Here is a 61922-nt window from a genome sequence, read left to right on the forward strand (position 1 = left end):
TAAAATGAAGTAATTAAGGCATATCTTGTGGAACAGTGTCAGGTGTATGGGAGACATTGAGTATTTCATAATTTGAGGATGAGTTTTCTGAACTTTATGGGTTGGTATAATGAGGAACAGGAGTTTATTCATAATGTATAATTTCCTATCTCCAACTGGTAACATTAAATATGACATTTTTATTACATATTTTATTACATATTGTAGAGGGAGAATATTTTATTCTTGTAGAGAGAGAAACATTTTATTTAGGGAACTGTATTTGTGATGCCATCAATGTACTGAATATCAGGACTCTTTTAAAAACTATATGATGCTATTTATAATATGATCAAATTCTTAAGAGAAATTCTAAAGAAAAATGTTTAGGACTCTGCATTTGAATGAAATAAAACATATTGTCAGAAGAAATGAAGGAAGTTGTATATAAATGAAAATATTCTCCATGTTCACAGATTAGAAGACCAATAATCTGAAGATGCCAGTTATCTACAAACTGAATTGGAGATTCAATGCAGTGCCAATTTACCTCATATCTAATTGGAATAGGAATTTTTGGGAAAAAGTAAGGATACATTTTTTATACATACTATTAGAGATACATTGAAAGGCATATTTCCCATTCTTGTGGGAACTACACTTCTAAACAAGGCCTTGTGATAAAAAATGTATTTGGACTATTGGCTGCTGAAAGATGTACACATCTGTCTTTTTCCTATGCTTATATGCTGATCATTTATAACCCAAATGCTAGTTACTTTAACTTTTCCATATGTAACTTTTTTTCATGCCTTTGAATAAGCTAGTATTCTAGAAGCTGTCTATTCTCAGCCTGTCATTAATTTTTTAACTTTCTGGAGACTAGGGATGCAGAGCTGGGCAAATGTCTAGAATGGCCATGTGTGATGGTCAGCTTGTGGTGTCAACTTGACCAAATGATGATACCTAGTTTTCTGGTCAGGCAAGCACTGGCCTGACTATAGCTGCAGAATAGTTTGGGACTTGTTGATAACCCAGAAGACTGAGGTATTAAATCATCAGTCAACTGATTGTATCTGTGGCTGATCACATCTGTGAACAACTAAGGCCTGTCTTCCACCAATGAGATCATCTAAATATTTGTAGATGCATAAGGAAGAATAGAGATCCTTTCACTTGTTGAGTTGGTCCAGACCCTGCATCTGAGCTGCCAGCTTCACAGCCTGCCATGCAGATTTTGAACTCTTTCATTCCCCCAGTTGCATGAGACAACTTTTAAAATCTCATATTTACAGATATCTCCAGTTAGTTATGTTTCTCTAGAGAACCCAGACTAACAGGGCTTGGTACAAGGAGTGGGGTGCTTCTCTAGAAACAGAATCTTAAAAATGGGCTTTTACAATTGGTTTTCTACTTTTGAATAGTCTAAGAGGTATTAACTTTCAGAGAAATCATGATTGGGGGTAGAGTTATCCAGGAAGGATTTGTGGAAACTCCTGCTGTTTGATGGGCATGATCCTTGCTTACTACATAGAAAGTCAACAAGAATGCTGTGGGACATATATAAATGGAGCCACTGCCAGTCTGGACAGGGGTGCTCAGAAAAGGGACAACATGAAGGTAAAATAACTTCAGAGTCATAAAAATGGAAGCTAAGGTTTGAAGTCAAGAAATGTTGGGTCAGGAGAGCAGACACACCCAAGTACTTGGGGCAAGACTGAGTTTGCCCCAAAGGCAGAGGATGGGTCATTACACCTCAGTGCAGTAGAAAAGTTGGCCTACCTCAGGCCTTGGAGAGGGTAGGGGCACATTCCTTAGTGATTGAGGAGACTCTGGCTGCCACCACATGGAAGGGTTGAGCATGGGACCTGGAGGTGGTAGAGAGCCCTGGTGCAGCCCTGATGCTTGGAGAGGGTGTAGCTGAGGTAAAGGTGGTCTCCTCAATGGCCTCCCAGGTTGCATTCAGAGAGAGGCAGGATACCACACAGGCCCTTGGAAAGGGTGGGACTATTGCTTTCTAAAACCCCATTGATAAATTACTCTCAGATTTTGAATTCTAATGGAGTCTGTTCTGCAGGTTTATAAAACTGCTTGGATCCAGTGACCCCTCTGTTCCTTCCAATTTCTCTCTGTGGAAATTGGAAATGTATCTATGACTGTGCCTCATTTGCAGCAAATAACTTTTTCTGAGTTTTACAGGCCCAGATCCAGAGAATAACATTGCCTTAGGACAGACCATGCCTGTAGCTGACTTTGAGATTTTGTACTGTTTCTAACTTTTTATTGTATTTGTATTGTTACTGAAATGATTTAAGACTTTCTGACATTGTGATGGAATGAATGTATTCTGTATATGGGAAAAATATATCTTTTTTTAGGGTCCAGAGGGTGGAGTATACCAGTTTGAAAGGATTTATGTATCCTAGAAAAGTCTCACCTTAATCCTAATTTAATCTTGTGGGAGCAACATTTATTTTAAACCCTATTCAATAATGTAGGTTGAAGCTTGATTAAGTTATCTCCACAGAGATATGACTCACCCAATTGTGAGTATTAACCTTGGATTAGAGGGAGATGTTACCCAACCCATCCCAGGTGGGTCTTGATTAGTTTCCAGGCATTTTTTAAAAGAAGAAACATTTTGAAGAGAGACACAGAGTTGGCAAGCCAGGGACCTTTGGACCTGAAAAAGGAATACTTCCCTGGGGGAGCTTGATGAAACAAGAAGTCTGGAGAGAAAGCCTGCAGACTTTTCCATTTTCACCATGTGACTTTCCAGTTGAGAAAGAAGCCCTGAATTGCATTAGCCTTTCTTGCATGAAGGTGACCCATTGTTGTGCCTTAATTTGGACATTTTTTATAGACTTGCTTTAATTTGGACATTCCCACGGCCTTAGGCCTTTAAATTTAGTGACTTATTAAATTCTCCCTTTTAATAGCTATTCTTTCTCTGGTTTATTGCATTCCAGCAGCTGGAAAACCCTCAGCCTGCCTTATGGAAACAGTTTCCCAGCCTCCAGTCTTTCCAGAGTAGTCTTCCATTCAACCTCTACCTAATGAGATTAGTGTCTGCTAAACTTGTAACCATCTCTGCTGGGTAAACAGCCCTCACTTCTCTTTCTGGAGTGACTAATACTTTTCACCAGATGGAACTGCAATGGAATGTCCTGAGAAAATGGGCTTGAAAGGTAGTTCTACTTCTCTTCATGACCAACCACCATTACCCCTCTTTTCTTCAGGACTTATAACTAGATTAAGTATCATGAGGCCCTGAATGGTGACCCGTGTGACCAATGAGGAGTACAAAGTGTGACCTGTGAGGAATTATGCTATAATCCAAAAGAACTGCGTGTGTTTCCAAATCTATTTAGACAGAAATCAGGTGAATATGTGTGGGAATGGATATTAAGAGTAAGGGATTTTGGTGGAAGGAATATAAAGTTGGACCAAGCTGATCTTTATTGATATGGGCCTACTGAGCATTTAACATTGTTACTTGAGAGCTTTGAAAGGACATTAAGAGTTTGTTTGGATGGTTGCCTGAAACATGGATCAAAAGATGGCCAACATTACCTGAGGTCAAAATGCCAGAAGTGCCCTGGTATGATGTAGAGGAGGGGATCCAGGGGTTTAGAGAGATTGAATTGTTAGAGGGGATTTATCATGGAAGATCTGCTCAAACACCCCGGGAATGTCCAAAGGCTTGTCTTTCACAAGAACATTGAGAAGTGTATTCATGTGAATAGCTCTATCATCTGTGAAGAGCTCTTTAATCACCCTTCTCTTCAGGTCAGATATTACTGTGAGAAATGCTGTAATTGAGATGGTATCCTAAAAACAATGGAGATGATCAGATTCTGAGTTGGCAGAAGACATGTGATGAAAGTTAATTACTATAAGCATGGTTGGTTGGGCACCATAATGGACATAAGACTCCAAACAACATTCAAAATATTCTGACCTGTAGAGACTTTTGGCATTGCCTAGCAGATAGCAGATGATAGAGCACATAGAAGTAAGATAGAATGGGTAGTCTACTAAATTCTTGTTTGAATTGTATAAGCAGAAGAATTCTAAGCCAAATGAGCAGAAGTCTAGTGGATTTACAAAAAAATAGCATCATGGCCCCTTAATTTCTAGATATAAGACAGTTTACAGCCCCAGAGCTCCATGAATGAGGGGGAAGACTGTGTATCCTTGAGGAAGGACCTTTCAACACTGCCACAAATCTATACTGTTAATCTTCTTCCCAGTCTTCCCCAAGGAGACTTAATGCTTTTTACCGGTGACTGTACACTGGGGAAAACATGATCAGATATTTTGAGGTCAATTAAAAACTGGCTCAGAAGTGACACTAATTCCAGGAGCACAAAACATTACTCTGGTCAACCACTCAGCATATAGGCTTATGGAAGTCAGGTGAATGATGGAATTTTAGTTCAGGTCCATATCACAGCAGGTTCAGTGTTTTCCCTGACCCATTCTGAGGTAATTTTCCTAGTTCCAGAATGCATAGTTGGAATAGACTTAATCAGCAACTGGCAGAATCCCAACATTGGTTACCTGACCCTGAAGTGATGCCAAGTGGAAGCTTCTAGAATGGCCCTAAGTAGCAAAATAGTGAATAAGAACCAACAATGTAGTCCTGGAGGGATTGCAGAGACTAGCACCACTCTTAAGGGCCTGAAAGATACAGAGTTGATGTATCCCATCACATCTGAATTCAAATGTCCTGTTTGATCTGTGCAGAAAACAGATGGGTCTTCAAAGATGACAGTGGATTATCATAAACTTAACCCATTATTAACTCCAATTGCAGCTGCTCTTACAGATTGGTATTATTGTTTGAGTAAATCAACACATCACTTCGTACCTGGGATGCAGCTATTGATCTGACAATGCTTTTATCTTATTAGCTTTTATCTCAGTAGTAGTCAGTAAGAACCACCAGAAATAGTTTTCATTCTTCTGGCAAGGCCAGCAATATACCTTCACTGTCCTGTCTCAAGAGTATATCAACACTCCATTCTATGTCACAATCTTGTCCAAAGGGACCTTGATTATTTCCTACAAGACATCACACTAGTCATTATAATGATGATATCATGTTAATGTAATGGATCTAGTGAGCAACAAATAGCAACTACTCAAGATTTATTAATAAGGCATAGGTATGTCAGGGGATTGTAGATGAATCCAACAAAAAAACAGGTGTCTTCCATCTCCATGAAATTTCTAGGTTTCCAGTGGCATGGGACCTGTCAGTATATCCTTTTTATACTGAAGGATAAGCTGTTGCATCTGAATGCTCTTATTACCAAAAATGATGCTCAAAGCCTAGTTGGTTTATTTGGATTTTGGAGACAACATAGTCCTCATTTGGGTGTGCTACTCTGCCCCATTTACTGAGTTGGCAGAAAAGCTACTAGTTTTGAGTGAGGAACAGAGTAAGTGGAGACTTTGTGGCATATCCAGGCTGATGTGTGGGCTACTCTGCCCCCTAGGCCATATGATCCTGCAGATACAATGGTGCTGGAAGTGTCAACAACAAATAGGGATGCTGTCTGAAGACTTTGGCAGTCCCCTGTAGGAGAAACACAATGCAGTCCCTTAGAATTGTGGAGCAATGTCTTACCATCAGCTGTATGTTAATACTCTCCCTTTGAAAAAACAGTGTCTAACCTCCTACTGGGCCTTAGTATGGACTGAATGCTTAACCATGGGCCAACAAGTTAACATGAGAACTGAGTTGCCTATCCTAAGCTGGTAAGCTGGGTGTGGTCTGACCCAAGAAGCATAAAGTTGGGTGTGCTCAGCAAAAGTCAGCCATAAAATGGAAATATTATTTTAGAGGTAGGGCTTGAGCAGGACCTGAATGCAAAACTAAAGCACATGCAGAAGTGGCCCAAAGGTCCATCATCTTCACTCCTGCCATATTAACTTCTCTTCCCCATACCAGAGCTATAGCTTCCTGGTAAATTCCTTATATTCAGTTGCCTGAGGAAGAGAAAAGTAAGGCCTTGTTTATAGAAGGTTCTGCATAATATACAGGGACCACTCATTGTAGTACTGTAACACTACAACTCAATTCTGGGATATCCTTAAAGGACAGTTGTAAGTGGAAATATTCCCAGTGAGTGGAACTTCAAGCAGTGCACATGATTGTTCAATTAGCTTGGAAGGAAAACAGGACAGAGTGCATATGGATAGTGACTAATGTGCTGTTGCTAATGGTTTATCTGGATGGTCTGGGTTTTGGCAGGAGGATGATTGGATAATTTGTGACAAAGGTGTCTGAGGAAGAGTTATGTGGATAGACATTTCTGCATGGGCAAAGAACATTAAGACATTTGTGCCCCATTTGAATGCTAATCAGAGGATGATTTCAGCAAAGGATGGTTTAAATAATCAAGTGGACAAGACAACCCATCCTGTGGATGATATAAGTCCTCTTCCTCTCCACTTCTGCCATTTCCCAATGTGTTCATAAACAAAGTGGACATGGTGATGGGCATGGGGGTTATGCATGGGCTCAGAAACATGCACTTCCATTCACCAAGGCCGACCTGGGCATGTCCACTGCTGAGTGAAAAATTTTCCAGCACAAGAGACCCATATCCAGTTCCTGATATGGAGACCATTCACCAAGGAGAATAGACTGCTGCTGGTGGCAGGTTTATTATATTGGACCACTTCTTCATGGTAGTGGCAGTGACTTGATCTAACTGGAATGAACATATACTCTGGATATGGGTTTGTTTCCCTGCATGCAATGCTTTTGCAAACACTACCATCCATGGATGTATATCATGGCCATCCACACAGCATTACAATTAATCAAAGAAATCAATTTACAGCAAATGAAGTGCAAGAATGGGCACATGCCCAGAGAATTCTCAGGTCTTACCATGTCCCACATCATCAAGTGCAGCTCAGTTGATAGAGCAGTGGAATGGCTTTTTGAAGGCCAAATTATGGTGCCAACTAGGAGGTAATACTTTTCAGGTCTGTGAAAATGGTCTCCAGAAGGGTGTGTATGCTGTGAATCATATCCAGGATTCACATGTGCAGAAATCAAGGGGTGGAAATGGGAGTGCACTACTCACTATCACCCTTAGCAACACACATGGAAAATTTTGCTTCCTGTCCCTGAAACCTTAATCTCTACAGTTCTACATGTCCTAGTTCCAAAAGGAGACGTGCTTCTACCAGGAGACACAACAATTCTTATATTAAACTGAAGTTAAGACTGCCACCTGGCCACTTTGGACTTCTCATGTCAATGAATCAACAGGCATGAAAGGAGATTACTGCTCTGTCTGGGGAGATTGATCCTTATTATCAAGAGGAGATAGGACTACAACTACGCAATGTAGGCAAATAACAGTTTTTCTGGAATACATAAAATCCCTTAGGGTGTATCATTGTTCTATCATTCCTTGTGATTTAAATCAATGGAAAATGCAACATGCCCATCCAGGCAGAAAACCAATGGCCTAGGAATTCAGAAATGAAGGTTTGGTTCACCTTACCTGGCAAAGAACCACAGCTACCTGAAGTGCTTGCAGAGGGTAAGGGGAAAATGGAATGGGTGGTAGAAGAAGGTAGTGATATATATGAACTGTAGCTGCATGACCAATTACAGAAATGAGGAATGTGATTGTATGCATATTTCCTCTCTGTTTTCTTATGAGCTTCTTTGCATTTGTACATAAGCAAATATTCTGTTTTATTTTTATCACATGACATAAGTTTTATCAGTCATATTATAGTATTTGAGTCATAGGACATGAAGTTTAAGAGTGAATGTTACCTTGCACCCTATCCTGGAAAGATATAATGCATTTCCAATTTTACACAAGACAGACATTTTTAGGTAAAACTATGCATGCTATTGTTTCCTATTTGGAAATTAGGCATGTTCCAAAGTAATATGTACAGCTGCTAACTGACAAGGAGTGGATTGTGATGGTTATGTTCTGGTGTCAACTTGGCCAAGTGATGAGCCCACTTGGCTGGTCATGCAAGCACTGGCTTAGACAATACTGCAAGGATATTTTGTGTCTGGTCAATAAACTGTAAGTCTGATTAATTAAATCATCAGGAAATTGACTGCAGCTGTGGCTTATATACATCTTGATCAATAAAATCGGGTCTTCTACAAAGAGATAATCCAATCAGTTGAAGATGTTCTAAGTAAGAAGAGAGAATTTTCACTGCTTCTTCAGCTGGAGCACCTCTACCCTGGAGTTCTTCCAAACACTTAATTGGAGCTCCCAGCTTCACAGCCTGCCCTGTAGCTTTTGTATTCTTCCATTTCCACTTTGCATAAGACACTTTCATAAATCTCATACTTAGAGATATCTCCTGTTGGTCCATTTATCTAGTGAACTCTGACTATGCACCATGCATCTGCTCATAATAATATCATTGGAATTATTTTGTGATGGTGAAAATTTCATTAATTAAGATGCTTACCATGGAGACAACTGAAGGTGAATGAAAATGGTAACTTCCTGGGCTGTGTAGGTAGGTATGCTGAGGTAAAACATCCAAAACAATAACAGATGATCAGATGCTGTCCATGGAACATATCTTTGATTAAGCTTTGTTTGTCTTTTGTTGTGTGCTTTATTCTATTATGATTTTATTGTGAAATTCAAACATTGCATCTGTGTTAAATTCTCTTCAATATACAAATTTAATTTATCCTACCAACCCTTTTTCTTTACATTTAGTCTTGTGTTTTAACCAAATTTACTTTCTCTGTATATTTGGAATACTTGTAATGTTGCTTGACTGCTGCTAAAATATTAAATTGTCTGTAATAACCTCACATCTTTTTATAGTTTGAAATATGTCATTTTTATATCTTCATTTAATTATCAATTTTTGTGACTATATCCCCAATACCTGCTTACATTATTCTCTTCTCCCTTTGTATCTTTTCCAGCCTCAGCAGGATTAGATGCCTTTCTTTGTGAGCATGTTCCATCCCGTGCATATCTCTGTAATAATACCTTCCACTGAATATTCATAATCTAAATTTCTCTTTCTCCTCTATAAACATATCAAGGGGAGAAACTATTTATACATCTTTGTCAGGGTTTCCTTGGAGACAAGACAGAAGGGGCACCATGCAATATAAAGAAACAGCAGACACAAGAAGTTTGTTAAGTGGGGTCAGGGGACTCAAGCTCACCAGGAGCAAGAACAAGAGCAAGAGCCCCACATAAACTGACATTCACATAATCATTGTGTTCTTACATGGGAACTGCTTTAGGGAGTATAATCAAAGCAAGATTATTTTTGAACATCTGTCATGCCTGCAAAGCTGCAAAGTTTGGCTCCCAGCTCCTTGTCTCTGGAACTGCTTCTTTCTTACCAGCACACTTTCTATTCAGGTCTCTACTGACTTTTGAATCAGCATTCTTGAAAGTATTTGATTCACTGGTTTTACACATCAGCAGAACATGGTATTCCAATGCTCATGCCTTCATCTGACAGCCAACTGCTTGAGCCTTCAGAGAGCTTTTTCCAAAATCTCCCCCTTTTTATTTTTGTAGTGCTAGCATGATAGAGGTCAAGGCAACAGTCCTTAATTTGCATTCACATTGTTTCCTTTGGAAACATTTCCAGACTATGCATAAAAGACAAAAGGGAAGAATTAATGTTATTATTAAGCTACTAGTAAATCCTTCGGTTGTTTTCAGCCATGTTAGTGGATTTAGAGATTGCAGCCCTTGAGCAATCCCATTCACAACATCTGTGACTTCTAATAATTTTGGAATGTTCTTTTGTTTTTTATTACTTTTGCTTGAAGCTCATTAATATTTAGAGTTAAATTATCTTGATGCCCTAATAAATATTTTTAATTTTTGCCACTTATGCTCACTTTCATTATACAGTATGGGAGATATAGAAAGATGCAATATTCTAATTGCACAAGGGTGTTGCATTTTAAGCATTGATTTTTATCTCTAGCATAATCACAGTCTGTTCTAAGTCATCTAAACCCAGATTAATTTCATTATCTTTTTAACTGTTGAGTGCATATCTCACTTGAATTTTAATGCCATTTTTGCACATAATATGCAGTTTGAATTTCTTGTGTTACAACCACTGCAGCTACTGTAGCTGTAGTAGTGAGGGCTATGATTCCCAAGATTACCATAATTAAAATACCAATAAATATTTTGGTGCATTTAAGCACATGTTGTAAAGTCTTGAGTAAAATGTGTGTATCAGCGTGAATATTCCAATGGTTGAGTTTGGTTCACAGGAAGCTACTCCAAGGTGTCTCCTTAAAAGAAGAAAAATCTGATTTTTAGAAATAGAAGAATTAAGACAGGTAAATATTGACAATCAAACACTATTTCTGATGAGAATGAAGAAAAGCAATAGTTTCTACTAAAATAACATAAGGATTAATCACACAAGTTTGAATATAACCACTTTGATTAATTTTGAATTTAATATGATAGATTGATTTTCTTAAAGAGTAATTTCCCTTCCAAATATGAATGGGGAAAAACTCATGGCCATTTTCCAAATTGCTGTTTTTTAAGGACATGAGTTAACAAAAAGGGATGGGGCTACCATTCCCATCCCATGCCACAAGCTCTTATTTGTAGCATTGGTATAAATCTCAGTAGAATAATTATTCAGAGTAAACCAAGGTAACTTAATCAAACACTTTGAGTCAGAATTACAATTCTGAATGCATACCTCTTAGGGGACCAATCCATTACAATTGGTTCCATAGGAACCATTAATGAGTACTGACTTTTGTTTGGCATGGCATTGTACCCATTGAATATTCTCTGACTCAGGTGTCCATGTATATGAATTTTTACATAAAGGCAACTCAGTAGGAACAGACTCAGGAATGATTTTTCTTCATATGCAAAGCTCATTACAGAAGGTAAATGTAATTTAGCTAGAGAATTAATTTTCTTAGGAGTATAACCTAGTCATATTTGACATTCTAATTTCAAACAAGGAGTATTGAGAGACATAAAGGAAAGCCTTGAAATGCCATCATAGAGATATTATTTTTTTCTCCCTCCTCCTTTGGGAAGTAAGGGATGAGAATCAACTGGTCCAAGAAGACAAGTTGAATCATTAATATAAACAGCTACAAAATCATCTTGCTACATGACAGGTCTTAACAGTGGAGGATTAGGTACACATGCCCAATAAGTATAATTTTTTGCATATGCTCTAGGTGTGTGGAAAATCAAAAATCAAGCACAAGAGTAAAAGAAAGTTACAGTTGCTTCTATGACTGCTATGAAAGCCATGAAAAAGTTAGGAGCTTTTTCTTGTCCTGTTTTCTTAAGAGTCTCTTCTGCTTCTTGTGCCAACTTCTTAACCTGACCACACATAGGAGGGGTAGTCTGTTTTGTTTTAAGTGTTACTATGCATTGCCATTTCAGACTCAGTTGCCCCATTTCTTTCTTTAGAGGTTCCACCTCATTTATTCCTTTCTTTTGAGTCTCTGTCCTCATCTCTGGGTTTTATTCATCTCGATGGAACCCAAAATAATGATTGTCACCTGTGGAAACACAAGCATATCCTCTTCCCCACACTTTAACCCATCCAGGCTTCCATGTATTTGATTCTAAATCTTTCTGCCAAGTAGGTTGCCCTAAAAATTGTTTGTGTAATACCTTTGATGAATGTTTTTCTGCAGCTTTCTCAGAACCTTCTCTAATATTGAAAACAATTAATGTCATCAGAGCCTGGTTACATTGATTTCTATGAATAGGAGAGAATATCTCCCCATTTTCCCCTTTCTGTTTTTAAAATTACATTTTGAGTGTTAGATGAGCTGTTTTTATAATAGCTTGACCTTATGGGTTATACAGGATTCCTGTTACATGCTTTATGTTCCATAATTGAGAAAATGATTGAAATCTTTTAGATATATAGGCTGTTCTGTTATCTGTTTTTATTTATGAAGGAATTCCCATATGTCCAATACATTCCAGAAAATAGGCAATAGCATGCTTAGTTGTTTCTCCACTTAAAGGAGAAGCTACAATACAGCCAGAATAAGTATCAATGGAAACATGAACATAAGCCGATTTTCCAAGATGTGTAATGTCAGTTTGCCAGATTTCATTTGGTTGTAAACCCCATGGATTCACTCTGGGTGTGAATGGTGTAGAATAGAAGGGACCACAAGTTAGACAACACTGCATAATTTGTTGAGCCTGAGCATGAGTTAAATGAAATTTTTGCTGTAAACCTTTAGAATTGCAATGTGTGAGATTATGCTATTTGGAAGCTTCCACAGTTCCAATTAATAATTTATCATTTCTATCATTACCTTCCACCAATGCACCTGGTAATTGTGTATGAGATTGAATATAGACAATGTAAATTTATGAGTTAATAGCATTTTGTAGTTGTTTAAATAATTGACCTAATTCAAAGCTACCAGGGTCTAAATTAACTGTTTCAATATTACAAGTGACAGTAACAGAATATTGTGAATCCCCTACAATATTGAGTGAACTTGGTTTATCTCTTATTAATTGAATAACTGCTGCTAATTCTACTTTTTGTACTGAAGTACACCCAGTGTCCCATACTTTTGTATCTGGTCCATAATATCCAGCTTTCCCTAACTCATTGGTATCTGTAAAGTGTCAGCATTATTTAAGGGTGTCTCACTGATTATTCTAGGCAAAATCCAAGCAGTAAGCTTTAAAAGTGGAAATAATTTTGTTTTAGAATAATGGTTATCAATTTCATTTAGGTTATCTGCCAGGCCTATTTGCCAATTTAAAATAGTTTGACATGCACTTTCAGTTTGTTGTTCCACTTACGGAACAATAATTTTCTCTGGATCTTTTTCACACAATTTTCTTAGCCTTAACTTGCCATTAAGTATCAAAAGACTAATTTTAAATAGGTAAATTGTTATTTTTTTTCTGTGTTGGATGAGGCAAAAGTATCCATTCTGATCTAGTGTCATGTTGTGTTAAAATTCCTGTAGGAATGTTCTAAGGGAAAACTTAAAAGCCATATAAGTACTCCAATTTGAATTCTATGTAATTGAGCTGAATGAATATGTTTTTGAAACTATTTTAATTCCTTTTCAGACTGAATGGTTAATTTTCTGGGACTATCTAACTGAGGATCTCCTTTTAAAGTTTCAGATACATGACATAAGGCATAAATAGAAATTCTGAGCATGGGTCTAACCAATTAATATCGCCTAACAATTTTTGAAAGTCATTCAGTGTTTGTAAATGATCTTTTCTTATTTGAACCTTTTGAGGAGTAACAGTAGTTTTATTTACTATACTGCCCAAGTATTTATATGGAACTGTTTCTTGAATTATTTCTGATGCTATTTGTAATCCTACTTAATTTAGTTTTTGTTCTAAGCTTTGGAAAAGACTGTATAACTGTTCTTCTTGTTCCATGGCTACTAAAATGTCATCCATATTCATCTTGGACAGGTTGCAAAGCCAATCCAACATATCTCTGGCATATTGTAGGGCTATTTAACATGCCTTGAGGAAGAACTTTCCACTGATATGTATGTACTGGCTCCTGATTATTGTATGTGGGCATAATAAAGGCAAATTTCTATTTATCTTGCTCTGTTAAAGGTATGATAAAGAAGCAATCTTTAAAGTTTATTACAATAATAAACCAGTTTTTAGGAATCATAACTGGTGTGGGCAAGCCAGGTTGTAATGGCCCTGTAGGTTGAATTACAAGTTTTCTGAAATCAGCTAACATTCTCCATTTTCCTAATTTATTTTTAATAACAAATACTGGAGAATTCCAAGGACTATGAGATTCTACTATATGTCCCACTTTGAACTGTTCTTGAACTAATTGAGTTAGAGCCTGTAATTTTTCTTTAGATAAGGACCACTGCTCAACCCACACAGGCACATTTGTTTTCCAAGTTAAAGGTATGGGTTGAGTGTAATGTCAGCAGCAGCCCCAATTATAAATTTGGATAGCTGAGGGTTTTGTGAGAACTTTGTCCTTAAATATTAAAATTAGCATTTCTTCCTGATCTAATTTCCAAATTACCATTATAAGTTTTGGGATGAGCCCAAATTATTTCTGGTTTTACAATCTTTTTTCATGTGTCCAGGTTTTCCACATTTGAAACATTTCCCTTCTGGGGACCCTTTTATGCTTATTGCAGCAATAGCTTCAGCTAACATTTGCATTCAATGTGGTTCCGAACCACTGTCTCTGCAACATTTAAGATAATCTTCTAGATGTCCTCCAGCAAATCTAATAGGGCACAAAGCCTTTTGACATTCAGCATTTGCATTATCAAAAGCAAATCTTTGTAAAAACATATCTCCTAATTCCACCTGAGATACAGACTTTTTAATAATATCTTTTAATTGAACTATAAGGTCAGTATATTGTTCATTAGTTCCTTGTAAAATTTTTACAAAAGAAGGAGTAACAGTCCCGGGAGGAGTAATTTGTTCCTAAGCTTTAATACAAGCAAGATGAGTTTGAACGATAGCCACATCATCATACTATTTTTGAGATCTGACCCCAGCATATGGTGCAGTGTCCATAATTTGATCTGCTGTGACTGGCACTGGTGACTGTGCATTAGCATTTTGAATTGCTTGTTGATTTGCTTCATCTAATAGACACATTTTCCTTTGCAAAAACTGAGACACTGTTAAGGCTACATGAGCAAGCATCTCCCAGTCCCATGGAATTAATCTTTCAGACTGTGCTAGTCCTCTTAAAACTCCCACAGTATATGGGGAGGAGGTGCCATAAGAGCACAAGCAGTTTTTAACTCTTTTAAAATTTTAAAAGGAAGAGGTACATGCTCAAATTGGTGCTCTCCTTGAGGAAACTGGTCATTAGGAGGAATTTGAGTAATTAGTATTGGAAACATAAAAGCTTCTGGATCCCCCTGTAATTGGGCTTGTCAAATTCCCAGTGAGACTGTTGGTCATTTAGAAGCTGCAACTGCAAATTGTGGTAGACATTCATTTCTTACATTGTAATGAAGAGCAAAAGGAGGACACTGAGTATATTCTGGTTGTTCAAGGTAAATTCTTTTATGGGATAATTTATCTACAGAAATCAAAAAAGGAAATTCCTCAGAATGGAAAGAAGTGGCCTTCCCTTCCTTTTTATTTTATCTGCAGCATCAGCTAGCCTATCACTTTCATGGTCATTATCACTTTCATTTTCTGAATTACTATGCTGAAGTGGTTGTAATACAGCTGTAATTAAGCTACACAAAGACCAAATGAAAGCAGGAATATCTCCCCCTTGTTGGTAACCCTTTTTTAATTCCTTTATTACTCCACACCATTGTATAAATTCTAAGGTTCCTCTTCCTGGAAACCAGTGACAATATTGTGAATAATGCAAAATAACTGTCAGTTTATCCTTTTGTTTTCACCTTATTTGCCTTTAGCAAAGTAGATAACAAGGTTTTATTTTCAGTGTATAAAGAAGAATATTGCCCCCATGTCACCCTAATTAACACATCCCCAGAACAAAGCTTTTACCAAGTTCTTGGAGTCTGGACTCTCCCTCCTTCTGGGCCCTGGTAATGTGACAAAATCCTCTCCAATGGGTTGCAACCTTTCCTTCTTGTGTCCCTGTTCCAGTGCCAGCTGCTGGGGTTTCCCTGGAGAACAGGGGAGAACAAGGGGTGCCACACAGGATTAAGAAACAACAGACACAAGAAGTTTGCTAAGTGGGGTCAGGGGACTCAAGCTCATCGGGAGCAAGAGCAAGAGCCCCAAATAAACTGACACCCACATATTTATTGTGTTCTTATGTGGGAACTACTTTAGGGAGCATAATCAAAGGAAGATTATTTCTGAACATCTGTCATATCTGCAAAGCTACAAAGTTTGGTCCCTAGCTCCTGGTCTCAGGAACTGTTTCTCTCTTATCAGCATGCTCTCCGTTCAGGTCTCTACTGGCTCTTGAATAAGCATCATTCAAAGCATTTGCTTCAGCAGTTTTCTGCATCAGCAGAGTATGGTGTTCCAATGCTCATGCCCTCGGCCAACAGCCAACCACTTGGGCCTTCAGAGAGCCATCTCCAACACATCTTTATATTTCCCATATTTATTCTTCCAGGGATGTGTTGTTAGTTAATAAATGAGTACTAATACATTAATTGATTAATCTGTGTTTAACTGATTAAGGGAAATTTCACTGCATAAAAATATAATGCACAACTTGATATTGAATGGAGTTATGAAAAACCAAACTATAATCTCTTCTTTGATTTGCTTTGCATAAAGGCCATATTTTAATGCTGTTCTGATTCAGTTTTCTTTATTATTGAATTCCAAATAATCCTTGATTTTAAAGAGCAAAGGTGCCAGTAACGTAATAATTGGAAATAAGCAAAGTTGTTTGCCTTATGGAGTCACCTAGACAGTTTTCCTGATGAATCATGTGATTTAAATTCTTTGTTATTAATTTGATCAAATATAACAAGATGACCTTTTATGCTTATTGTAGCTTGTGAAAACTTTTGGAATGTAATATATTAGAAATGGAATGACTGTTATAAAGGGAATTTATCATGTTACAATTTCATGGTTTTAAAGCCAGGAAGTTGTCCAAATTAAGGCAACAATTGTTTTCTGACTCTGTTCTTTCTGGGGTTCCTCCCTTGACTTACAAGGGCTGGGTTTCATCTCTTGGCTTCCCTTGACTTTCTCTAGTTTCTGGTTTGCTTAGCATCTCTTGGGAAGGCACATGGACTCATTTTCTGGGGGCTGCACCTCCAAACATATAGGTCTCATGATGGCTCTGTCAACTCTTTAGTTTCTGTTCTCCAAGCACCTGAATTTAAGGTTTCTAAAAAATCTCTCCCTTTTAAAGGACTCTAGAAAACTAATCCAGACACTCCTTGAGTGGGTGGAGTCATATATTCCACTATTCAGAAGGCCACACCAATAATTGGGTATGTCACATCTCCATGGAAACAACCCAATCAAAGTTTCCCACCCTAAAAAGTTGCTCTGGCCCCAATACTTTGGATCAGGATTATGGCATGGCTTTTCTGGTGTAAACAATAGTTTCAAACCTGCATAATGTTTTTTTTATTAATTAAAGAAAAAAAGAAATTAACACAACATTTAGAAATCATTCCATTCTACATATGCAATCAGTAATTCTTAACATCATCACATAGATGCATGATCATCATTTCTTAGTACATTTGCATTGATTTAGGAAAAGAACTAGCAAAACAACAGAAAAAGATATAGAATGTTAATATAGAGAAAAAATAAAAATAATAATAGTAAAAATAAGAAAAGGAAAAAGAAAAAAAGACACAAACAAACAAACAGACAAAAAAAAAACCCAATAGCTCAGATGCAGCTTCATTCAGTGTTTTAACATGATTACTTTACAATTAGGTATTATTGTGCTGTCCAGTTTTGAGTTTTTGTATCTAGTCCTGTTGCACAGTCTGTATCCCTTCAGCTCCAATTACCTATTATCTTACCCTGTTTCTAACTCCTGCTGGTCTCTGTTACCAATGACATATTCCAAGTTCTATGTTCCTTATTGGCTTGCTTTCCCACTTCTGCTTGACAAATTCCAGTGATGACTACAAATGTGATTTTTTCTTTTCCTTCAAATCAACTGTCTGCCCTTTTTGTATCATAAAATTCAAATGAATGAACAAACTTTGTATTTACTCTATCACCCCTGTATTTCACTTATCATCCAAATTTCCTTGTATCCTCACAGTCAAAATATAACTGATGAGAAGTTTAGATTCCTACCCACAAGATCCCTCTGGTGATTGAGATCCTGATTCAGGTTCACTAGTTATACCTGAAAAACGTGCATGCCTTCCAAACTCTCGTTCCTGTCTGGATAGGAACTTAACCTGGTCACTGTTAAACATAGTTACCTAAAGTAAACTTAATAATTGGTGATCCTGAAACTGTCTTCAAAGTCTGAAATAGTGAAAAAATCAGAAGCTGTAGTCTTCTCTCAGCACCATTATATCTGTTAGTGCTGACTGTTGTGTCAAAAGAAGACATCCCAAACATAAATGGCTTAAGATGCTGATTTTATGACTTTATGGGAGTCTATGTTGTGAAGTTCTTTTCATCTCCTCTGGCTCCTCAAGAGTCTTTATTCGTTTGTTTTTTGGGAGGTAGGTCTGTTTGATCTTCTTATTTGAGCTCTCTCACTCTTGCTGTCTCTATTGCCTGTCGGTTGGGCTATTGTGATATTAATTGGGTCAACTGGCCTTTCTTCCACATCATCCAGCAAGCCAGTCTGGAGTTTCTCACATGGCTGAGATAGGATTCCAAGAATGAGCATCAGAAACAAACCAATGCCTCCTGAGGCACACCATCAATTCAGTCATACTCTTTTGGGCAAAGCAAAATGTCACCATTTCCACCTTGATTCAATGGAGGATAAATAGACTCCATCTAATGATGAGTGGAGCTTCATTTTCATATTGCAAAATAGGTAGATACAAAGAAAGTTGGGAGACTGGTGCCATCTTAGCAATAGTCTACTAGATGTATACATTTCAATTCAAATAAATTTTATTGTGATATTTCAAGAAGAAAGCCTTAAAGCATCACTTTTCCAATTCTGCTGTCAACAAATGAATGAATTCCTTGGAAGAGGAGTTAGAGGGTTAATCTGCAGGTTTAATGAGAAGCTATTCAAATAACCCCCTAGAACCTCAAGGCTCTCCTTGATGTAAGTATTCTCTATGAGCCCCTCATCTCAAGCTCACAATTCCTAACCAAAGAAGAAATATACTATTTCTTTCCAGATCCCTCACTGAGTGCAGGGATATCATGTCTGGCTCACTGATAACCAGAGCTAAAATGTTCTTGCTTCAGTGTTGTCATCTTAATTTTTTTTATTAATTAAAAAAAGATTAACTAACACAACATTTAGAAATCATTCCATTCTACATATGCAATCAGTAATTCTTAATATTATCACATAGATGTATGATCATCATTTCTTAGTACATTTGCATCGATTTAGAAAAAGAAATAGTAAGACAACAGAAAAAAGAAATAAAATGATAATATAGAGAAAAAATAAAAATAAAAATTACAAAAAGTTATATAAAAACACACAAACAAACAAAAAAACTATAGCTCAGATGCAGCTTCATTCAGTGCATCTTAATGTTTTTTTATCTATATTGCCTTTCATTTCATCGATTTGCAATTTATCATAATCAGTAAGGTTTCTAATTCTTTACAGGAGGTTGAGGTGTTGGATCCTGCTGTCACATTAGATATTAAAAATACAGTTAGACAAGAGACTTAGCTATTGGAAAAAGAAGGTAGTTTTGAAGTATTAGATCCATTTCCTGGGTGGGTTTGCCCTTCCAAAATGTGAGGATTAAACAGAGATGGGGTCTCAGCATACTATATAGTTACTTGCAGCTAAGGCTTGGAGTGATGTAGTATTTCAGATAACTTTATGCTCATTTGAACATAGGTGCCATGGTCACATTTTCCCAAAGTTATGCAGAAAATATAATTCTTGCTCTTATGAGTCCCTTATGCCATGTTCTTGGAGTTTTCTGTACATATCAAGTATCCTCTCAGATCTTATAATTTTCAAAGGATTTTCTTCCATTGTAGCAGTCAGTGAAGAATGAAATTCTGAAATATTTTCAATGATTATACAGTAAATGGTGATATGGTCATTTTTTTAGAAAACCTACATACCTTTTATAAGTGGTATAATTGAAAAACTTCCAAACTATGTTAAGAACGGTGAATTTAGTAAGAGATGGCAGCAGCTTCAGTAAAAGAAGCCCAAACACAAATAGTGTCATACATAAATTAAGGCTGTATTAACTACACATCTCAGATTTAAGTAAAGTTATCCAGGTCTAGTACAGCAGCTATATGATCTTACTAAAGACTAGGCATTTACAAATTTTTCTCATTGCTTGGCTCTCCTTCTCATGGTCACAGAATATGGGCTTCCCTTTGAGACATAGACTCCATATCTCAATCAGGAAGACTGGAAAAATAATGAATGGTGGAGTACAAATGCAGTGCCAAATGGATCACTGTGAAAGACTGAAGCATAATATATATATATGTATATATATATATGCATATATATATACATATATATGTATATATATACATATATATATATGTGTTTTATATATATATATATATATATATATATATATATATTTACAAATACCATATCATAAACTCAGTGAATTTATGCAAACCAACTCCATGTACCCAGAAGCTGGTGTAATAAATAGAGCATTACCAGCCCCAGAATCTCCCTGTGTGCCTGAATCTAATCACCATTCCCTTCCCCAAGGCCACAACTATCCACAATTCTAACAGTATAGAATTCATCATATTTTTTATTTTATTGCTTCTTTCTGCCCATCAGGTATCTATCTGTCATAAAATTTCCCATTTTAATCATTTTAATGCACACCAATCAGTATTACAGACTATGTCCACATTTAACTTCGTATAAGTGGAACCATATCATGTATACTATTTCATGTAGACTTCTTCTGGAGAACATTCTATGGTGAGGTTGCTTTTTTTAAGTAAGAAAATAAATGTTTGGGTAGAAGAGTCATCTAAGACTGTGGCTTAAATATCTTCAGCCAAAATTTGTTCACATGGCATTTTGTGAACCTTCCAAAGATGCCCATATCCTAGTCCCTAAACCCAGGGAGTAAGGAAAACTACCTGACCAGTAGCAATCAAGACAGTGGTGGAATTAAAGTTTCTTTTCAACTGATCTTAAATCAAAAAATCACCTTGGATGATCTCGGTGGGCCCAATGTAAATTCGATGGACCCTAAATGCTGAGGAGGAGCAAAGATGAATCTGTGTCAGAGGATGTGCTGTGAGAAAGAACTGGATTTGTAGATGGAAGTGGACATTGAGCCCAGGAATTCTCAAAAATCTGGAACATGCAAGGAAAACAAGTATTCCCTTAGAGTCATTGCAATGTATCACATCTCTTCTGATGGAGTGATTTTAAATCAATTTGAACCTCTTTGGATTTTTCACCTTGGAACTAAATGAAATGATTTGTGTTATTTTTGACCCCTAATTTCTGGTATTTTCTTAAAGCAGAGAGAGAGAACTGATACGTATTGTAAACACTAGCTTGTGTATTTGGTTATATATATATTGCCCCACTAACAAAATCAAATTTCTGCTATAATGCTAAAGCCCACATGTAACTGGAAATTTTCAATGGTTTACACAAGAAATAATTAAGCAAGAAAATTTTATAAAGAGGAATAAATAAGAGAGATTTGACATTTCTTTGTGAAATATGTAATTAAACTGTGCTTAACACCATTTTGTGAGATTATAACAGGTGAAATATATATATATATTATATATTAAATATACATATATTTCTATATACCTCAAAAAATCACAAAAATGCTAAAATAATGAATTATTAATTAAAAAGTGGTTTTAGAGCCTGTAAGAAAATGAAGGAGCTTGAAATAAATGGATTTAGAACAATTAGTTATTTTTTGGAGGAAAAAATAAGTCTACTTATTTATATTAACATATGATGATAATTGATATTGGAGAAAGATCAAAGTAGCATACAATTTCTAAATGAAATATAGCTTACTGCTATGAACTTAAATTGAGATAGGGAAGCACAAAACAAATAACTGTTAAAATAATTGATGGATTTGTGTCCATTAAGAAAAAGCATGTCAAAACATTATAAAGTAAATAAAAGCACTTTGCTTCACTAGTTCATTCAAATTCTAACAAAATACTTTATATCACAGAAGCAGAATTTTTTACAACCAATAATATTTTTTTCTAAAACGTGACCCAGATTTGGAAGAAACTTTTTAAACATTGATAGTGTTTAATGACTAGACATCTAATGATAGACTTTTCACAGTTAGAGGATAATTTCTAAAGCAGAATTAAAACTGTTATCAATGACCTATTGCCAATCCATGGTGGTTCAGCAGGCAGAGCGCTCACCTCCCATGCCAAAGACCCAGGTTCAATTCCCAGTGCCTGCCCATGCTAAAAACAAAAGACCTATTGCCACACAAGTGTTTACAGTAGCAGTGTTCCTGATTTGCAATGATGGAGGTGGCCTAAGAGTAAATCATTGAGGAATGGTACAGGGAACAGTGAAGTATATGTACAACAGAATACTGAGGGGTTGCAAGAAGGAATGGACTTGTGAGGCATGCAATTATGTGAATGGAACTTGAGGATGGAATGTTGAAGGAAGTAAGTCAGCAACAAAATGGCAAACATTATTAAACCTCACTCATCTAAACTAACTATAATATACAAACTCAGAGAATTGAAATTGAGGTGATGTGTAATCAGATGAAGGCTTTTGCAAAGTTTCCTAGATTGTAAACTCTTATAGCACTATTCCAGAGCCGTAACTGTTATTTTTTAATTTTGAGATGCTAAGCTGTTGTGCATTTCCTGGTTGTGCCCTAGAACTTCAGGTATTTTTGTAATGCCTGAGATTCAGAGTGAGAGCTCTGAAGCTATTAAAGTCAGCATTATTATCATACTGCAAGTGTTAAAAAGTTGGAAGAGTGATCAGACTTCAACTAGTGACATGAATGAAGCTGATTTGGATAAAACTACGGCAATCAGAATGCAGGGTAAAGGATGACATGGTCTGTATTTTAAAACTTCAACTTCTGTATGAGGTTAAAGTAAGAGATGTTTATTTGGCACAAAATTTATATACTTGGTACCACACTATCTAATTTAACTTGTATGGTCACTTTATTCAAACACCATAATTACATGGAATCTTGAATAGGGAGTGAGATGTTGTTGGTTTGGACAGATTGGTGTGATGTCCTGATTTATTTCAGAGTAATTTGGGCAGAGAACTGAAAAATATTTGTAAAGTTCCCCTTGAAGTCCTGAGGAGAAACGAGGAAGTATTAAACTTCCCCACCTGGGGAATTCCTGATAGTCTCACAAGCACTGGGGACTACCAATTTAATAGGCTCAATCTTGGGACTTTCCCTGATGAAACTCATTCCTGCAAAGGAGAATCTAAGCCTCCTTATAAATATGTCTAAGAATCAGCCTCAGAGAACCATTTTTGTGGCTCTGATGTGGTCTCTCTTTCTAAGCCAACTCAGCAGGTGAACTCACTGCCTTCACTTTCTACATTGGATATGACTCTTAGGAATGTAAACCTCCCTGACAATGTGAGACACACATCCCAGCAATGAGCTGGGACCTGACATCATAAGCTTGAGAAAGCCATCCTGACCAAAAGGGGGAAGAGAAAAATGATACAAAACAAATTTTCAGTGGCTGAGATATTTCAAATAGAGTGGAAAGGTTATTTTGGACATTATTCTGATGCATTATGTAGATACCCATTTTAGGTTTTGATGTACTCAGATAGCTAAAAGAAAGTATCTGAAATGGTTAAACTGTATTCTCATAATCTTAATTACTGAAGAAGATTGTATAACTTTCTAGCCTTAGCAATGTGATCATGTGATTGTGAACACCTCATGGCTGCCCCTTCCTTTATCCAAGATATGGGCAGTTGAGTAAGAAAATAAGGATAAAAATTAATAAATAATAGGTGGGGATGGGGGTAAAAAATATTGGATGGATTGCAATACTAGTGGTCAATAAGAGGGAGGGTAAAGGATATCAAATGGATGGGTTTTTACTTTCTCTTTTTCTTCTTTATATTGTTTTCTAGAGTGATGCAGATGTTCTAAAAATGATCATAGTGATGAATACACAGCTATGTGATGATTTTGTGAGCCATTGATTGTGCACTATTTATGGACTATGTGTGTGAAAATATCTCAAAAAATTTTTAATTCCATCATCAGCACTGACCTCTTCCTGACACTCCAAAGTTTTTTTGATTACCTGCAGGGTTCACTTAAACAAGTTCTTTACTTAAACTCCCCAATCTCAATGAAGAATAAAACTATTCATTGATGTGTTCCAGCAACAAAAAAATCTAGTAGTTGTCCTTGATTCTCTCATACCTCACCACACATTTTTGAGAAAGTCCATCTTGAAAACAGGTGACAGATATGGTGGAGTTTGCTCCAACTTCTGCTCATACTATAATCCAGGCCACAGGCATTTCTTGCCTACTTGACTGGAAAAGCCTTGTAATTGGTCTCTACTTCCACATTTGCCTACTTGCCTTCTATTTGCAGAATGATTCTTAGAAGCATAAATAAATACCCTGCATAAAACCTTCATCAAGTTCATCATATTTGGAATATTTGGAACCTCAAGTCCCTGTATTCTTGTCCCACCCACCTCTTGTGACAGTCTGCTTTGACCTTGGCAATCCACCTGTGGTGACCTTCTTGTTGATACCTGAGTCCCAAATGCATGAGAGAACTCACATTGGAGAGAAACCATATGAATTTCACCTATGTGGGAAAACTTTTGCTCATCCTTCTACACTTAGGCAGCAGGAGAACTCACAAAGAAGGGAATAATATGGGTTTTTCTGTGTGGGAATGCTATCAGTCCTCTTCCCTTAGAAGTCATGCATGAACTCACACTGGAAAAAAACCCAATACAATGCTAGATATGTGGGAAACACTTCAGCAGCTATAGAGAATTATGGGTTACAAAGAGTGCTCCCATAGATTGCTTACAACAGATTCTGGTCACAAATATCTGTCAGCCAAATGGGAGCCCAGTGTTCTAGTGTTAAAAAGTGTCAAATTTAATAATAGTATATATGTTACTAAAATAAGAATAACAAATTATTTAAATGACAACGAATAAATGCAAAAAAATCTTAAAGCACTTCAGAAAGATTTCTCTTGAACCAAATATGCTGTTGATGTAATCATAAGATGGTGAGCAGCTCCCATGTCTGTACCCACTGAAATTTATCAGTGCTCCCCCCTGCCCTGTTTCAAGCATTGCCATGTTGCTGCAGGGAACCAGAGTCCTCCTTGGGTGAGAACCACTGGCTGAGAGACTGAGAATTGGAAACATCTTCACAAAAATCACAACAATTTTCCAGCCCCTATTTCTTTTATAGCTTTAGGCACATACTTAACCCATGGAACCCCAGCTATTTCTAAAAGTGTGAAATTGGATCCATAATAGTACTGCTTTTATAAAATGGATTTTTGTAAGACTTCAATGGGAGATTCCATATAAAGGTATTAGGTTCAGTAATGTTGGGTAAAGAGATCAAAATATATCTCTTAATTAACAAATATTTAAATAAAAGAGTTGATGATACTTCTTAACTTGCCTTATAGGAAGGACATTCCTAATTGATTGAGCAAAAGTGTTATCAAAGAGCTTATTGCTTTTGGTTTCATATTCAAGAAGCATATTCCTCCACTTGGTTGAAAAAGAGAAAAGAATGTTCTGGAGAGAACAATGCAGGCTGTATCCTCACAAGTCCAGACTTTGGAGACACCAGTCCTTACTGAAGACGGCTTCAACACCTATAGAGATGGTGGAAATTTCCACTAAAAGGATGGGAAAGTTGGTAGAAGATTAAACCAGTGTGAGGAAGCAGATTCCATGAGAAGGAATGATAGAAATTGGAATCACCAAATGCAACCTGATCACTCAGGGAGTTAAAGTCAGCAGGAACCATTTCCATTGTCCCCTGACCAGTGTCTCAAAGGGAAATGATGACTCAGTGTTTAAGCAACAAGGGAATATGCTAATGATAAACACAGAGAGAAATGTGCTAATGAGAAGCTAAAGGAAAACTGTAAATATCTCCTGTACTGGTGCTGACTCTCATCCTGTGCAATATGGGCTGAAAGGGACAAGGTGGCTTCTTTGTGGTCTTAACTCTTGCTAACAGAGGAATGCCTGACTCTTCCTGCTGTCATGTCTGGGGACAGAGCTTCAGTCCCCAGAATCCACCTCCCAGGCAAGAATTCAAACTTCTTCAGGGAATCATAGTTCTCTGAAATGCTTTCAGGTGAGTGGCAGAGCCCAGTAGATAATGCAGGAAAGGGCAGAGAGAATGGACACCAAGAACTCTGTCCTTGGTCATCTGAAACCTTATCCTACATATGCAAGAATCGAGGGATCTCTATACTTCATTGCCTTCTGGATTAATTAACTAATATTTTATTTATTATATTTTTAAAAATATGCATTGGATGGAGATATCCATGGTTCATTGTGGAAAATCAGGGATGTGAATGGAAGGCCAATTAGAGGATGCAATGGGAAGTAAGCAGTTCCAGGAAAAGCAGAATATATGCCCAATAAATTTTACCATTAGGAGAATTAGGGAGTATTATCAGTTCAAGAGTGTGTATCAAAGAGAAAATATTATTTGTTACTTTAAAAATTGGCTGTATTTGAACATGATTCTGTATTTACGAGAAATACTCAGATAAGAGATGTACCCATTACCTTACAGCACAGTTCATACACATTGTGGCAGGCTGACATGCCCTCTCATTCTGGTTATTCACCTGAAAAACAGTTTATTTAATAGGTGACTAGGGGAATAATACAGCATAGTGCAATTGAAATAATTTCATTACACGTGAGGCTGAATATGTTTATGATATTATTAGCCATTTCCTTGCTCTATGTCTCTCTCTATTCAAGTTTTTGTTTTTGTTTAACTGTAATCTGAGCATTTTAATTCTGGTTTATGCTTGCATGTGTTCAAAGAAAAACTGAATATTTTCCCACCAGCTTCTTTTTTACCATTTAATTTTTTTCTGAATTTATAGTTGTATCTATGGGAAATGGTTAAAATTAATTTTTTTTGGTCAAATCACTTGGTGCCACATATTGTGATTCCGTGTTATTTTTCAAACATAAGATTTTCAGCATCCTTTGTGTTGATGAATCACCTTTTATATGTGTTGCCATCATGTTTTCCCGTTATTAAAGTTTGACTTTTATGGTTAATCTTTTTTATGTACCATCACCTCTGTCACAATTTGGAAGACATTCTTATTTTGCCTTCAATTTAAGAGAGCCTTTAACATTTTCATCAACATATTTCATCAATAAATATTCATACAGTTTTAAAATATAACTTGTCCTCAAAACATAAATTATAGCTAGTTGAATAATGCCTGTTTGTTTGGGAATTAGTCATGCTCTTCCTCTATTTATGGGTAGTCACACCAACAAATAGAACCAGGAAATGAAACAGAAATTTCAGAATTACTTCTGGGAATTTCAGAGGAACCAGAACTGCAGCCCTTCCTCTTTGGGCTCTTTCTGTCCATGTACTTGGTCACCATCAATGGGAACCTGCTCCTCACCCTGGCCACCATCTCTGATACCCACCTGTACATGCCCATGTACTTCTTCCTCTCCAACCTGTCCTTTGCTGACATCTGTTTATCCGCCAACACGGTCTCAAAGATGCTGGTGAACATCCAGATGCAGAGGAGAGTCATAACCTATGCAGGCTGCCTCACCCAGATGTCCTTTTTCTTACTCTTTATAGGGTTGGATGACATTCTCCTGACCATGATGGCTTGTGACCACTTTTTGGTGATTTGTCATCCCCTGCATTACATGGTCATCATGAACTCCCAGCTCTGTGTCCTGCTGGTTCTGCTGTGTCCTGTCCTGCTAGTGTCCTGGATCATAATTGTCCTGAGTGCTTTGTTAAAGAAGCTTACTGGTGTTGTGACTGTCCTTTGGTGCACCTTTGGAAATCCCCCACATTTTCTGTGAATATAATCACTTAGTCCAACTTGTGGGTTCTTACACCTTCTTCAATGAGATAGTGATGTATTTTGCAGCTGCACTGCTGAGTGAAGGGCCATTCATTGGCATAATTTTCTCCTATTCTAAGATTGCTTCCTCTGTAAGTGCAATCTCATCAGCTCTGGGAAAGTATAAATCATTTTCCACCTGTGCATCCCATCTGTCTGTGGTCTTCTTATTTTATTGTATGATTATTGGTGTGTAAATGAGTTCTTTTCTGTGCAAGGTGCACCTGCAAGTGCCCAAGCCTCAGTCATGTACACTGTGGTTGCCCCCATGCTGAACCCCTCCATCTACAGTCTGAGGAACAAAGAGCTAAAGGGAGCTCTGAAGAGACTCCTTGGTGGAAAAACACTGGTCCTGGGGCTGAATAAGTGCAGTGATGGAAGGGCTCAAACCCTCATTGACTTAAGTTTTGACTCTTTGAAATTTCATGGCTGTTAAACATATCAAAGACCTATGAAATTAATATGTTGAAGAAGAGATTAAATTATGCCTGCTATTATTAAAGGAGAGAATTGTTGTTGATGGTTTTCATCAACTCACAAAGTAAGAAATCTTGACTTTGATGTGCAAGATATTAGGCACTGGGGTACAGGACTGGATTGCATGTTCTGTATTACTAATGGGAAATAAGTAAGACTCCTTTCATTCCTCTAAACTAAATGCTGAAATTTCTCTAATTTTTTGTCAGAAATATTAATTTAACAAAAATTAAATTGTGTATTTAATTATAGCACAATCTATTGGTTGACACTTTCTTCCAACTTTTATAGTTTGAATGTTCAAAACTCTGTTCAATCTTCATGGTGTAATAATGATTCACTCAAGAGCTTGAAACAGCCTAATTATTCCTCTGGGAATGGAGTGTTTTGAGTAAGGATACAAGTTAATCCTGAATATAGATGCATGTCCATTCAAATTCTACTGCTTAACCCCAACGAAATCTCAAAGGGAGTCACATTTTTTTGCATGGGCAGGCCCGGGATTCAAGCCCATGTCTCTAGCATGGCAGGCTAGAATTCAGCCTGCTGAGCCACTGTGGCCCACCCAATCTTTCACTTTTTAATATGCTGCTCTGAAGTCAACTGGAATAACAGTGTGATCATAAATACTGTCCTCAAATATCTCTAGAAATCTGTGATATAAATAGCAGTTGATTTTTCTATCTGAAATTCTGCTTACAATGATTATTTTCATGATTTACATCTAATCATTGAATTAGGAAATCTTAGTGCATATGTGTTATTATGCATATACATTGGGATGCATACTAGACCTTACGTTCTATATTTTGCAAATGGATAATAAATATGACCCTTTCTTTCCTCTAAACAAATATCTTCCCTTTATCTATATTCCTCAAAATCATTAAAGGGCACTTAATTGAAATATTTTTGTATTTTCTTTTCCCTCCAACTGTTTTGTCACCTATATATTCAAAACTCCCCTCAATCTTCATGAACAGATTATGACTTATGTAAGTGCTTGAAATCATTCCTAAAATACTCTGTAAAATAGAATGTATTGATTTAGGGACATGAGTTATTTCTGTATAAACATGCATTTCCCTCCAATATCTCCTGCTTTCTTGCAAGGGAACCTCAACAGTAGTCACTTTTTAATACACTTATCTGAAATAAACTTGAATAATCGAGTGATTATACATGCTTTCTTCAAGTGTCTTATGGAATGATCAATAATAAGAAGCAGCCAATTATTCTTAATGTCTTCAGTTCTTTTCACCTTGTTTATTGCTTATTGTTTCATCTAGTAATTGCTTCATAACAAACTGTCTCAAAAGTAAGTGGTTTATGGTGTGGTCATGATGTCTCAGCACGCAGAGCTCTTCCCTGCCATGGCAGAGATCCCGGTTCAATTCCTGGTGCCTGACAAGGCAAAAGAAACACAAAAAAACTAAACTAAAACTAAAAACAAAAAGTAAGTGGTTTATGACAGTGCTTTATTATTGCAGCCAACTCTGTGTTGCGGAGATATTTTGATCACTGCAATGTTACTCATTGCAGTGCAGTCAGCTGTTTGTCAACTATGAAGGCTCAGCTTGTCCTGGCTGTGTCCACTCACATGTTGTGATTAGGTCACAATAGGTGATTCTAGGGTGCACTTTACAGTAGCATTTCCTTCACATTTCTCTCATCCTACAACAGGCTAGCCTGGAGTTGTTCACAAGGCTGAAGAAGAGACCCAAGGGAGAGCTGCAGAAACACACTGAGGCCTCTTGATGCAAAACTGTTACTTCCACATTATTCTCTTGGTCAAAGAAAATTAAACACTTTCAGCTTAACTAGAATCAAAGGTGCATAAATAGATTCAATCTCTCAATAGGAGAACTGCACAGTCTAATGGAAAACACATGGATTTAGAGTAAGGTGGGAAAATGTGTCATTTCTGCAAACAGTCTACCTCAAGAAAGAATTTAAATTTCAAATTATCAAGAAAGAATTTCAATTCAATTAAAAAATTTGTTCTGTGCTCTTTCAAAACCCAATCCTTGAACGGTGACACTTTCCATTTTGCCCTAAGTGGAATTGCAAAATTCTTGGAGAACAGGATGAGAATCACCCTATATTTTATGAGCAGGTATGGAATTCCTACTCCAGACCACCATGGTTTCCTCAAATATAAATATTCTTCCATGCCCCTCATCTCCTGATCAGAATTTTTATGCTAAGTAGAAATAAACCTTTTCCCATCTCATGTCTCCCCAAATGCAGGAATATCTTGCCTGACCTGATGACACAGGAGAGCCAAGGAAGTGCTGAGGGGATGACAGGTTTTACTTGTAGTATCTCCAGAGACACAGAGATTAGCATGTTATGGATGAGGCACAAAAATGGAAAATTCTCCAATGGTTAACCCTGGAGGATTCAATGGGTTTCAGTCCTGTTCATTTTCTCAACCATATGCTGTTCCCACCTACCACACTTAATATCAATTTCTGGGGTTCTCTATTTCAATAGCTGGGACTCTCTTTTTCTAGGTCTTATCTTTGTCTGCCTTCCCATCCTAACCCTTATACCATTTATTATTTTTTTTTACTATTTTCCAAAACATAGATGCAACCCAATTATCCAGAACTAATAGATGGAAAAACAAGTTGTGTCTTATACACACAAAGGAATATTACTGACTCATAAAAAAGAATGAAGTTTTAATTTATGCTCCAATATAGGTAAACTTTAAGATACCATGCTGAGTGAAATGAGCCAGACACACACAAAAAGATAAATATTATATCAACTAGCATGTATGAAATACATAGAGTAAGCAAATTCATAGAGATAGGTAACAGATTACAGAGCACCAGGTAACAGGTTCTAGGGTATTGGAGAGATATAACTTAATGGCTACTTAATGATTCTATTTGAAGGGCTGAAAAGTTTAGGTATAGGATGTTACTTATGGTAATTGAATATATTCAATGTAATTATTGCCAGTGAATCATACATTTGAAAGTCATAAGATTATGAAATACTGAGTTTTAATATTGCAATAAAAATTATTTAAAATTTTTAAAGTATTTTTTATTTTTTCCAAGTTAAATGAATAGAAATAAAAATATATCCATTAAATAAATTAAGCACCACTCAATGATAAGGGAGTAAAATTAAATGAGACATCCCACATAAGTTAGTAGAAACATGCCATGGTGCATAAAAGATCTCAATGTGTTTCTTGTCATTAATAAAGATTTTACAAATGAGGGACTCTATAACAGGTGCTAATTTGTGTTACAAATATTATATTCCTAAGTGTTTTAACAAAATCTCAGCAAGAAAAAGAGTGCTGTATCCATGGTTTTATGCCAAATAAACAGTTATCCACTTGGTTGGAAAGGACAATAGATATTTCTGGAGACAAAACAGGAGCTGTATCCTCCCCAGGGTAGTGCTGTGAAGATCCAACGGATCTAGTCAAGATAGGTTCCCCAGCCTTACACCTCAGATAAACATTATTTCAAGGATTGGATAGTCTTTTATTTAGATGGTTAGATCGATGGAAGGAAGATGAGTTCATGGAGGATTAATCATACAACTGGATTCATCTCAAAACCTGGTCTCTTGGGGACAGACAATCAGCTAACTAAGTTTTTTTCTGTTCAGAGTACTTTAGCAAAGAGATAGGACGGATGAGTGTTTGGAGTTACAAGAAACAATTGTGCCTAGAAAACAGCTATTTTGTGAATATCTCTTCTGTAGCTGTCCCTAAGCTTATGTAACCTCAGGCTACATGGGACATGGCTTTTTATCTTTGGGGTCTTAATACTGGCTGGGGGATGGATACTTGACTCCATCCTGCTGTCTTTTGTCTTGGGACAGAACTTCAGTTTCCTTTACCAGACACCCAGGGAAAGAACTGAACTTCCACCTGGAGATATTCTTTATGAAGACAATATATAGGTTAGTTGGAGAGGCAAGTAGATACTGTAGGGTGGGTTCAGAGTGAATGAAACCTGAGAGCTTTTATCTGAGGTCATCTGAGTGTCCCTTGTGTCTTGCCCATGATCAAGAGTTCTCCTTGCTTGCTTTCTTGTTTACTTAATTTATGAATGCATTTGATATTTTTTGTATCATCATAAAGGAAGATTCCACAGAATTCAGCAATGCAGGGGTTCATTGTTAACATATAGTATTAAGAATGGAAGCCAAATTAGAATAATGTATACAAGGGTTAAAGTGAATCTAGAAAAGCAGAAAATCTGACCAAAGAGATATATAGTTAAGGCAAGTAGGGAAAATCAGAGTATTAGTTATGGAAGTATGGGCTGTAAGGTGAGGACATTTCTTTTTTATATTGAAGATAAGATATATTTGAGGATGTGTGTGTATGGATCGGAAAGTTCCAGTCCAATGCAGGTAGGTACTGTGCTGAAACATCAGTACATGAGATATACTTTATTACATTGATTATTGATATGGAACATGAAAAGTTTTACTTGTTGGAAAGGGGTATACTAAAGCCTTTACTTGACAATTATTCTTTCATTGGTGGGGGTAAATATCGTTTGTTTATTAGACATTCACTTTCTCCTTTGGAAATTGTTCAGATGTTTTATTTATATATGCTAGGTCAGTATTTTATTCTATTTTTTATTATATTATTTCAAAAAAATTACTGCAAGTTTTCCACCAATTTTGTTGTTCTCAGATTAGTTTTTTTATGTCTATATAGATGTGATTGAGGTGGAATGTTAGAAAGATAATAAACTTTGTGTGGATCTGCCTATCAGTCCTACCTGCTGTGTTTCTCTTGCTGCTTTTCAAACTAAGAACGTTCTGTTTCATTTGAGTTCATAAATCACTTTTTATGCACATTGTATCTTGTTTTCACATCTCTGTTTTCCTTAGGTTATTTTTCTTATTTATGTTAAATCTATTTCTAAAAATTACATCACCCTCTGCCGTTATTTAGAAGAATGCTTCTTTCCAAATTGACTTTCACATTCATTCTATTCAAAAGCATGCTTGGATCCATATATATTTTCTTTTTTGGCATGGACAAGCTTCAAGAATTGAACTGGATCCACATATCTTTATATGGAATAAAATTAAAATTTCTGAGACTGCTTCCTCCATGCATTTTTGAAAATGGTATTTGTATGTTGTTTTGTTTCCAAGACCTTTTCTATTTATTAATCTACATCAATATTATTAAATTATTGTTATTTTACATCTTGTCTTTCTGAATGTAGATTTAGATATTCCATTCAGGTTTGCCTAATACAGTTGTATTGAAACAACTATTTGTCAGCGGGTTTCATTCTCTTTGCCAATTTTTTCTTTCATAAATTCATATTTCCTACAAGTTTGTTGTTGGAAAAATGCATACATTTTCACACACCTTCCCTAAAACACAAAAGAGAACAAAGCAGCTCTAGTTCCTGAACTTTGATCGTATATTTTACAGGAAAATTGAAGGTACAATTATAATTGTGCATATGCCATAAAGTCCATAGGGAAACATAATATGAAGCAAAGACATCAGAGTAACAGCAGAGATTATCCTTGTCTGCCCATGATATTAAGGAGGGTGTTCTGAGAAGGCCTGTGCATGTTGGACAAGGAACAGAAGCAAGACTGGAGTGTGCCCTTTGGAACTGTTAAGAAGAAAAAAAAGAGGTCAGAAGTGAAAATCCTAAAATAATCAATAACAGGACTGTGCACAAGAAAGTGACTGTGGGGTCAGCATCATCCATTTGAATCTGTAAAAAAGCAATGCATTCAAATAAATATAGGACAGACCCAGGAAGAGCAGGGAGGTCAGAGTGAGATGTGAAGGATGAGATGAGGCAGGAGCAGCAACAACATCTGCTCCATCTGTGGCTTTAAGTCTAAAGGAGCCTCCTAAGTAGGCTGCCTGTTCTCTCTCCATCCTCACTCATTCATTTGAATCTCTGTTCATAGGATATTTACCCCATTAGCAGGTACTTCTTTCTTCTAAAATTTTCCTTGCCTTTAGTGTAATGGCTTATGAAATTTTGTGCATTCGTCACAGTCAGATATACACTTAACTTGTGATCTGTGATGCACATGCTGACACACACACGCACACACATAACCATGATTGAAAAAATATCATGAGGTTATTTTGAATGCACTTTACTATGTAGGAGACTTCTGTACATTTCATGGTATTTTCTTTACTCTATTCTTTAATTATCACAACATACAGCATTTACCCATCCTTGGGATATAATTTCAGCCAATGCTGGAAGTAAGCCTTCAGCACATATTTAAGCAATCCTCCAATGCTCCACTTTCTCTCATCATTGGCATTTCTGTGAAGTCACATTCTTTAATTCATTCTTGTAATATATGTTTCACCAGTTATTATTATAGCCAATTACCAACTCATCAGATTTGGTTAGAAAAGTTTGTAGAAGATTGCTACAGTCCTCAGGGAACTAACTTCTGGAGAGGAAGCACATGGTATAAAATAAAAGTGGTACGCAATTATAGTTCCACATAAAAAGTGCACAAAAGAAATCATAGTCTTCTTTTGAGAATGTACTGAATAGTATTTCTCCAGTTGACTCCAGGCTGCCCTGAAGATCCCTTCAGCATAGGGATGCGTGTGTGTGTCAGCATAGGATATCCATAAGGAACAGGAGTGAAAAAACTTTAAATGAAACTATTGGACAGATTCCAGGAGGAAGGAAGCAGAAATATAAAGTCACTGAATATGGAAACTATGGAGCACTAGCAACGGTGGAAGTCACGTTTAATATGTTAGAGATTATATGGATGAGGGCAAGTGGTAGTGACAGGGGACCTTGGCAGGTTGGCCTTATATGGTCAAGCTTGTGTGTGAAGCTATGGAATGTTGTCTTCATTGTCCAGCAAGAAGTCACTAAGGATTGTATGTTGGAATTTGATGATCCCTTTTATTGTACAGAAGATGACTGACTCTCGCATGAATATCAGCTCATTCTGTGATTGCTAAGAGAGGTGATGAGGAAATAAAATGAAGCCATGAAAGTGGGGACATTAGGTATGGAAAGAATGAGACATTGGAGATGTAAAAAAAAAATCAGTGTCATCTCATTAGCAGAGATAACACTATTTACTAAGTGGAAAGAATTATGCAAAATTTTTTGCATATAATGATCATGGGTCAACCTTCTTAGAATGATGAATATTTGTTCCCTGCTATATTGGTTGAGGCATTAAAATTCATAATTTTACACTATCAATTTAGCAGCAAATACATGGCATATCCAAGATTCAATACAAGGTTTAATGATTCCAAAATTTTTGCATTCACCCTCACTTAAAACATATTTTACTACACCACATAAAAATTGCAAACATTTGTTATACATATTATATTTTCCTTTGTGACATATTCCTTTATTCATTATGCTCATTTTACTTTTGGAATGTTCAATCTGCTTCGTGTTTTGGATTTGTAAAAAGGTATCACTACTTCTGTTTGGATAAATGGCTTTTTATCTTGTATTAGCTTTTCTGTGCATCAAGGTTCAGTAGAAAAAACACCATCAAAAAGACTTTCTTTTGTCCTGTTTATTCAGCAGCATTAGTCAAGCGGACTGAGGTCAGGAAGATGGTGTCAGCCCTGAGCTGGGGAAGGGGTAGAGCTAATACAGGATGGTTGGAGGAGGAAGGGAACAGAAGGTGGATTTTAATTGTCCAGGGTGGGAGTGAGAAATTGGCAGGCTAAGGGGGGAGTTACTGCAAGATTGTAGCGGCTTGTAGTTGTGGGAGCTGCAGCTTCCAGAGGGGGTGGTGGATAAGGGAGCTATTGCAGAAATGCAGCTGCCAGATTGATCAGGACACTTATGTGGCTACCTGTGGGTGGAGCAAGTTTGGTTTTGCAAGGGGATAACCAATCATCAAAATAACACCAGAACCGAGACAGATTTCCTTCAGAACAGTCTCATTAAACACCGTTCTATGTTCCCCTTGATATGGGAACTTGACCATATCAAAGTTAAACTTCTGGTTTACTTGTCCACGTGGTGTTTGCAGGATTCAATTTCATGTTTCCTCTTCTAACTATTTTTGGAATAGATAATCTGAGGTCTGCTCTCATTGTATTCATTCCAGGCATGGTCATTGTGGATGGAGGTGAGAAGAGGATTGCATTACCTGGACCCCAGGAAACCTGGGAGTACTGTGCCTGTGCCTGGATGTGTGTTTGTATTTCTTTGAGTGTGGCAGACCACAATGTAGGGGCATCTGAGATCATCCATTCCAATAGTTGTATCATATTACAGAGTTCAAATACAAATTTATATATGTGAATAGCTGTGACTCCATTTAATTTCAAGGGATATAATGTAAAACAAATATATAAAGTGCAAGAAGTATAAAATGGAAAAGAAACTCCTCATCCTTCAAACTTCTCTAACACCATCTCTCATCATTCTACTTCTTATCATTTCCCTGCCAAATTGGCTTGCTTGTTGACCTTGTACATCCGAAACACTCCATTTCCTTAGGTCCTTTGCTCTGGACATTCCCACTGAGCAACATACACTTCCCAAGATATCATACTAGGTCATACCTTCTCTTCTAAGAAGTCTGTGTTGAAATATCACCTGGTGTTATGGTTTTGCCTGAACACAGTGGGATAAAAGTCCTGGAATGGTCACTGTTTTTCTCTCTGCATTTAACCTACTTGTAGGACTTGTAATAATAAGAATACTATGATTATGTGTTTATTTGCTCATTTTATTTTTTCCATGAATGAATTGCAGAAAGTTTTATTTTCACACTGTATACAATTTCTTAGACAGTGGTTCATGCAAAGTAAGAACTTAATATGCATTTCTATAAGGAATGAAAGTATTTCTCGTAAACATTGTATAATGCATGACAACTTGGGGAATTATTTGAAAATGTGATGGCAATTCTTAATCAGAGATTGCTCAAGGATACCATGAAAGGGGATGATATTCATGAACAAAATCTAGGAATTAATTTCTTGTCTGTAAAATGTAAATTATAGATAACCTAGTAATGACTGATTGTTTGAAAATAAGTCAGGCTCTTTCTTTATAGATGATAGTTGTACCAACCAAATGAACCCAGGAAAGGAAACATGAACTCCTATAGATTTTGGGGGAATTTCAGAAGCACCATAATTGCAGTCATTCCTCTCTGGTCTCTTCCCATCCATGTACCTGGTCACCTTAATGGGTGACCTGCTCAACAGCCTGGCCATCATATCAGAATTCCAACTCACAGGCCCATGTTCTTAGTCTTTTCCAACCTGTCCTTTTATTCTATTTATTTCATCACCACTACTGACCCTAAATTCCAGTGGGATATCCAATATTACCCAGGATACCCATGTAATTTGAGTTTATAATTTTTGTAATTTTTCACCATTTTTCTACTTTGGGCAATTTACAGTTAACTGTGATGGCTTATGAACAATTCATGGCTGTCTGTCAGCACCAGCAGTACACTATAACATGGAACCCTGGCTCTGTGCCCAGTACCTTCTCATGACCTTCTTGTCAACATTCCTGAAAAATTTTAAGTGCTATGACTTTCTCTCTGTGCAGTAATTGAAATCCCTCACTATTTCTTGACTTGTTAAAGTTATCAAGCTCAACTACTCCATGTCTTGTAAACTTATGCAAAGAAATGTGACCCAAGGTCACACGGACTGTCAAAGAAAATATGTATATTCCTAATTTAAAAAGATAGTCTCATGGCATAATTATGAGTAAAAAAAGCTAAATACAAAATATATATTATATGGTTGTATTTATATAAACTCAAATTGTGACTATAATTTATATCACTGAAGTATATGCATTAAAATGGCTAAAATAGATAATTTGGGATAAATGGGTGGATAAAATTACACTAGAATACAAAACAAATACTAATCTGTTAAAATTGTGGATACCGATGTTGTTGGTGAAGGCAAATGTGATTAGATTTGAGCACACAGAGAGCTTCAGGGGCTAGTCATATTCTATTTCTAGGACTAGGTTCTAGTTACATGGAGTATATTCCATTTGTAAAAATTATTGAGGCAATGATATGTCATCATTTTTCCATATATTTGTTGTACTTCAGTAAAAGGATCTTTCAGTAAGATACGTCTTGAAAATTATTTGCACCATGCCCTTGATTCTTACCCAGTTTTCCTGATCTGGCACTGCAGCACCTGTTCTGTGATGGTGAGAATGGAAACCACATGAAGAGGAATGTTAATAAACACAGAGTTCCTGTCTATTTCATTGAGCTGTTTTACTAGTCTGGGACACTTCAACCTTGACCTGTTGATATATGGGCTAATAAATCTTTAATTTTTTTTTGCAGCTTGATGTTGTCTCTAAGTTCACAGTTCGTGGTATATTTTAGCACTTTTTATATTGTATTGCCTTTAGAAGAGCTGCATGGGAATAGAAAATAGTCATGTTCCCTACATACTTTATGATAATACTTCAATGTAGTGTGCTAATGCTTTGCTAAAGAACCAAGAATTTCCTTGATAAATTGTAACATCTTCACAGAACCACTGTCAAAATAGGGAAAATGACAGACATTAGATAGGGAAACTGAAGAGGAAAAAGAAAGTTATTTTCTGCATAAGGAGGAATCAGTGACCATGAAACCTGTGTGCAACTGAATGGAAAGTAGGCTGAGGCTCAGCAGAAACACTTCATGGCAACTCTGCTGGTGACTGTGCAGTGTGCAGAGACCCCAACTCTGCTCAATCCTCACATCTAGGAGGGGACAAAGCATTCCAGGAGTGGACCTAATACCTCAAAACTCCATTCTTTTTCCAATTCTTAATTCCCATTTTCTACTTGCATTTTAAAAGTGAAACTTCACTCAGAATGTTCCAATGCCCCCACCCACTAGTACTGAAGTGGAAAAATTAATGAATTTATTAAAGAGAAGTTCAATAAAAAAAAAGGTAGTATAGACATCAAGGCATTAAGATGGTACCAGTGAAGCAAGAATTCTCTAATTTTCCTAATCAATGAGGCATACATGAGATCCCTGGACTCAACGTAGTATCTAGAAAGAAAAAGAATATTTGTCTTATCTAGGAGGTGGCGAGCTGGAGATGAGGGCCAAATATGATCTGGAGTAGTATTTCCATAGTTTCTCACTAAACATATACTTCAACTCTCAATTTCTTCAACAAGAAATTCAGTCAATTACTGAGGGAAGAGTTGGAAAAAATGTCACACTTCAAGACTTAATTCTTGAAAAATCACAATAAAATGTAACTGTTTTGGAAGTTATAAACTGGTAGATAGATTGAAGGGATGACAGCAGTCCTCCAACTTTCTCTGTATCCATATCTTTCACAATATTACCATGAAGCTCACACATTGAATGGTGGAGTCTCTTTCTCCACCTTTGAATCAGGGCAGAAATTGTGATGTTTCCTTTGCTTTGGCCAATAGAGTATGACAGAATTGGCCATGTACTTCAAGAAGACTCAGCATGGTTCTGATGCTCTCTCTTGCAATTATCCTCAGCCATTTGATCAAGTCCAAGCTCATCTGCTGGAGAATCAGGGAACATGTGGAGGAGAGGCAAGTTGTTCCAGTTAAGGTCATCACAACCCAGTCTGCATGTAATCAGTCCTCCAATGGTCAGAGAACTTATGCAAGAAGATAAAAACAGCCCCAGCCAATCAAAACAGACAACAGACTCATGAGGGACCAAATGATATCAAAGGAAATCCAAACCATGGTATCCTATGAGAAATAAAACCATGACCTGAAGCCATGTACTTTTGTGTTGACTTCTTATGCAGTAATGGCTAAATGACACATATTAGCCAGATATGGGAGTATTCATATTGCCTGCTGATTCCAATTATTTGCATTCCTTCAGACATTTGAAATCAGTACTGATGATCACCTGTTATTAACGTTTACTTCAGCTAACTGTATTTGAATGTGAATACAAATAAGGTTCCCTTCCAGATAAGTAGGAAAGTTTGGAAGGACATATGTCCTTGTACAGGAATAATTGGTGACCCTGAATCAAAGTTCTCAATTACCAAAAGTATTTTGTGGGCAGAAAACCGAACTGTTGAGTCAACTACATCTGATCACAAGGATTGAAGAGAATCTTGATGATAAGTGAGATAAAGGGATGATAGAGCAAACACAGTTTTTTCTTTCACCTTTCTCTAGTGTTTTCACAATAGTCAGGAAAATGGCAGGTACTTTGCTCAGAGGAATAAAATAAATCATGTTTTTTGATGTTGCTGGAACTTTTCAAGCTGAAACAGCATATAATCCAACAAGTAATATGTGATACATGATGCCTTCTCAAGCCCCAAAGGGATGATCCCTATGTCCCCTTATATATTGGCACCAAGATTCCATTCTCATGAATGCACCTGTATCATCCAAAGAAAATTTCTGTATACTTAATGCACACTTGAGATTTTTCCTCCTAAATATTTGAGATGGTCTGTGATTTTATGGCCATATCATGTAAAACATACACCAATATGTCTTCCTTCAACTCCAGTTCAAAGATGAGTATTTGGTAAACAATTTTTGCTTTAGTATTCTGTGCAAATGAACATAATGATAAATGGACAATGAGAATAACAATATAACAGGAGCTGAATAAGAACACTAAAACCAGATGACCTCATATAAGAAGCACAAATACATGAACTCTGACATTAGTAGAAACATACTTCAAACCAAAGATTTAGAATGGGATGAACCACACAAAACTGATATGTTACATTGCCAGACTTTCATTTACATGACTTCCATAAATAGTCTTAGGTGTTATGTGTACTTTTCCATAGGACCAAGACACTCACCGCCTTTAGTAAAACAGAGGATATAAACACTTCTGAAAATAAAATGCCAATTGAGGGGAAACATTTCTTCAATAAATCCATGCTTCTTGTGATAAGTTGGAAATTCCAACCTGTTTCTCAGCCAAGTTTCAGAATAACATTGGAAAAGTAGGACAGTGACAAAGGGAAAAAATGTTGATGATGTAAGAGACAGAAAAAACTTAACTGAAGTTGCTTAAACACAAACATATTAATGAAATTCTTGGAAATAAATAGAAAGAGGCACTACTTATTTCCATGCTTTTATAAATGAATCAGATTTTTAAATCTGTTTTTGAAGCCTGATACCACAGGTAATTTTCAGTCCCAGCACTGAAACTTTCTTTGTAAGAATTTTTTCAGAGCTGCTTTTATATCTTTATTCCTCAGACTGCAGTTAAAGGGGTTCAGCACGGGGGTGACCACAGTGTACATCACTGAGGCTGGTGCATTTGAATGTGTGTTCTGTGAACAAGCAGGACTAAAGTACACCCCTAAGAAGTAACAGTAAAATAAGGAGACCACTGAAAGGTGAGATGCACAGGTGGAAAACACTCCGTACTTCCCCTGAAATGATGAGATTGCACTTATGCAGGAAACAATCTTAGAGTAAGAGAAAAGGATCCCAGACAGGAAAACCACAACCACCAGCCCAGTTGCAAGATACATCATTAGGTCACTGATGAAATTGTCTGAACAGGAGTGATGAACCATCTGATAAATTTCACAGAAAAAATGGGGGATTTCCAAATGCACACAAAAGGAGAACAGCAACACCACTGAGCATTGTATCAAGGAATTCAGGGCACTTATGATCCAGGACCCTAGAATCAGCAGGACACAGAGCTGTGGGTTCATAGTGACCATGTAATGCAGGGAGTGACAGATGCTCATGAAGTGGCCATAGGCCATCATGGTCAGGAGGAAATTCCCCATCCCTGCAAATTTTAAGAAAAAGGACATCTGGGTGAGAGGCATTGGAAATGCCTTTGTTCTGTGTCTGAAGATTCACCAGTGTCTTTGGGATGGTGGTGGAGATAAAACACATGTCAGAAAATGACAGGTTGGAGAGGAATAAGTACATGGGTGTGTGGAGGTGGGAGTCACAGATGGTGGCCAGGATGATAAGCAGATTCCCAAAGACAGTGACAAGGTACATGGAAAGGAAGAGCCCAAAGATGAAGGGCTGCAGTTCTGGCTCCTCTGAGAACCCCAGAAGAAAAAATTCTGAAACTAGGGTGTTGTTTTTTGGTTCCATGAGGCTGATGCAGCTAGTATGAATGAAGATAAAGAATATGACTCATTTTTACATAAATGGGCATTATAGTCTGGTAGACATGCTAAAATCTATGATAATTCAGAAAATTAATTTCTATATCTGTGTTTTGATCTGTTTTTGACAGTACTCTGTTGATTCTGAGACCTAGCTCCATACATCATACCATATGCAAAGGACTTCCAAGACCATTCCCTCTAAATATCTGCACATGTCAAGACTATATTATGATAGTATCATTCTTATTCTGATGTATCCCTGAGAACATTATGCCAAGTGCACTTATTTAACTGTACTTAACTTCTCCAGTATATTATAAAATCCAAGGAAGCTGAGACTACACTAGCATATTTCAGTGTATGTTTTCACAGAGATTTCTGAATATCTGTGCATTATACAGAAGAAATTTTAAGTACATTGTAAATAAATACATTAGTTTATACAAGGAAGGAAACTAGCTGGTGATCTTTTTTCTCTGGGCTGTACTGTTTTGTCCTCAGATGATGTATGATAAAAATCCTTGGCATCCTTACTCCCTGACACTTTTCTGCAGCCTCTACCTTACTTACCAACTTACCTGGAGAGTAGCTCTGAGATGGTCTGGGTGAAAGTCTGAATTCCTTCTTGGGTGGCTGGTAATGGAGGCTGGAGACCTATCCCCAGACCAGAGAGGTAGGAGGAGTCAATTATCTGTCCCCCAACCAGATTTAGGACCCCAAAGATAAAACAATGTCCCAGCTACCCAGCACTACACAGGATAAGGGACAGCAACAGATGGATTATTTACAGCTTTCCCTTAGCTTCTCATTCGTGCATTTCCCTCTGTCCCTCATTAACACATTTCTCTCTGTGTCCCTCATTAATGTTTTTTCCTGGTCGCTTCACCCATGAGCCTTCTTTTCCCATTGGAACATTGTTCAGGAGACAATGGAAATGGTTCCTGCTCACTCCCTGTTCCCAAGACAGCAGGTTGCTCCAGATGAATCCAGCTTTATCACTTTTTCTCCTCATGGATTCTGATGCTTTGAATAGCTCTAACCTTCTAGCACCTTTCCAATCCATTGAATTAATCCCTTTGTGTAACATTACCTGAGCCTGGCACATTTTTAGGGATTATCTCTCTAAATTCTTATGAAAATCATTCTATAAGAGAAGTACTATTATGGACCCAAAACTAAATCTGCATGACTGAGTGGCATTCAAATTTTAAGCATCTAACTAAAGTTTTGACCCAGGTAAGGACTGGGACACTGTTGGGAACTCTACAGATGTTTCCAGTTCCCATTCTCTCAGCCAGCGGATCTCAACAAGAGTGATTCTGGTCTCTGGAGCTATATGGAAATGACTGGAAATATAGTCTGGGTCATACTCACATCAAATCTGTTTCATTTCAAAAAGAAACCATTTTACAAGTGACTTTTCTTGTTTTGGTATTATAAAATACCAGAGAACTTCCAGCATACTGAGCTAGATAATTTTTTGCAACATGACAGAATACAGTGAATTTCCTAATCTATTCAGTTCTTTTTAAAAAAGTAAATTGCTTCCATTGGATAGAGGAAAAAGCTAAATGGCACTACAAAGAAGCACAAAATAATTTCCCAAGTGTGAGATATAGTACAAACAAAGAAGTAGATTCTGTAACAAGTCCCTAGTTGGGAAAAAGATATAAAAAAAGAAGCTGGGGCAGTGTGATGGTGGTTCAGTGGTGAGTTCTTACCTGCTGAGCTGGAGACCCTGGTTTGACTTGCCAATGCCTAAAAAAGAAAAGGAAACAAAAAGGCAGGCAACAGTGTCTCAGTGACAGAGTCCCTGAGAGGCCTGAATTTGATTCCCAGAGCCTTCCCATGCCAAGAAAAAAGCTGCTTGTTGATTAAGAGAACATTTACAGGCCTAACATGCAAATGTCATATAATCTTGTTTGGCTCCTGATTCTAAACAGGAAACTATCCAGCTAACATGGAATAGATCCTACCTTCCTTTTAATCCTTAAAAGAAAACCCTGGGCATAATACAAAATATATATGTAAAAGGCTTTAAAAGAGGGAAAGTTAGGCTGGCTAGGGTCATAAGAATTTGAGAAATGATATGACAGTGAATTTGTCTCAAAAATATCCTGGGTAAGGGGCTGAAGAAGTCTGTCACTGAAACAACAGATAAGACAAGAAAATAAATCTTGCACCTTGTAATGAAAATAGAACTGGTAAGTGAGTGGCTAGCAGAAGAGAAAACCTCAATGGGATAACACCAGCTCTGCTCTATCGATATGCCAATGGGAAAAAAAAAAACTGCCTCTCCTATACGCTGTAATGTCAGCAGCAATCAGTGGACAGCTGAATCTTCATCTTGACCTGGTAATTGTGCAAGATGGCCTTCCATTTCCCTTCTTATGTTCAGTGACTACAAACAGGGTGCCAAGCCTCCACCCATCTAGTGGCAATGATGCAATGTGAATTGGCCTTTCTTTCATAGGCATGGTGTCAGCAAGGCAGAGTAGATAGTTAAATTTCCACCTATCCCTCCCTCACTCTTCCACTGCTATAAGAGGCAAAATGAAAAGATCCTAGTCAACACATCAATTCCTCCTCTCCCAGGCTGGTGTAAGCAGAGTTGAATGGGGAGTTGAACTTTCACTCCTACTCAGCAGCAACAGGGTGGCACAGTCAGCCTTGTGCTATAATCACTAACCCTCTCACCTTTGCTATTGTCAATAGAGACCAACAGGAAAGTGAACTTCCATTCCTACAGCAGTAAAGGATTGGAACACTGCCCCTTTCTTCCCCCAGTGTCAGGAGCTGAACCCTCAGCTGGGGCTGCATGTTGCACACAGGGTGACTTTATGCCAACAAAAAGGATTAAATGGGACCCAAAGTCTCACAACAGAATACTCAAAATGTCTAGGACACAACAAGAAATCACTCCTCATACCAAGAACCAGAATGATGGCAACTTGAATAGGAAAATACCACCAATAGATACCAGGTCAAGAGACTCAGATGTTTGAATTATCTGACAAGGATTTTAAAGCAGTATTCATAAAAATGCACCTATTTTTCAGGCACTGGTTCGAGGTCATGGCATTAGACAAAGTTACTGTCCTCCTGTAGCTTACATTCTAGTGCACATGATTCTTGTCATGTACATCATTAACTTTTGCTTAACTCTTGACCTTACCCTTCATTTTTAAGATCTCTTCAGGGTAGATTCTGTTGAATTTGAAACCTTTATTATTGGGTTTCCTGCTGGGTATTCACTTGATAATGCTGACTATTAGACGTCTGATTCAAATACTGACCTTGTACATATGAACGTAGGTTTTCTTCAGTAGAACTCATTGCTGAAGAATTAGGCTGATTCTGAATTCTTAAAACACTATATTTCAGAAATATTCTCTGCTGTGTAGATTTTCTGATGAAAATGAGATGTCTAACTTCTGAAGAATACCTTTACCACACACGTCACATTTATTGGTTTTATCACATTTATTATTATCTGATAAACTTGAACAGATGAACTCTAACTAAAGCCCTTAGCACATACAAAACATTTGTGTGGATCCTCTCCAGGATGAACTCTTTTATGGACTTGAAGATGTGAGGCCTGATTGAAGGTCTCACCATAAATGCCACATTTATAGGGTTTCTCTCCTGCACAGACTCTCTAATGGCCTTGGAGGTATAAACTGTGACTAAAGCACTTACCACATGTCACATGTTTGTATGGTTACTCTCCTGTGTGAACTCTTTGATGATGGTGAAGTTTTGAAACCGATTGAGCTCTTATCACATGGCTCATATTGTAAGGTTTCTGTCCTGTATGGGCTCTCTGATGGCCTTGACAATATGACCTCTGATTAAAGCCCTTATCCCATGCATCACATTTCTTTGGCTTCTCTCCTGTATGAACTTTTTGATGAGCCTAAAGATTTGAATTCTGTCTGGAGTCCTTACCACATGTCTCACATTTGTAGGGTTTCTATCCAGTGTATATTCTCAAATGAGAATGAAAACTTGAAATATGATGAAACCTTTTACCAAAAGTCTCACATTTGTATGGCTTCACTCCTCTGTGAACTCTCTGATGAGTATAAAGATTTGAAATCCTGCTGAAGCCCTTACCACATGACTCACATTTACCTGGTTTCTCTCCTGTATGAACTCTATGATGAGCCTGAAGACATGAAGTCCTTACCACATGTCTCACATTTGTCTGGGTTCTCTTCTCTGTGGATATGGTGATGGGTTTGAAGATGACAATTATGGTCAAAGTTCTTATCAGGCACATCACTTTTGTATGGTTTATCTCCAGTGTATATTCTAATGGGCTTGGAGATATGAGTCCTTCCTGAAGACCTTACAACACACCTCATATTGATTTGGTTTTACTCCATTGTGAACTGTCTGATGAAGACCAGAATTCATATCAAATACCCTATCAGATGTTTCCCATTTGCATGTTCTACTTCTTTGTGTTGTGGGCTCTCTGATGCTTCTCAAGTTGTGATGTTTGACTGAAACCTTAATTATAAACATCATATTTACAAGATTTCTCTCCAGTGTTGTACACACTGGAAATGTCAAGATATAAGCTATGACTGAACCCCTTTGCACATCTGTCATCCTAATATGGCTTTGCTCCTGTGTGAATAATTCATTCGTTGGAAGAAAGGAGTTCTGATTGAAGACCTTAGTATATACCTGACATTTGTAGGGTTTTTCTTCCCTGTTAACTTTCTGATGAGTTTGCAGGTGTGAACTCTGACTTATGCTCTCACAAAACCCATCATTTCTATAGTATTTCTCCCCAGTATGAACACTTAACTGAATGGACAGCATGGAGCTATAACTGATGCCCTTTCCTCATGCATTACATATATGAAGCTTATCTTGGAGTGCAATTGCTGATGGAGTCCAAGGTTAGAGCCAATGTTGACACTTTTCCATTCTCATCAGAGGTTTCCTCTCCTGAGTGGACTGCACTATGCTGAGATGCTTTCAAGTCTTTTCCACAATTCTTGTGGTTAAACACTTTCTCTCTTCTGGATACTCGATGACCATCACTGTCATGATGGATCCTCATAACACACTGAACAAATGTACACAGTTTATTCCTCACATCCATTTGATAGTTTTTTGGCTCTCTGTCAAACATTTTCTTCCAAAAATCCCAGATAGTTCAATTTTGAAACTCTTTATTTTGATTCCCACTGGAATTCCCCCCTTGAAGCTCAATTACAAAGTTATCATCATCAGAATCCTGAATGGATTCCCCTGCCCACACCTCACAGGGGGGATCACTTTGTTTTAGCAATTTGGATGTCTTACATTGAGAAGTTATTGTTTAATTTGATTTCTGGTCAATGTACTTGAAAATTGTTCCTACATGTGCCAGTACTTATGGTCTTCATGTCATTAAGAAATGCTACTTCTTGAAGAGTTGACTTTTGTGTCCTAAATGCTCATCTTTAATTTCTGACTCTATCATTAAAAGTTTCCCTTTTCTCCTCAAATGTAACATATCTGGTTTGCAGGGTTGATATCCCTCAGAAATCAGGTTCCTAAAGTTCTGCATCATTATCATTTGGTACAATTTCCTCTGGGCAACATCCAGCAGCCGAAGTTATTCCTTGTTGAAGACCACAGCTACATCCTTGAATGTCACTGCCTACTGAAACCATCATTTTCTCTTGCTCATTTGGAGGAGGTAAGAGTCCTTGTAAGGCAGAGCTCACAGAGGGGTCTGATAGAAACCACAACACTTTCCAGCACTAGAAGTACCTCTCTATCTAGATCTTAATATTAAAATCACACAAACCATAATTGCTCTCTTAGAATTCTTTAAAAGTCCTAATTTATTCTGATATTTCTTTTATTAAGTTCTTTCATCTTTTGTTCGTTAGAGAACTTGTGGGTTTATGGAACAATTGTCCCTAAAAAATGGGATTCCCATATACCATCCTATTACAAGCACTTTTCATTGATCTGGCATACTTGTTATGACTGATGAAAGTACATTTTAAAAATTTACTATTGACTGTAGCCCATAATTTAGTTTAGGGTTCTTGGTTTGTGTTTTGCAGTTCTTTGAATTTTCCTTAAGTTATATTTTTGCATGATATATACAACCTAATATTTCCCATTTAAAACACATTCTGGCATATATTTCAGTGCTGTCAATTACATTCACCAAGTTATGCTACCATAACTACTATCCAATACCAAATTTCCTTTCATGCCATAGAAGCTCTGTGCATTTTAGCATTCACTTCCTTTTCCCTACCTCCACGCCATCCTCTGAAAACTATATATAAGATACTCACTTTATGATCTTGCTTATTCTAATTATTTCAAAGCAGTAAGTTCAGGTATATTATAAAGAAAACAGGGAAATGTCTTAAGGAATTTTGAAAGAAATCACAATCATTCTCTCTCCTAAAATATCCTCAGACTATATTTAAGTCTGGTGTCCACCATCCAGTTTGCATGATACAGTGTGATGTTGGTAGGATGGACTGGCCCCTAGCAACTATTTATTCCTCCATATGGTTTGTGTTCCTGTAGTCCAGCAGGCACAGTGCCTATGTGACCAGTACTTCTGGGAAAATCTTCCTGCTACCTAAAGTGCAGAAAATGCAGCATGTTGTGGTACTAAAAATTTCACTGGTATCTTCTTGATTATATAATGTTCCTGAAGATAGCAGAAGTATCACCTTTCCTGGCTGAGCTATTTTTTCAGTGTTTTCTACTTCCAATTCCTAGGAAGAGAAACCTCTAACTTCTTCCACAATGTTGACAGTACATGTATATGAAATTTCTTCAGAAAATTCTTAAAGGCTTTTTTTCACAAAGAGATTACTGATTAAAGAAAATAAGCCATGTAGGAAAAATGGTAGATTCAAAAAATGATTCCAAAACAGATCTTCTAGGATAAGAATCTAAAAATTGATATATCATCTTGTACTGAGGGCAACAATGAAGCCCTTTGTTTTGTATAAATGTACTCTTTTATGTTTAGCATTTGCAAATCTGGTTCACAATATATTGTTAATATATTGTTAATATACATCTCTAAAGAAAGTGCCCAGGAAGAATTTGGCAAACTTTTATATGACAAAATATTTTATGATTTGAGGATCATAATTCAAAGAATATGGCATATGATGGGTCTTTTAATTGTCAGAGATTAGCAATACCTAAAATGAGCTGACAAAGGAAGAATAACTTCAGGATTTATTGACAGATAACTCCAGTCAGTGGATTAAGACCTACTGTGGATGAGCAGAGACACATCTCTATGGAAACCACCTAATAAAATGGTCTTACCCACAATTAGGTGGTTCACATCTGCATGGAAACAATTTAATCAAAATGATCCCACTGAAACAATAAATCTGCTCCCACAGGATTGAACTAAGGAAAAGAACAAAGATTTTCTATATTACACAACAGCCTCAACCCATCACAGCTAGCAAGATTCACACTTGCCCTGGCCCTAGAGCTACATGGTGGGGAAAGCCATATGAATGAAATGCTATCATGGACTCTGAGATCACAGCACCTATGGGGTCTTAAAAACTCCATGATCAAACTTAAATTTAAAATATCCTGTCTTAGCAATGGCAAAATAAATCAAGGATAAACCTCCCTCTTCCACCTAGGCCTCTAAGATTTCTCAGAAATATGGGTCTGTCCAGTTAAATAAAGCACAATTTAAAAGTCACCATTAATGCTAAGAAAACAAGGTACCACAACCAATAGCTGGTTGAAAATCAGGCAGGGAACATAAGCTTTTATCTGTTTCAGATGTAGAAATTATTCAAGAACCAATCATGAAACAACTATCTGTAATGAGTTTGGAAAAATTAAAAGGAATCTTGTAAAGAAATATAATGACCCAAACATATTTCAAAATGAATCAAATAAAACATCTACTTTTGAAAATTAAAATTTTCTGTGAATTGGAACTGAAAGAATATTGACTGAATAGAATCCAATAACCCCTCAAGAAACAGAAATTTGACAACACATCCATTTATATTTTTAGGCTTTACCCATATTTCTTTCTCTGTGCCCCTGCAGTTACTGTAAGTAAAGCATTCCCTGCCATTGCATTTCTGTCCCATAGCACAAAAAAGAATCTCTGGCTCATACAGGTGATTTTTCATGTTTCCCACCTAAATAGTAGATCAATACAAAATATGTGCATTTGGGAAATTCAAGGAGATGAAGCATATATGTAATCTCAGTTTGGATGACATATATTAGAGTTACATGTTCTTCTGGGAAGAGTGATCTGAAATTGAAATGAAAATGAGAATGTTGGCATTAGTAGAAGACCACGGGGAGTTGCTTTCCCAGAGCTTCTCATAGATACAGGTACTCCATAATTGGCTTTTCTTGGAATCTCAGCTCTTTGCACAGGTGGTAGGATTCATGGCTCCTATGTTTGATGGACACACACTTTGACACTGTTTACATTTTTAGGGCATATTCTAAGAGATATAGAGTCTGTTACTGCCCTTGCAGTGTCTGAACTGAAATGATAATCTCTGGACTTGACAGTGTTTATTCTGACTCCCCCAACTCTTGAAAATTAATGTTCCAATAGAAGGCATTCATCTTTTATGAAATTTTGCATAGATGGGCCCCAGTAAACGATTCCTCAAATTATCCAGTGGAATACAATTGAACAGGGCAGAGCTCAGTCAAAATGAGTCTTTTCCTCTATAGAACATACATTTGATAGTTTGAAAGGGGCAATTCAGCCCCCCATTATTCCAAGAAAAATAATAGTATTTCTCTCTGTAACTTGTGTTTATCATCCCCCAACAAAAATTCATGAAGTTTTCTTTTGCCAAAATCTATGTTTTAATGATGAGACTCAAGTCACCCCATTAGAAAATTTGGTGACTTTCTTCAAGAATAATATTTATTATTATTTTTATTAAAAATAAATTTTATTTTAGTCTGAGAATTTTAGATTCTTCAAGAGTAAAATTTAAGTTTCCATGAAAACAATTGTATCCCCTCAGTATACAGTGAATTATTTTCTTATCACATATTTTAAGTGTTCAGGAGAAGGGTAAAATTATTATTAAAAAACTAAGAATATTATTTATCTGAGGAAAAATTAAGAGTGGCTAGAAGGGTAATTGAAGTAAAGATTGAAGTAAAGAATTGGAGTATATAGCAGAGTTGTACAGGTCTTTATCATTCGCTCAATACAAACTGTATAAAACACCTTTTCTTGTATGATAGAAAGGAAACAGAAAAGTCTTGGGGGATTTTGAAGGACATCCTATGTTCCCCTCCCCTAAATTACACTCAGAGGATAAAGACATTTAGTGTCCACCATGCAGTTCACATAGGGTGTCAGGTGAGCAGAATGGGCTGGCACATAGCAATATTTCTCCCTCCTTATGCTTTGTGTTCTTGTTCTCCAGAGGATTGTGAACTACCAAGAGTATTTCATTTATAACCAATACTTATGGGAACTGCTTCTTACTCCCTGAAGTGCAGAAAATCAGCATGTTTGTGAACCCAACAGTATGGGGGAAATCTTCTCAGTCATACAATGTTCCTGATAATAGAATAAATATCACCTTTCTTGGATGAGCTGTTTTTCAGTACCTTTTAGTATTTTCTACTTGAAATACATACCTTGAGCCTCTTCAAAAATGTTGAGATAACATGCCTACTAAATTATTTCAAAGATTATTGGAGATTATTTTCAAAGATATTTCTGCTTAAAGAAAGTAAGACATAAAAGTAAACTGCTGGAAACAGGAATTGATTGCAAAAGCACATATCTTCCTGATAAGAATCTTGGAATTGATATATCAACTTGTTGGAAGTGAGGACATTAAGGATGCTATATACTTTGGATAAAAGTATACAGCTATGGAATGTATAGTATTAACAAATCTGAATCACAATACATGTTTGTAGTCATACCTAAAGAAATTGTCTAGGGAAGAGTTTGTAAAACTGTCTGGTTAATTTGATAAACTATTTTCTTGAGAATCAGAATTCAATAAATGTGGAGTATGGTGGGCTATTTAACTGCCATGGAGAATTTTTCAAAGTAAACAAGCAAAGAGAAAAACCACAAGCTGAGGATTTCAAATTCTCAGGTTAAGCCACAATCAAAAACAAGATTTTTTTCAGGACAGCATGAATCAAATCTCCTTTCTCTATAAACAGCAGTTCTGATGTTGGTATAACTAACAAACTGAGTCTGATCCTATGGCTTAATGTATTGCAAATAAATAGATTCAGTACTGTGCAAAAGAATGAAAAGTGAATAAACAAATAAAATATCAACATCTTTTTCTTTTAATTGAGCATTAGTTCTGAACAATCTCTAAACTTAAAGTGCCACTCTAATTTGCCAATCAAAGAGATGGCTCTGGGGTCAGGTAAGAACAAAATATAGCCTTACTCTACTTCCCAAAGAAGACAGTAGGTATACTTAAAACCTTGATATTATCTCCTAATACCTGAGATTAATAGTTGAAGGCATAGCTGACAATGGGCAAAATACCCATGGAGTTACTGAGGGTCTGTAAATGAGGACTCTTTACTATACTAAGTACCATGGGAAATTTCCTGGTAATGGCCCAGCTAATGAAAATAATTCTTAAAGTGTTCAATTTTATCATTGGAAGACTCCCAGTGATGAGTGAAATCAGCAACAATTGAAGAATCAGGGGTTGTAATGTCTATTATATCTTCAACTTATATTGCAATTGTGCAAAGAAAGTCATATGAGCCAATTAACACAACCCTGACAACAGGTACTCAGCATTTGAAATGACAGATGATTTTCTCCAAAGCCATATAACAGAAGACTGGCTGATTTCTTCTCTCAGGGACAGCAATACACCTTCACTCCTCCAGCAATCCCTATTATTTTATATGTATCAAATTACAGGCATAGGAGGCCAGCTCAATACTGAATCATCAGAATATAATCAGGCAGGTCAAGTGATTTAAAGAAAATACAGTATATACAGGTGATTTTATGACTAAAAAGTAAACAGAATTTTGGAAATTAAGCAAACATCAGATTATTTTTGTATATATTGATAAGAGTATCTGATTAAGATAGGGTAGAATTAACCTTAGTTAATGGTGAACAAATTTCTAAGCTTGTGAGAAAGGATCCTTCTATAAAGTAAATCTTTACCTGCTGGAAATTATTTTTAAGGCATGATTTATGTATTTGTTTCTAAGACTATAGTTAAAGGGGTTCAGCATGGGAGTGACCACTGTGTACATCACTGAAGCTATTGCAGTTGCCCTTGTGTTTTGGGTAGCAGCAGAACTAAGATACACTCCAAGACCTGTAGTATAAAACAAGGACATAACTGAAAGATGAGAGCTACAAGTATAAAATGCTTTATACATGCCCCCAGCTGATGAAATTCTCAAAATGGAGGATACAATCTTAGAGTAAGAGAAAAGGGTCCTAGCGAGTGAATTAAAACCCAGTATTCCAGTTGCAATATACCTCACAAGATCATTGAGGAAGATGTCAGAACATGCCAGTTGGACTATCTGATTAAGTTCACAGAAAAAGTGGGGTATTTCCAACTCTGTACAAAAAGACAATTGCAAAAACATTAAGCCATGTAAAAGAGTAGACAAAACACACAATATCCATGACACCAGCAGTAGGAGACCACAGAACCTGGGGTTCATGATGACCATGTAGTGTGGTGGGTGACAAATGGCCACATAACGGTCATAGGGCATCATGCCAGGAGGAAGACATCTAATCCTACAAAAACCATGAAAAAATACATCCAGATGAGGCAGTTTCCATAACTTATAGTTTTGGTCTCTGTATGGATGTTCACCAGCATCTTTGGTACAGTGGTGGAGGTGAAACAGATGTCTGTAAAAGACAGATTAGCAAGGAAGAAGTACATGGGTGTGTGCAAGTGGGCATCAGAGATGATGGCCAGGACGATGAGCAGGTTCCCAGTGAGAGTGAACAGGTAAATCATCAGGAACAGAGAAAATAGGGGAGGCTGCAATTCTGTGTCTTCTGAGAGTCCCAGGAGGATAAATGCTGAAATGAGTGTTTTATTTTCTGATTCCATGTAGCTGATGAAACTGCTAGAAAAGAGCACAGAGCAATGCAAATTTAGCCACAAACTAAATTTGTGATCACCAAATTAACATACAAGCTATATCTGTTTATTAATTTCTTGATTAATATGTGTAGATCTCAAGGCCTTTACATGAAAATATCAGGGAAACCATTATTTCTGCTTCTCCATAATGCTGTTGTTGACGCACCATCCTTATCCATAATTGTAAAAATTGTATAAAGGCCATGCTTTTCAATGCAAGTGCTCTTAGACACTATTATATTCACCAATCACCACTTTGCTTTGAGTATTCATTTTGTATCACTGATGTAAAAGTTGGGATCATGGACATTTGTAAAGGCAGCACAATATTTTGAATGCAATTAATATTACCAAATTGTAAAATTGAAAATGGTTGGAATGAGAAATTTTGAGTTATATATAGATTGTTACAATAAAAATTAAAAATAAAGTTATTCTATCTTCATTGATAGGAAGACTCATTATCATTAAGAGGCCATTTCATTTCAACCTCATCTATGCATTCAACTCAAACCCATTTCAAATGACAGCACTGTATTTTGTGGATATTGACAAATTAATTCTAAAGTTATGATGGAAAGCATTAGTTCTAGACTGGCTAAACAATACTGAAGAAGAACAAAGTTGTAGAAATCATATTCCATGATTTAATATCTAACTATAAAGGCACAATGATCAGATTGTGTTGTATTAGTGAAATAAATGCATGACTTAAGTGTGAGAACTCAAAAATAAACACACACAAAAGTAGACAACTGGTCTTTGAAAAAGAGTAAGAACAATTTCATGGAAAGCTTGGTCTTTGCCACAAACAGTGCTGGAACAACGATATGCCCATATGCCAAAAACAAACAAACAGAATTTAGCCAAAATTGTATACATTTTAGAAAAATTAACTCAAAATGAATCATGCACTTAACACTAAAATTCAAGTATAATACTTCTAGAGTAAAACATACCAGAAAATCTAGTAACCCATTGTGTGGTGATGAATTTTAGATAAAGCACCCAAATCATGATCCCTGACAGAAGAATGCTTATAAATTTGACCTTATTAAAATTTAAACTTCTGTTCTGTGAAATATTTTGATAAGGAAGAAAATACAATTCTTTGATTCAGAGAGAATATTTGCAAAACACGTATTTGATTGAAAAGATGTATCCAAATATACAAAGAACTCTTAAGATCCAACAATGAAAAAGAACCATCCAATTAAAAATGGACAAAAGATCTGAACACAAACCTAAATAAAGAAGATATGCAGGTGGAAAATAAGCATGTTAGAAGATGCTCAACATCATATGTCATTAGAAATTGCAAAAATTAACCCACAATGATATTTCATCATACACCTCTTAGAACATCTAAAAATCTAAACACTGAAAATAAAATGGGTCATGAGGATGGGAACAATATGAACTGTCATTCATTGCTAGTGAGAATACAAAATGGTGCAGCTAGGAGAAAGTTTGGCAGTATATATTAAAACTAAACATAGTCTCACCATGCTATCCAGCAATTATGCTTTTAGATATGCAGCTGATTTGAAATTAAAGGCCAGGCAAAAACCTACATGAGAGTGCTTAGAGCAGCTTTATTTATAATCTCCAAAATCTGGAAGCAACAAAGATGCAGTTCAATAAGTGAATGGATAAACACTCTGCTATATCTGTACAATGGAATATTATTCAATTATAAAAATAAATGTTCTCTCCAGTAAAAAAGTCCAGGGTAAATCTTAAATGATAGCTTTTAATTGAAAGAAACTATCTAAATATCCTCCATAAATAGAATTTCAATGATAGGACTTTCTGGATTAGGCAAAACAGTAGAGACAATGGAATGATTACTAATTGCCAAGGGATTTGGAACAGAAGAGCAAGGTTTAATAGGTGAATCACCACGCAATTTTTAGGGTCATGAATCGATTCTGTAGAATATTGTCATGATTGACACATGTCTACATGCATTTGTTAAAGTGCATTAACCCTTCAAAACTTTCAAACTTTAGATGCAAATAAAATATTCACCTTCAAGTTCAAGGGAATGCCAGTATGGAATACAAAATGTGACAAAACAGCCTAACTATATTACAAATATATGAAACACCCTTGCTGGAGGGATGAGGGGGAAAAGTGCTAAAGTAATAATATTGGATATAAATGGAGTGCATAAAATGAAGGGAACAGAAACCGTGTATAAGTACTATATTTTGGTGGATGAATTTTATCCCACCAGGGTGTGAGTTGGAAATTCTATCACATGTGCACATGTATACTGGAATCAAGCAATTAAGTAGATGATGGCAAGTGAGAATATGTTTCCCACTGCAGACTGGGTGGTTAACCATAAGCAAAGGGAGGAGGCTAGAATTTTCTATGTGATAATGGTTTACAGTGAGACACTTCCGCACGAGTAGGTTAATATAGACACAGAGAGTATACATGTGTACATATTTATGGCTATGTGTATATGCACAACTTACATATATTTTCTTACTCTGTCAGTGGAGATGGCCTAGAGGTTCCAGGGCCATGCAGCACACATAGTTCCCAGACCTTTATTTTAACACCATTCTCCAATAAAAGGCTCCTGGGAAAAATGACTGGCCCTAGGCCTGGAAAAGAAATATACAAGAAGCACCTGAATCACCTCTAGTACCAGAAAGTAATAGGTACTAAAATAAAACCCTCAATGGCGGCATATCAGAGACACAGGGAACTGATGAAAGACATACCATCACCAAACCTGAAACAAACTGAGCTACAAAAGAATTAAAGCAGTACATCGCAACCCAAAGTGCATAAATGTCATGAATCCAAAATGATATAAACAAATTTCTGAAGGTATTAATAAGAAGGAACAAATCTCCCATGCAGAAACCTTCAAATATTTGTTTAGACATTGCTTGCTCAAGAAGGTGGAGCATAACACAAACTCCTGAATTGTGGGATTCGCATAGTGAATTATTTGTGAGATAATTGGTCATGGAGGATACTTCCTTTACAGTGTTCTTTGATTCAAATTGCTAGTATTTTTAATGTAATTTCATTGAGTTATACACACATACAACATAACCATCCAAAGTATGAATCAATGGCTCACAGTATCATCATATAGTTGTGTGTGTATTACCACAAGTAATTTTAGGACATGTTCATTACCCCCAAAAAATAAAAATAAAAAAGAACAAGCAAAATATCTCATACCCTTACCCCCTATTATTTACTTATTTGGGGCCTTATTTTCTTAATAATCTTACCCTAAACTGGAGAGAGGCCTTGCCAATCACGAGGTTTTCACAATTCCACAGTCACACCATGAAAGCTGTATAGTTATATGGTCATCATCCAAGAATCAAGGCTACTGGATTGCAGTTTAACAATTTCAGGTATTTCCTTCTAACTAGTCTAGTGCAATAGAAACTAAAGGAAATATCAATATAATGCATAAGAATAACTTCCAGAATAATCTCTCCACAGTATTTGAATTCTCTTAGTCACTGACACTTTATTTTGTTCAATTTTTGTCCCTTTTGGTCAAGAGTTAGGGATAACTTAACCTTGAATCATGTTCATGTTGTGAGGGAGATGTACATCCCTGGGAGTGATGTCCCATATGTGTGTGGGGGAGGCAAAGAGTAGTGAGTTTATTTGCATAATTATTTTAGAGAGAAAGGCTACATTTGAGCAACAAAAGAGGTTCTCTGAGGGTGACCCTTAGGCATGTGTATATGTATATATATATATTAGGCTTAGTTTCATTTTAGCAGGGAAAAAATTTCCTTCTAACTACTCTAAGACACTAGAAACTAAAATAAAATATCAATATAATGCATAAGGATAACTTCCAGAATGACCTCTCAACTGTATTTGAATTCTCTTAGTCATGATATTTTATTTTCTTCAATTTCCCCCCCTTTTGGTCAAAAGCCACAAGATCAAGGCTTGGCTTTTTAAATTGGTAGTCCCCAACTTTTGAGAGAAAATGAGGAGTTCCTTACCCAGTTGGGGAAGTTCCATATGTCCATATTTTCCCTCAGCCCCAAAGGGGATTTGCAAATACTTTTTTTATTTTTTAACTTTCTGCCCAAATTCCTCTAGGATGTGTCAGGGTATTACCTTAACTTGTACAGAACAGCAAGATCTCATTTCCTATTCAAGATTCCATACAATTATGTTATATGTATAGACTGACCATGCAGGTTAACTTAGGTAATGTGCTACAGAAAAATATAAATTGTGTACAAGATAAACATCTCTTTCTTTGGTTTCACTCAGAAATTGAAGTTCTAGAATGCAATCAAAATCACTTACCCTATATTATGATTTACGTTAGTCCTAAATAGATTTATTTCATGCATATCACTAATTGAAATCAGATTTTTTTGCAGCTTCATTAGCAATTGCTGTTCGAGGTAATGCTGACTTTCAGAGCTGCAGAACTCTAACTCTGAATGTCAGTTGTCACAAAGATACACAAAGTTCCAGGGAATGACCAAGTTATGTACAAACTGCTGAACATATGAGGATTTAGAACTAACAATTATAATTCGGGAAAAGCTGTGACTTCTGTAAGAGCTTACAGTCTAGGAACATTTACAATAAGACTTAATGAACAGTCTGTTTTCCTTAATTGTTGATTGCCCAATCTCTGCTCACATTCTATAGCCTGGTAATCTATGCTCTCTAATTCACTTCTTAAAGTTTGCACGATATAGTTAGTTCATATCGCTGAAGCTTTAAAATATTTGTCTTTTCTTTTCTGGATTATTTCACTCTACATAATGACCTCAAGGTTCATTCACCTAGTTGAATTCCTCACAACTTCATTCCTTCCTGCAGCTGCTCAGTATTGGTTGCTTGTAACTGTACACCACAGTTCACCCTTCTACTCATCAGTCAATGTACCCATAGGCCACCTCAATTATTGCAAGCTGTGCACATTGCTGCCATAAGTACCACTGTGCAAATGGTCATTCAGTTCTCTGCTTTCAGTTCTTCCAAGTCCTTACCTGGTAACAAGTTTGTAGGATCACATGGCAACACTGTATTTGATCTCCTATGAAACAACCACACTGCCCTCCAGAGGAGTTGAATCTCCCTACCTCAACATCAATAGTGAATAAGTACACCATTCTCTTCACATTTTCTCCTACGCTTGCATATTTGTCTTTATTTTCACAGTTTTATTCACACAGTATGGTATCCATCCTAAGTAAGCACTCTATGACTCCCAGTGTAATCACATAGCTATGCCTTCCCAACCACAGTTTATATGAGAAAACTTCCATTTCTTCAGCTAAGAAAGAAGAGGGGAAGATGAGAATTAGAAAAAAGAAACATTAAAAGGAGAAACAACAACACTACCATGAATCCCATATAACTCCCTTATAACCCCCGTTTATTGACATTTACCTTGAGAGGGGCTATATCTGAGCAACAGATATTTTTATTACAGTTGATGGAAGAATATTACAATGATACTGTTACCTATATACCTTAATTTGCATTGGTTTTAATTTTTCCATATTTCTATAGCTATGACAGCTCTTTTCTGGTTGTTATTTGCATGAAATGCCTATTTCTAACCTTTCAATTTCAAACTATTATTCTCCTTATGTCTAAAGTGAGTCTCTTGTAGAGATGGGCCCTGATTTTTTAATCCATTCCTCAAGTTCTGTGTCTTCTGATTGAGGAATTTAATCCATTAACAGTTATTCTGGATTTTCTGTGTCATGTTTTATTTTTTCTCCCTTTTACCCTTACTGATAGTCTTCATTTCTACATACTTCTGCAAAGCTCTCTCTCTCCTGTCTTCTCCTATCTGGCAGCAGGCCCCATTTTAGTATTTCGTGTAGAGCAGGTATCTTCTTCAAAACTGTCTCTGTGTCTGTTTGTCAGAATATAGTTTAAACTCTCCCTCATTATTGAAGGACAGTTTTGCCAGATATGAAATTCTTGGTTTGCAGGTTTTCTCTTTCACTATCTTAAATATATCATACTACTGACTTCTTGCCTCCATGGTTTCTGCTAAGAAATATGCATATAGTCCTGTCAAGCTTCCTTTGTATCTGATGGGTTGCTATTCTCTTGCTGCTTTCAGAATTCTCTCTTTTTCTTTGAGAAATAACAATCTGTTAAGTATGTGTCTTGGGGTAGATATATTTGGATCTATTCTATTAGGAGTACACTGTGCCACTTGGATATGCAATTTTATGTCTTTCACAAGAGTTGGGAAATTTTCAGTGATTATTTACTCCATTTTCTTTCTGCCCTTTTTTCCTGCTCTTCTCCTTCTGGGACACCAATAATGCACATATTCATGTGCTTCATGTTGTCATTCAGTTCTGTGAGACTTTGCCCAATTTTTCATTCTTTTCCCTAAATTTTCTTTTGTGTGTCAGTTTTCAGATTTTCCTCTCCTCTAGTTCACCAATCCTTTCTTCTGTGCTTTCCAATTGGTTGTTGTATACCACCATTGTGTTTTTCATCTTTTTATTGGGCCTTTCATTCCCATAAGTTCTCCCACTTTTTTTTCAAGCCTTTGCATTAATCTTTATGGTTTTCCAATGTCTTCTTTATGTCCTTCATTTCTTTTGCATATTTTCCTTGAATTTGTTGATTTGATTTAGAAGATGTGTTTGGACATCTTTAGTTACTTTTTTAAATTCCTGTCCTTCATTTTAAGTATTAGTTTGTTCCTTTGACTGGGCCATATCTTCATGCTTCCTAGCATGACTCATGATTATGCTGGTGTCTAGGTATCTGATTTCCTTGATTAGTTTATTCTGGAGGACGTTTTCTCCCTTTTACCTAGGGTTTTCTTGTTGTTTATCTTTGCAGGTTTTTTATTGTTGCTATTGTTTTTGTTTGGTTTTAAGGAGTTTCCCCAGGTGTACTTGACTCTTTTCAGATTTTCACAGACCAGACAGGCCCACATCTCAGTAGGAGGATATAATCCATATCAATTTTCCTGAGGATGAAACCCAGAAGGTTTTTCAGTCTTTCCTGTGAAGCCTCTTGATTCTGTGCTTTTATGATCCTGACCAGCAGGTAGCACATGTCAGTCCACAAATCCCCACTGGCATAAAGTGAATTGTTCAATGACTTTAGTTTTCAACACACCTTGTTCCTACCAGAGATGTGGTTGTGACAGACTGAGTTAAAAGGCACACTTAAGCTGTTCCTGTTTTCCAGCACTTGTGTCTGAATTCTCTGAGTGAAGCCACCACTTGTGCTGGGATTTGCTCTTCTCAATTTTCTGGGGGAAGATAGACACTTTAGGTAATTATCTCCTTCATTTCCCTAGTTATTTCCTCTCTCAGACATACCTTAACTCTGCCCTTGTCTGGGTAGTGGTGACTACTGAAAATGGCTGAGGCTTTCTTTATTGGTCTGTTTTAAAAAAAATTTTTTTAATTCCATTTCAGAGCTGGTCTCCAGCCCCCCA

At 36.7% G+C, this 61922-nt stretch overlaps 4 pseudogenes; 1 reads left to right on the plus strand and 3 right to left on the minus strand.

The window, feature by feature from the left end:
- Nucleotides 1-24869: 24869 nt before the first annotated feature.
- On the plus strand, nucleotides 24870-28166 carry LOC143675623 (olfactory receptor 7A10-like; annotated as a pseudogene).
- Nucleotides 28167-41375: 13209 nt separating this feature from the next.
- Nucleotides 41376-42312, minus strand: LOC143675624 (olfactory receptor 7A10-like; annotated as a pseudogene).
- Nucleotides 42313-43548: 1236 nt separating this feature from the next.
- Nucleotides 43549-48024, minus strand: LOC143675625 (uncharacterized; annotated as a pseudogene).
- A 5489-nt stretch (nucleotides 48025-53513) lies between these two features.
- On the minus strand, nucleotides 53514-54436 carry LOC143675626 (olfactory receptor 7A10-like; annotated as a pseudogene).
- Nucleotides 54437-61922: the final 7486 nt, after the last annotated feature.

This window comes from Tamandua tetradactyla, chromosome 3 (genome assembly GCF_023851605.1).
Source record: "Tamandua tetradactyla isolate mTamTet1 chromosome 3, mTamTet1.pri, whole genome shotgun sequence".
Classification (NCBI taxonomy): Eukaryota; Metazoa; Chordata; class Mammalia; order Pilosa; family Myrmecophagidae; genus Tamandua; species Tamandua tetradactyla.